Source organism: Manihot esculenta, chromosome 5, assembly GCF_001659605.2.
Source record: "Manihot esculenta cultivar AM560-2 chromosome 5, M.esculenta_v8, whole genome shotgun sequence".
NCBI classification, from domain to species: Eukaryota; Viridiplantae; Streptophyta; class Magnoliopsida; order Malpighiales; family Euphorbiaceae; genus Manihot; species Manihot esculenta.
In genome coordinates, this window is record NC_035165.2 from 4,756,823 (window position 1) to 4,817,770 (window position 60,948).

Here is a 60,948-nt window from a genome sequence, read left to right on the forward strand (position 1 = left end):
AAAGATCTCCTTCGTTCCCCCAGACGGCGCCAATTGATGATCTAAGATCTAGAAAATAGGGTTTTACAAGGGGTGTGTAAGCTTGATTTGAGAGGAGAATGCTTCTCCCCTTTTATTCTTTTCCTTTGTCTGTTAGTGACGTGTAACGGTCACACTTCCATTGGACCACCTATCTCTGCCATACAGATACGGACGTACGAGAATATCAGATCTCTGCTTCATGCGTAACGGCCATTTAATTCCCTCTGGTACGCATGCGGATGACCCACAAGGTGAATGGGATGGCCATCTTTTCTCCTCCGGACCGGGCTGGAAGGCGAGATTAAGACTGAAGCCTAGGGAAGGTCTGAGTTGCGGGCCGAAAAGACTGGACCGGCCCGATTTGAGAGTTTTAAGAAGGAGTCCGGTCTTACGGCCGAGAGGGCTGGATCTGATTCATGTGGGGGGTAAAAGCCTTCAGGTAAAGGGCTGTCGTCATGGGCCAGACCTCAGAACGGGATAGTGAAGTCCAGCGAGTCATCAAAATTCAATTGGAGTCATCTCATAAAATGAGAATGAGAATGATAATGTATTTATATATAGGCTACTAAACTTGTTTTCTTCTGATATTTAGAGATATTTAGCTCTCTCTAAGTCTTTAGAGTTAGAAAACACTATTAACTTTTCTCTTGGCAATATAGGGTGGGAGAGGGGAAGGTTGCCCTTTCCTAATCTGGTGAGGGGTCTCATCCCCGAGTTGGGATGTAGATAAATTTTGGTCCATTGTTGCAGCTTATTTAGTTGGGAGTAACTTCCCTAGAGATCTTTGAATTTAAAATTTTCAGAATTATTTCTATTTGGTTGATATTTCATCTTCACTTTTTCGAAAAATTAAAATTTTTCTTTTTCTTAGAAGAGAGTAAGTAACTTACTTATCCAATCTAATTAAGTTATTAAGTGGTTTTCTAAAAAATAACATATTTAAACCAAATAAGGCTAATGCCTTGGTTGTTTGTTGTGCTTTCTCTTTTTCTTTTCCATACATTGTATGCTTCTGCAAATGGGGTTAAAGACTTCCCCTTGAAGATGGTGCCGTCTTGGGGGTGTTTTAATTATAGAGCCATTGGTCCATTCTTGGTCCCTTGTCGAGTATAAGAGGGTGAGACCGTGAGAGTGCCAAGAGATATGCCAACCTCCCCCAGGTTTCCTGCAACTCCTCTATGGTTCGGTGCTTCATTGTTTCTATTGTGGTTCCTAGCTTAGGATTCGCTTCTCTTTCTGGAGCCTCCTTAGTTAAGCTTCAATATTCATATATGCATGGCATTTGGTCTTTTCATATTCTTTGGTCAAGCTTTGATTTGGATTAGCCTTTGGTGTCATTGGTGGTTGAAGCTCCCTTGTGACAACACTTTTGATTTAGGCGACGCAGTCACTTCTTCTGTGGACAATCTGTCAATCTCCTCAGTGATTGTTTGTCGCAGAACTTGATATATAGGTTTCATTTTTTGAGTTTGGATTTGTTTTCTGTGGCTGGGGGTAGGCTATTTATACTAGGTTGCTTTTCTCTTACACCATGGCTTGTTTAATGTTATTTTGAAGCCTAGGCCTTATACTCTTCTTTATGTATGAAATGAACTTTATCTCTAATTAAAATAGAATAGTTTTGTTATGAATAATAGACGGACCAAATTTATAACAGATAAATTATGTTAATATATTAAATTTTTATTTTTATTATTTTATTTTATCTCTATTATCTTATTTTATTTTATTCATTTATTATTAGATTTTAATTATTTTATTTTAATAGTTATTATTTTATAATTAATTGTATTAGAATTAAACAGTTATTATAACTAAGAAATAACTAAAAACGTGATTTCAAAAGAAAATACCGAAAACGTCTTTTTTCTTAAACCCTGTCCCAAGAATGAAACGATAACATTCGTGCATATCTCTACTCTCAAGTCTAGGGTAATCTCTTTTGTAGTCATTCCAAGCTGCAAATGAGCAAGGAAGCTAGGTTTTATATCGAAGATTATAATCTCATTTTCTATCAATGGATGTTTTTGCATTTTGAATTACTTCTGAATTTTGTTATTTACTGATTCTTCTTTCCTTTTTCCCCCATTTTGAGAAGGATGGCTCTCAGAATCTCCTTGCATAAAGGGCTTACCAAGTTTATAAGCTATACAAATGCAAGGATGAAAAAAGAACACATAAGGAAATAAAACAGCATATATGGACCTGTATCTGCTTGTGTTTCCCCGATTCTTGTAAAGTTTTTTCAGACAAGAAAGATAAGAAAATGTAATAATGACATTCAAATCCCATCTCGTCGATCAGAAAGAAAAACAATAACAGATATGGGTTGAGAAATGCAAGTAATTAAAAAGTATTTTCCAAATTTTACGAATGAGTAATTATTAGAAATTGACGTAAGCCAATCATATCCATGATGGCATATTTTAAATCATAATAGCAGTCTTTGGAACTAGGCCCGGACCAATAAATAAAAATATAAGAAAGTCCATTTCATTTTGCAAAGCCCAAATAATTTTATTTTATTTTAAAAAAGACAAGCCCGATTGAAAAGTTAGGTAGATTCACATGTAATAAAACCCCACAGGCCACAACCACCTCTAAAACTACTACTCCTGTCATCACTCAAAACTCAATGAGACCACCACAGCCTCCGCAGTTAAAGAAAAAAAAAAAAGAAAAGAAAAGAAAAACAGAGAAGGGGTGCGTGCCGAAGCAGGCAAGTGAGAGCGGAGCCACCCTAGGCGCCCGGTGAGTTATCTAAAACAATGGGGGGATGTATGACATCATCAATTCCCATGATGCCTAAAGTCAGAAAGTGGACCTCTTTTGTCCCTCGCCTAGGGCAGGGTGTGCGCAGCCCATTCCGTGGCGCACGTTAGCCCTCCCCCACCCCACACCTAAGCGGTGGCCTCATCCTTCTAGATCTCAAAATCAGCCGCACACCCCTCCCACCCCCCACCCACCCCACCCTTTTACACCCCCAATCAAATTCAATATGTCACCAAACCCCACTTTCCCCACCACAACCTCAACCCTCTATTATCCTTTTTCCACCGCCACCACCACCACCACGACTACCAATTTCCCTCCTTCGCTAACGCTCCACGCCTCCCTTTTTTCTCTTCCCCTTTTCCTATTTCTTAACTTCGACCGCCGCTGCCCTTAACCTACGTCGCATCTATGTCCGCCCCTGGTGCTGGATCTCCTTCGCCCCAAGATCCTACCCTTCCATCCAATCCACTACCGGCGCTCCCTGCGCCACCGCAGCCGTCCACCAATCCACGCCGTCTGCCACCACCATGTTGGTCCCACGATGAGACGGTCGCCCTGATCGACGCCTACTGCGACAAGTGGTACACGCTTCGCCGTGGTAACCTGAAGGCCAATCATTGGCAAGAAGTCGCCGACGCCGTTGCTCGCCGATGCCCAGCTGCATCCCCGCCGAAGACCGCGGTGCAGTGCCGCCATAAGATGGAGAAGCTCCGCAAGCGTTACCGCACCGAGATCCAGCGAGCGCGATCCATGCCCGTGTCAAGATTCTCTTCTTCTTGGGTACATTTTAAGCGTATGGACGCCATGGAAAAAGGCCCACAGGCTAAAATGGATTATAATTCTGAGAGCGATGGGGACGATAATGAGGACGAAAACGAGGAGGACGATGATAATCGAGGTTTCTACATGGATAACCACAGGAATGGGAGTACTATTATGAATACAAGGAGCATTCATAAGCTGTATCGAAATGGAATTGGAGGAAACACCGGGAGTAATTTGAGTGGGAGCGGTTCTGGTGCTAGTGCCGGCAGTGGTTTTAGAATTAGAATACCTACCGGAGTTAGTATAGCGCAACCAGGACCCAAGTTTTATGCCAAAGTTGATCAGAAGTATGGTGTAAACCCTAATTTGAGTTCTAATTCCACTCCTAAACCTAATTTTGGAGGTGGATCCGTGTCTGGATCTGGGTTGGGGAGCAGTAGGGTTTTGAAGGGGTCTGATGAAACAGGAAAGAAGAGGGAGAGGGAACCAATGGAGGAGATGGTGGCGGCAATAAAGGTATTAGGGGATGGGTTTGTGAGGATGGAACAGATGAAAATGGAGATGGCTAGGGAGATCGAGACCATGAGGATGGAGATGGAGATGAAGCGCACTGAGATGATTCTCGAGTCACAGCAGCGGATTGTTGAGGCCTTTGCAAAGGCCTTCTCGGAGAAAAAGAAGAAGCCCAAGAGAATACCTTCACCGGAGTCATAGTACTCGGTTGATCCTGCAGAGATGGCGGCTGGTGGTGAGGGATTCTTTGAAATGGCCTGCATTAGGCTTCAATGGACAGACAGAGATGCGTAAGATGTTTAGTTGCCTATCCAGCCTCTTGCTTTGTGATTAAAGGGTAATTAGGAAGCTATGAAACTTTGATATGTTGTAGCCTAATTTTGGAAGAATGTAGCTTTATTTTGTTGCAAGGGCTGTACTTTTGATTTTAAGGTCCAGGATTGAAGTTGTCACTTTCTATATGTGCTTGAATGATGCTTGGATTTAAGCTTACTTCAGTTGGGTTTTCAAATGTTTGGATTGGATGCTCCAAAACACTGAAATGGAAACCAAATTATAGGATTAAGAAATTGTCTGTCTGAATGATATTGCTTGATGTTTGTTTGTGGAATTTAGCTAACTTCATGTTTGTAATATCTCTGGAAAGCCAACTCAACAGTTGCAGTTTCTCCTGAAAAAGAGAGAGAACCATACCCTAGGTTAGACTATTAACTTTTTATCTCCACTAGGTTGTTAACAGGGTCGTGGTTCCTGTGTAAGAAGGTCATGTGTTTGCGTTTTTGAAGCTGATGTCCCAGTTGCTGATATGCTTAAATCAGGGCAAAAGTTGAAAGTTCTCTCTCTCTAAATAAGTTTAAAAGAAAATTTTCTAATTAAGTGCTGGTAAGAGAATCTATTAGCTGGACAGATTGAAGAGTGGCCGATTAAATATGTGCATGGAAATATATATATATATATATTATATATATACATGTGCGCATCCAATTCAACAATTGAATCCTGTAAATATATACAGATGATCTTGTGAGCTATAAATGGAAGCTGACATAAAATTTATGCTAATTTAATATTGTTAATTTATTAATAAATTTATACTAATTTAATGTTTTACTCCATATTCATCCATTGTTTTCCTTCCTTTACTTTCAGATGACCTACTCTGTTTTTCTCTAAGCTTCACTTCTTTTCTTCTTCTTCTACTATTGCTTCATTTGCAAATTATTGACATTCGTTTTTATCAGAATAAGATCAAATTAGACAATTGACTCTTAAGATTAAAAAGCCCAAAGAAGCTGAAACTGAATTCCACAAAATGAAATGATTCAGAAAAATAAATTGCTTTAGAAACAAACATGGGATGAAGCGAAGCGATAGTGGTGAGGAAGGAAATGGTTGAATCCACGAAAGGTTTGAACGATGGAGAGAAGCATGAGTGGGTAGGTTTGACAAATGAGTTGGTAGCTTAATAAAGCTGGATTCAATGGGTGTTGAGAGAGTGAGAAGTGGATGTAATTCTGTTGTGTGAAGTGTTGGTATTCAAACGATGGAGGCGAGATGTCGTTTTATGTGGTTTAGAGGTTAATGGTGTTGGTGAGAAGCTGAGTTAAGGCATTGTGCTGCTGATTGATGAAGATTGCTTTTACGTCTTATGGAGAAGTAAAAGAAATGAAGATGTGTCTATTTTTAGTTTGTTCTGCAAATAGAGGTAGAGGGAGACGAGGTAGTTTCTTATTTGGTGCAAAGAGGAGCTTTGTACATAGGGTGGTGTTGGAATTGTGTAAATAAAAATGGACTTTGAGGAGAGCCGTCTTTGGGAGAAAGGCAACAAAAGAGAAGAAATTGATGTGTATTCAAAGAGATAACGAAGAAGTATGTCGATGTTTTTTTTTTGTTTTTTTTTTTTAAAAAAATAGCAAGTGTAGTACATGATGTAAATTTTGTTGAATATAAATTTAAATTACTTTTAATGCAATTTTCCGATGTCGAATTTGATTTTTCAATGCCGGGAGTTGCTTGTTCTTAAGATATTAAGTTAAAACACTATCATCATGAAAGTAGTAAGGTTATCGATAGCTTAACTAGTATGGCTATTGTAGGTTTCAATGTGTCAAAGGTCCTCCTGCTGTTGTTGCTGAGTTGATTGTTTGGGATATTCAAAGTGTAGCTACACCTAAAATGGTTATTGCTTGATTGTATATATATATATATATATATATATATATATATTTGGCTACTGAATGATCCATTGAGTAGATAATATGAGTGCAGTAGTATGAAACTATGGCCCTGATTCACCAGAGGCAGCGTTTTTCTCTGATTAATGGTAAATGAAGTTGGAGTGAAAAAGTAAACAAGTATATAATTCGTTGGATGTGAAGATGGCGTCCTCGTCATGCGAAGCCGAGGAAGTCAAAAAAGGAAGGACAAAAATGCGGGGTTTGAACCCGACGTGAATCGAACACGCAACCTTCTGATCTGGAGTCAGACGCGCTACCATTGCGCCACGGATCCTTGGATATTATTTCATCCTCGCTTATTTAATTTTACAAAGCACCAAGAGTTTCCAGAGATTGATGATTAAAAGCATCGCTCATCAATCCATAACTGAAAGTTTAATCCCCAGTAATCAGCACAAAGCCTCAACAATTGGGAACAAATACCCAATGCCCACCCATAAAAGATCTCTTTCTGTCTGATTGTCTGTCAACAGAATTTAAGGGTACTAGACTGATCTATGTCCAAAAGAGAGTCGCATAAACTTGGGTCTTAACACGGGAAAATGTAACATCCCAGAAAAGAAGAGAGCGTCCCATTGGAAGCATCTTAAACTAAAATCCACAGGAACCTGTGTCCTGTATTCCTGAATTTCTTGATCTTCGGAAACGCATGGAATGCGATTTATTATAAACCTTAAGTAGCTGTTGAACCTATCGTTTTCTACAATTAAAACATTTGCTCTCAACGCCAAAATAAATAATGTTTAAGCAATCAGTCCTTTTGTTATCATAAAACATTTCACATGTTATATTGTTATACAATTATTCTGTGTCTTGGGGGCATCCCCTGCACTCTGCTCAATTGACGATTATTGGTAAAAAGGCGCAATTTTAAAAGACTTGCTTAATAAACTTTTCTAGCCATGCTGGCCCAATAAATAATTGCGCGCCCACGTGTCCATTTAAATATTTTCCGGGCATTGGAAGCAAACATAAAAGAAACAAAAGTATTCTGTGATGGTTAGCCCAAGTATATAATTGTGTTTGGGGAAAAAAAATTAAAGATTCGTAGGCCTAGGAAGTTATCTTGCGCCATGTTGGCTGTGAGCCTGAGAAATTCTGTCCTCACACCTAAAATTGGCGTCCTATTGCTTTCAAAATTTTTTAAGGTAACGTTTGGCCCCAAAGCCATAAGAATTGCGAATCTAAAATATAACAATAAAATCCTTCTCAAATTATTTCCTCATTTCTCCTCTCTTCTATCTCTAATCCTCTTTTATGTTTCAGCCCTCCGTTTTCTCCCACCGTATATTTTCGTGTCTATCAATCTTCTCCCTCCCCCCCCCCCGCTCAAATTTCCTAAAACCACCAATGGATAATCCCAAAATGAAAAATCACATATCATGAATGAACAAAACTAATAATTCATTAACAAGTACGTTACAAATTTTTACAGAAGGTTTTTAAAATTGAAATAACAAATCATTATAAATCCAATTGGTTGATCAGACTATGCTACCATTCGTATTGCTCAGCAATCAGCCCGAATCCATCTACTATAATTGAGCACACAAACTTGAAGTCGACGACAGGAGGAACTTTATCAAGGCAGCGAGAGAGCCTACTCTTGCTTGATGACATCCTCAAATAGAGTTTAGGGTGGGATTACGCAAATAGAGAGAACGGCATATATGAAGGAGAGGGAAGCGTCGAAGGTTGCAAAGGAACACAAGATAACGATGATACGCTGAACCATGAAAAGAGAGAGATATCTTCCTGCCACCTCAGTGATTAAATGCAAATCTGGTTTTCCAATTGCACCAAATAGTAGAAGAAAACATTCGTTTTTATGCCACTACAAGTCAAACATATACTGGGAAATTGTGGACTTACTCTCTTATATTTTGTTGCATCTGCATACGATATGTAAACACGTTTACAGCAGCAGGAACAGGGAGAGAATTCATTACAATGGCCAATCACTAAATTTTCCACAATTTTTCACAAAGCCAAATATTGCAGAAATTTTCAGAGTAACAAAATCAATAGCACCTAGCTGTAGAGGAATCATTGCAAAGAAAAAAAACTGGTAGGAGCTCAACCTCTGAAAAAACCACCGCTCCCTCTCAAAATACAAACATCTATGGTTAATCACAGGAAATCAGAAATCAGAAATCATAAATCATGTCACAAAGTTAAGATGCAAAACACAACACCCTATACAATCAAAAAGTGGTGTGTCATAAAATGAATGGAAGGTATGAAAACCATCCTTGGGCGATTTTCTTTTTTCATCGAATTGGAGATTTTCATCGAATAGGAGATTTTCTTAAAACTAGTAAAGAATGGCTACGTCCTGCAAGTAGCCATTTGAACTGATTCCAAAGCCCTAAACCATGCGATAACCTCCAAATCAAGAAATGGTAAGTTGTTTACTGCATAGAACAGAGTCCTTGTAGGGCACAGAGCCCAACAGATAATCAATTTTTCTCAGCCATTGAGATTACATTCTTGTACTCGGTGCTAAACCAACTTTATGCAAGCAAGAAAACCGCAACAATCTAAGTTTGCAGTCAAATTCTTGTTTGCATGACTATTAATGCTTTAAGTTCTCAATGGGGGCAGCTTATTATAAACCACAAGCCTTTACCTACTTGATATCACAGAAGAACTCCAATAGTGCAACTCAATCACTAAGCGACACAATATTCCCTCGAGAAATACTCCAACCTTTTCAACCATGATGACATTGCTCACCATAGCAACCAGAATATCAACTGAAACCAAAGAATACTGCAACCATTGTAGTGCCCCAACCGAGTTTCTGTAAAAGATCCATGTAAAAATGCTTACTTCCAGCCTTCACTATCCCACAGAAAGCACCAAGTATTTGATGAATCAATGACATGTTTTCCACCAATAAAACAAGCAGCCTGTGCCGCATCATACAGCAGTTTGTACAACATATGAATGAAATAGCAGCCAAACTACAGATGAATTATTTGATGAATGGCATTATCAAATAAAAAGGCAAATGTCCTTTTGCTATGCAAGCACAACTATGGTTTTACAGCTGGTGAGTGCTGAGAAAGAAAGCTTTTTATCATTTCAACTCCATGTAATATACTCCAACTTACACAAGCAATAACTATATATGCAACAACAAAAAAGTCAGTTTATTTCCTTGGAAGTTATCAACCCATTCCATTTAAATGCAATACATTCAGTAACAAATATAATATCAGCAATAGAATTTCCAAATGTATTATCATATTATGGCGCATTGAAATAACTGATGCTTCATAAGCCATAGACATCATGGACTTCCAATATAAGCACACCAATGAGTTCCAGTATGCTCTGAATAATGGATCCTTGATTTACAGTTCAAACAAACTGCAGCAGGATTATGTAAGCCTACATAATGTGGGAATTAACTTACTATCAAGGTCAGTAGCTCGGTCGACAACTCCCTTTCCATTCACACAAGAATTATGGCACTCATAGAGAACACGCTCCTACCACAATTAAAATACCTTCCAAGTCTTAAACTTATCCAATGACTTTATCATAACAAATATCCAAAATCCCTTACCAATATATAAAATGCACCAGTATCTCAAGTTCTCAATAAACATGCTGTAACAGATGACACAGCATGACTTCCAACATCCATCAGCTGAAGAACTTAAGTATATAATTGAGAACAAAAGATCAAATTCATACATATATTAAGCAATTCTTGTTTTCATCCTTGAAGCAGTGAAATTTTCCTTACATCATAAGAGCTTAGGACTTGACAAATATCCAATCTGCAGATCTAAAAAAAAGAAAGACTTCAAGCAAAGCTGCCCTTCCATTACTGCAAAACTTTAAGCCCAAACATTTTCCACCAACATCTAGAGGCTACTATGCTTGACACATGCTGTCTCCAAAAAATGTAAGCATCATAAAGCATAAGCTTCATATGGTCCACATCCTACAGCATCCTCTTTGTCATTTCAAATCTGTTCCATAGACAAATTAACTTGTGACCATAGGTTCCTTTTTGTCCAATCACACCTCTTAGGAATCAGAAGAGATGCCATTGTCTTCGGAAGTCATGAGCTCCAAAAGAATAGGCAAGGCAAAAAGCTTATGTGTTTCCTCGAGCACTTATGACAGGAAATGATATAAAACTAAAAGTTTCACTTACATCAATAATAAGATCCTGAACCACCACCAGAGCCCATGTAACTGCTGCCACCCATGCCACGACTGGAGTACATGGATGAGTAAGACCTACCGCCAACCTGGCATTGAAGTCCAGAATCAGAAAATAATATGTGAATAGATCAATTGGCTGCATGAACAATGCACAAGAATGATAAAGAGCATACATCACTGCCACGGGACATATAGTCACCACCATAGTTTGATGCATGGTACATGCCACCATATGAACCTGCAAATCCACAATAACCCAGTGGCTTAAGATCTTCAAAGGTATGTCATTTGCACCAATGTATCAGAAACTCAAAACTCACCTCCATAGCTCATACCCTGACGGCTGCTATATAGCCCATGTGAATCCTGACTAGAAATAGAACTTCTGCTTCCCCCATATCCCACATTAGATCTGCCAATTCTACCAATGATGACAAGAAATATAGGGTTACTGCTGCAATCCAGGGCAATTTAACATTAAAAAATTACAACCATAAAATGATCATAACACACCTATCACCATATGCCTCCCCGTACTGAGAAGAACCCGGGCCAAGTTCATAGTCCAATCGAGCCCTTGAATGGCGAGGAGCAGCATCAGCATAACGTGGAGGAACATCATCCTTGAATTGCATGCATACACAACCCAACAATAGTTTAGCCATTCTTCAAATTCGATAAAATGCAATATAGACTAACTAACATCACAACTGACCATTGATGAATATGGACGTTTTGACCCAGAAATAGAGTCATAATCACGTGCACGTCCTTCACGGTAATTTGGAGGATGCCTCTCAAACCTTTGGCCATAGCCATCATCTATATATGCTCTCCTTGCTGAAGTACGAGATGTGCCTCTAGGAATATCCGAATAGCCAGAGCCACGTAAGGAGTATTCATCTCTATAGGAGGATGGCCGTCTCTCGGGCACAGCCCTAGAACCATAATCTGCAGGAGCTCTGCTCCTTGGAGGAGGAAGTTCATCACGCTGACCATAATCCCTCTTTAAGCTACTCTTTGGGTACACTGGAGCTGTCACAAAAAGGCATCATAAGTAAATATTTATATCTTTAAAAAGTTCCCAGAATGTGGGATTGATACGCACCAGGTGCTCTCCTATCATAGGACCTGGGAGGAGGTGGCAAGGGCCTGCCTCTTGCTGCCATTGACATCACAGGTGGGCGTCTATCTCTCAATCCTGCAGGCCTCTTTACGCTGGCTGGTGCAGCACGGCTTGAAAGTCCTCTTGTTGGACGAACCCATGGACCTCTAGCAACTCTACCCCCATACCAACCTCGGAAATCTGTACGACTTGCATGCTTCCCTTTTCCTCTCTGAAGTGGTCTTGATAACCGGGCCCTAACTTTAGCCTGAAGAGACGATCACATTACAAAAAGCAATTGCATTTGAGAACCAAAATAATATAAGCAGCACAGAAACACACTGTAAGCTGTAAATAACAAAGAAACCTTGTTGTCTCCTTCACCCAACTCTGCATTATTAATGCTTTTAGCACAAGTCACTGCAGCATCATGAGAATCAAATGTAACAAAACCAAAGTCCTTTCTCTTGGCAGATGGCATATTCCGAGCAAGCTCAATCTTTTCAATCTCCCCAAATTTCTTTAACAGCTCTCTAACACGGTCCTCATCCCATGAAGCAGGCAGACCATCAATAAACACAGTCTTGACCTGAACTTGCACAATAAAGTCAGTGAAATGATTCTAAAACATACACAAATGTACATGCACTAGACATATCAAATTTAAGAGCATGATACGAATACAAAACAAGCACACACAAAAGATTCTGATCTTCCTAGATGGCCCATAATAAAAAAAAAATGTATAAACAACAGGGCAAGAGAAAAGAACGGGGAAAATTTTTGAGAAGTAAAAATAGATTAGGTTGTAAAAACAAAACCCAAAGTACAATCAAGAGAGCTCTGATTCACCTTTATGAGACAACATACGTTATATTATGTATAAACCCTATTCACCTTATCCAACACTAGATTACTAACCATTAACCAATAAATCAGGCTTGCATTGATGCTTCCATTATCACCCAGATGCTTAGCACCATATATACTGAAATACAAAGATGTTAACACACCAAATCCAGCCGGAGTTGAAATCTAAAGCTAATGCAGAATGGTAAGAGTAGATAATTACCTGTGCCATAATTTCATCACCAGGGTCGATGAATGAATCTGCAAATGAAACCTTTGCAGGCCTATCAACCCCAAATAAAACATCTCTCTTCTGAAGACGCTTAAAAGCATCCATAGCATCTGAACGAGATGAAAACTCCAAAAAGGCAAACCCACGATTCATTCCTTCGTTGTTACTGTCCTCTACCAGTGTCAAATCCTCAACATTCTCCACTCCATAATGTTTTAACTTCTCTTTCAACTGGAACCACAACCAAGGACCAGATGTCAGGAATTTTCCATCTCCCAACTATCACCAGTGGAGAAAACTTACACTTAATAGAGCATGATTCAATATACTTACAGCTTCCTTTGTCCATGTCTTGCAAATGTTACCCAAGAAAAGAGTGTCACTGTCTTGACTTGGCGTAACACCACATTGTTTTCCATTAATCTGGAATTGCAGACATGAAAATAACATTTTTAAGATGTGAAGCAAATTTACTTGATATTCCAAAAATGACATGATAACAAATTACCACTGGATTTTTGAGCTCTGTAACAGCTCTTTTCGCTTGTTCCACAGTTGCAAAACGCAAGAATGCAAATCCTTTGTTTTTCTTCGTCTGGGGATTCATCATCAACCTGACTTCAGTAACCTCGCCAACTCGACTGAAGACTTTCTTAAGATCATCCTGTGTAGCATCTTTGTCTAAACCTCCTACAAATACTTCAAACTCCTTACGCTTGCGTCTCTCCTTGAAAACTTCATGGTGATCCTCTTCCTCACCATCTACCATCTCAGCATGATCTGCCTCCTCACCAGCATGCTCATCATCCTCTTCACCCTCAAGTTCTTCAGCAGCATCTTCCAGTTCCTCTTCCACCAGATCACCCTCTTCTTCTTCACTCACATGATCCTCATGTTCTTCCTCCACGTCATCCCCCACCTCCTCCTCCACCTGAACAACCTCTTGTTCGATTTCTTTATCATCATAGTCCACTCCACCATATTCTTCAGGTTCATATTCAGGTTCATTATCATCGAGCTCCAATCGCTCATCTTTTTCATACTCATCTACAGATTCCTTAACCTCTTCCCCTTCTGTCATGAGAAAAAAGTAGGTGATCCATACCAGTCAAGAAATACTTGAATTCTCCATAAGCCTCAATATAAATTGAATGTCTTTTAGTCGTCAGTTAAATTTTCCAGAAGTCTGATCCTTCCAAGGATAATTGTCATAAAAAATATCAATATCCCTCTCATATTTAGGCCTTCTTTAGGTAAACAAAACATCTTTGATTATTTCACAGATACCGTTAGGTGTAATTTGAGCCCCATCGCCTTATTAAAACAGCATAATTTGAAGGCCTAAGTAAAACGCCCATCATATAATTACCCAAAAATATATCCGCTTAAACAACTAGAGAAAATGACAGAAAATAAAAAAATTTGCTTTTCTTTTGAGAAAACCGAGAATTGTTATGGATGATGCAACCTTTCATACATTTCAATGAACAGGTAAACGTAAGGTGCCAATCGCAGCAGATCTGAAAGAAATTCGATATTTTAAAAAGGAATACTTACTTTTCAAAGAAGCCGAGCCGTTAGCATCTAATTTGGCTCCAACTTCATCTTCTACACCTGGCCTTTCCTCTGTAACTGGCTTGTTCTCGAAAAGTTGTTTCTCCTCCACCTGAGGTTTTTCATCAACAACCGGCCTTTCCTCCGTCTTTGGAGTCCCTTCTACAACTTCCGGTTGCTGATTTTGTCCCTTGGCTGCTCCTCTCGAGGCTCGCAGAGCCCTCTTGGGCCCCGCTGCCGCGGCACCTCTCTTCACAGTCCGTGGAGGCATTCTTTGAGATCGTCAAAATAGCACGAATTACTTGTTAAAATCAAATTGATTTCTCAAATCGACTAAGTAACCCTAATTCACTAGTATCCCGAAGAAACGGTCCGAGATCGCGTTAAGAAACCCTAAATTGAACTCGCAACAGAAACCCTAAATTCCACAACAGAAACGCAAACAATAAATAATAATAATAAACCCTGAGAAAATCTAGAGTGCGGAGACTCAGAGCCTTGGGTATTTCTTTATATATGATGATAAATATTAAGTCGTCCCTAGTGTATTACTTGGTTGGAACGCTTCTATGCGGATGTCCGTACACGTGGTAAATTATGATTGGTGATATATTATTCTTCGGACAAACGCGGCAATTCATTGTTTTTCAGTGGAGAAGTTGGAATGTGCCATATAACAAATTACAATGGACTTTTTTTGTTTTTTTTGCAATATAAGTTTTTAATATGACAACATTAACCTCAATTTTATAACAATTTAATTTAATTTATTTTGTTTATGTAAAACTTTCTTATTTATAATGAAATTTTTTATTTATTTTAAGTTATAAAATTTTGATGTTTTAAAAAAATAAAATTATAAATAATTAACTTTTAATTGGTTCTACGTTATATCCTATAATCACATAAGTTACAAGCTGATATGTCAAAGCTCTTTAAAAAAACATAAAAAGGAAATATTGGTATCAAAAAATTAACCGTTGTGAGTTTGCAGACATAATTTAAATATTTAATTATGACATCATATATCAAATTTTCAAATATTTTAATTATTTTATCAAATGTAAAATTAAATTTAGAAAAATTGTGTTCATTCTTACATGAGTTTATTTTTATATGAGGTAACATATGTCATTTTATATTACTTTTTTCATGGAGTTCACATATATATTTTTTAAAAAATAGGTATATTGACATATAAAATCTAAACCTTCATAGCTTTTTATAAATTAATTCAAAACTTTGTTTTTTTTGCATGATAAGTCAAATTATCAAAGGTTTTGATAATTTTATTTTCAATTCATAATATCTCAAATTAAAAATCTATAATTTTCTATTTTTTTTTTTCATACAATTTTCCTTTTCAAATGTTTTCAGAAAAAGAAAATTCAAATAAAAAAAATACAACCAAAATTACTTATAATGAATTCAATATAAGTTTTCTCTGCAGTCCCTTTATGACTCGATACTATTATCTTTTTCTCTTTCTTAAACCTAACTTCTTATTTCCCTTCTCAATGGAAGACTGATCTGCGTCAATTGACTATCGATAAAAAAGAAGATGTTATTGTCACTATTAAAAGCTCCATAAATATTTCGATCGTTCATTTATAATTTCTGTATAATAGTGATGTTTCTCACATACAATCCAATAAATTTTTAGAATATACAGACCTTTTTGACAGATCTATGGCGGCAATCATCGGATAGTTATTGGATTGAATGATTTAGTTCCTAATTACAAGCTGGACATTTTATTTTTTATGGAAACAAAAGTTTTTAGTTCTCGTATGAAATTTATTTATAATTTTTTACATTTTGATTGTTGCCTCTCAGTAAATAGACAAGAATTTGGAGGAGGTCTTTTGTTAATATGAAAAAGTTATGAGTCTGTTTTTGTGGATGATTTTTCTTAAATTTTATTGATTCAGTTATTTATTCAATGAAAGTTTACTAGTTATTATGAGTTTTCAGAATCGCAACAATGACGTCAATTTTTAAATTTTATTCGAATTTTATCTCATAAAAGCTCTTTTCCGTGATTTTGTTCGAGAGACTTTAATGATTTATGCTCGAAAGCTGAGAAAGAAGGATGAGTATTTTTACCAAATTATCTTATACAAGGGTTTAGACAGACACTTAAGAAGTATTTTTGCCAAATTATCTTATACAAAGTTTGATTTTAAATAATGATAAATTTTTATTAGACTTTAAAACTGATATTTCTGTTAGATAGATTCGTCATAATATTAATCTAACGGTTTATATTTTGCTTAAAAAATCTATCAGTCATAATTGTTTCTTTTTGAGATAATATCCCTCTTTATTTAATAAAATTTTATTAATTACAATCAATAATTTTACTTAAAAAAAAATCAAAATTATATACACCATGAAGATAAATCTAAAAAGTTAATTTTAAAATTAAACACACTTTTCCTGATCTTAATTTTAAAATTAAATAATTTTACTTAAAAATTTTGATAATTTAAAATATAATATCAAAAATTAAAAAATTAAATTAAATCACTAAAACTTGCAAATGTTTAACTTTTTCTGTCAATATCAAAGAAAAAAGATATCGCTGCTTTGTTTGCGTCAGTTTCTTTATTGCTGCTTTTTTTTTTTTTTTAGAAAAAGAGGGATAGAGCCCTTATTTTATTAATCTAGGCCATGAAAGCCCCAACCTATCAGCATCCAGTAAAAATTTAATAGTAACAGGAGGCCATTGATGAATTTTCAAATTAAAATCATCACCAATGGTTAAACTAGTCAAACGATCCGCTACCGCATTTGCTTCCCTGTAAATTTTTACCATCTTGACTTCCCAGCTTCTATTGATAAGATCACGACAATTCCTCACCAAATTAGCAACTCTAAAAACTCCTGCACCTCTACCTGCAAGTAAATCTAACGCGAGTTGAGAATCCGTTTGAACTTCAATCTTCTTCCACCCTGAATCCCATGCTAATACTAAAGCATAATATATTCCCCATAGCTCAGCTTCCATTGCTCCACAATTGCCCAAAAACCGTTGAAAGCCCAAAAGCCATCTACCTTCATTGTTTCGAAAACAACCTGCACAACTTGCCCTTCCTGCTGACAACAATGCACTACCATCGGAATTCACTACCACCCAGCCTGTTTCTGGCGGCTTCCACCCAACATACTTCAAAGACCGGCCTCTCGGTCCAGACCCAGCCTGCATCGAAAACCTCCATGCATGAACATATTCTTTTGCTCGAAGCTGAATAAAGGACGCATCAATAGTATCCTGGTCATTATTCTCATTAAAAACCAACAAGTTTCTTCGCTTCCATAACCACCAAACGACCGAACTAAAAAGCACATCCCATGGTATTCCATTAGCCAATAACCCTACTTTTTCTATATTAGCAGATAGCCATAAAGGCACATTCAAAATATCAAAAAATGGAGAAACGAAATTGATAGGTAAAAGTAGCCAATAACCCTACTTTTGTAACAAGCTTATAGATGTTTGGTAAAAATACTGCGATGTTCGAGAGACTTTAATGATTTATGCTCGAAAGCTGAGAAAGAAGGATGAGTATTTTTACCAAATTATCTTATACAAGGGTTTAGACAGACACTTAAGAAGTGTTGATTAACAGATTTTTACTATTGCGATTGTTACAAAAGTGTTACCAAATTTATGCTCGAAAGCCTCAATTTCTTTATTGCGATTTTAAACCTTTTTTTTTTCAAGAAAGAAAAAAAAAAAAAAAAAGCTAAATGGAACTATCAGAGAGAGGTTCAAGCTTGGCTTTCATGATCCTGATTTTGATCTGGGTTGGACCCAAAATAGTTAATCAGTTTCAATCTCTAATTTGATCCGATCAATTTGGGTCCGATTTACAGCACAATTACGATCGTAGCCGGTCTCTTTTTAAGTATATAACTGCTGTGACTGCCAGCAAACACATCGTTAAAGTTGATCTCTAATTACCCTTTTTTTTTCATTTCCTCCAATTCCAAAAATACAATACAGAAACGCCTGATGTGAGACTTGGATCAGTCTACTAACAGATCAACTAACAGATGAAAATAAGAAGGCAGCAAATACACCATCAGAAAAAAACAAACAATGATTGACAAAAAAGAAAATATTTTAACAGTATTTGTAGGAAATCAGTCATAGAATTTGGCAAAACCTCTGTTTTCTCTTGTGCTTCTTGGTCTTTGGAGGCTGGAGAACTGCCTTGATAGCAGCATCAAACACAGTCTTCACATTCTGCAATTATAATTTAAAAGATTTTCAACCAGGCAGCATATGTTGAATCAACATCCTATGATAACAACTTCTGAAACCCAACATAAATTTATGTCATGAAACTCTAGGATAAGAGAAACACATCCCGAGCTAAAACTTCTGACATTGCACAAAGCCCTGCAAATCTAATGGGACATTAAGATTGTGAATGGTGTCTATCCACACTTCTGCACTGTGGGATATTGCGCAAAGATCAATGAGATGGACTGCACACAGAACATCCAAGATGGGTCCGGTTGACCAAGGCGGGATATTGACAGAATGGCAATGATGAAGATTCAGTGATTTAGCCTCTATGATATACAATTTATAGGAGGAAAACAGTGTCCTTGTAAGTTGCTTGCGTGGGTTTTCACTTGAATTCTTACTTGTTAAGAATTTTCATTCTAGATATAACTGGTATTTTACTAGAAAATTTTCATATGATGTACTAGAATGGTCAGAATCAATGGAGGCATGAACACTAATAAGCACTTCATTTCCTGTCCTCTACCAAGGACTTCACTACGGATATGGAAGCTGTTAAATTTGGGTCAGGCCTAACTCACTCCAAAAGCTAGCTCAAGGAGGAGGATTGCCTATGGCCCATATAAGGGGCACATTACCCTTGTAAAAATATAATATTTTGTTGTTGTATTTCACAATAGAGATTACAACATATTTATACATGAGAGAGGGTATCTAAATAGGAAGAAAAATCAAGTCTATTATTATACACAACTAACCCAAAACAACTAACCCAAAACAATCAAAATAAACGAAGGATCAGAAGAACAGAACCCGTGAACAGTAACCGATGAAAAGTAGCCGTGAACAGTTCCCGTGAACAGTAACTCATGAACAGTAATCGATGAACAGTAGCCGTGAACAGTTCGCATAAACAGTGTCCGATGCCTCCAAATGTTACCCTTTATGGGTAACCTAAATGAATAGAGCCCTAAGTCTCCAAATGTTACTCTTTATGGGTAATCCCGATTAAAAGAGTCCTAAGTCTCCAAATGTTACCCTTTATAGGTAATCCCGATGAACAAAACCCTAAGTCTCGAAATATTATCCTTTATGGATAACCCAAATGAACAGAGTCCTAAGTCTCCAAATGTTATTTTGGGTAACCCAAAATGAACAGAGCCCTAAGTCTCTAAATGTTACCTTTACGGATAACCCAAATGAACAGAGCCCTAAGTCTCCAAATGTTATTCTGGGTAACCCAAAATGAACAGAGCTCTAAGTCTCTAAATGTTACCTTTACGGATAACCCAAATGAACAGAGCCCTAAATCTCCAAATGTTACCTTTTATGAGTAACCCAAATGAACAGAGCCCTAATTCTGCAAATGTTACACTTTATGAGTAACTCCAATGAACAGAGTTTTAAGTCTCCAAATATTACCCTTTTATGGGCAACCCAAATAAACAGAGCCCTAAATCTCCAAAAGTTACTATTTATGGGTAACCCAAATGAATAGTATCAAAAAAAGTCTCCACCCAACACCCAAACGAACCGCAAATCTAATAAGGGAGGTGCAAGGCGACTTTGGCATCTTCTTTAGGTGAACGGTGAGAGACAAATATTATTCTAGATAAATAACACAAAAGAACAGAAGTCCTGAGTCTCCAAAAATTTAAGACTTAACGAGAGAGAAAAAAATAAATTTTGTTGTTGTATTTCACAAGAGACGGTATCTAAATAAGAAGAAAAATCAAGTCTATTATTATACAACCGATGTGGGATTCAACACACCCCCTCACGCCCAGAATTCCTACTGGTGCGTGGCATATTTATGGGGTGCCCAACATCGGATGGGGAGGCTCTGATACCATGTTAAATTTGGGCCAGGCCTAACTCATTCCAAAAGCTAGCTCAAGGAGGAGGATTGCCTATGGCCCATATAAGGGGCACATTACCTTTCCACAACCGATGTGGGATTCAACAGAAGCCAAGTTACAAGAGGGCTACCAATTCCGTATTTATGGAAAAAAACCAAGATACTGAACAAACCTGTTGTGTCTTTGAGCTGCATTCTACATATGCCAATGCTCCTATTTGCTTCTTTAGTTCCATACCCTGCGGGTGATAAAAGAATTCAATGTTTCAAGAGATTTTAAATAAAGCAAGCAACATAAATAGAATTAAGAATTTCTTATAAGTTATATCTACGGACATAAAAATTGTCGTAGTTTTTTTGCTTAACGATTTACACAAGTTACCGCATGCCTGCTAAAAGAAAACTATTAGCAGTATGAAAGCCTACCTGCTCTGTAGAAATGGTGCATGCCCCTGGATAATCTAAGTGAAACCGTCCATCCTCCCTCAGATCTGCCATTTAAAGATAAATAAGCTCATTATAGTAAAATGATAGCGATAATGACCACGCCAAACTCATCATTCTATAAGCAATTATCTTTACACCACAGCATTTGTCCTTATGAGCACATTCATATGAATGAAGTCTGCGAGTATATTCAATGGATTTGAATGACAAATTGCATAACAGGGAAAAATGAAAAGAAAAGATTTTCTTTTTGCTTTTAGAGCCCCCTTAAATTTCATCCTTTGCTTTATGCTTAATAAAAAAACACTTGATAAATAGACCCCAAAAAAATAAATAAATAAAGAAACCCAAATAATTCAATATTTAGTAAAGCAGGTTCCTGCAATATCCATTCACAGAAGCAACAAATAAACAGGGAAAAAGTGCATCACCTAGTTTAGTCCCCACAAGAACAATGGGGATGGATGGGGCATAATGCCTGAGCTCGGGAACCCACTTCTCCAACAAAAAAGGGGGCAAAAGGAAGAGAAGCACAACAAAGAGAAGAATCAGAATAGCAAATACAGGTTGTTCAACACTCTTAACGAATGAAGACTTGTAATAGAAATGTACCAATAAAAACAAAATGGAAAAGAAAAGAAGAACAAGAAATTGGATATAAAATGAAGCTTACTTTTTTTGATACATTCTCATAGCTAGGCCTACTTATGAGAGAAAAGGCAAGAATGAAAACATCAGCTCCTCTATAACTTAGAGGCCTTAGCCTGTTGTAATCCTCCTGACCTGCATCAGTTGCTCTAAAACTTAAGTGATGTCATTAAAGTGAATTACTTCAACAAGACTCTTTGAGTCAAGAGAATGTATTTGATTGTTGGATAAAATATAAGGTAATCATCGAAACATATAAACCATGATATTTTTTTTCAAGATATTATATATAAATAAAAGCAACTCTTAGTTACTTGTGAATCATTGAGGATTTCAAGCCAGCAATGATCTCTCTTTTCATGTGGAAAGTGAATACTCAGCGCCAGATGCTTTGGAAACAAATTGACTCGTTCCCATTTAAAAATTGGGGAAAACAGAGTATTTGTATGTTCAAATGGTCAATATACAGTTTAATTTCAATAGTTAATTCTCTGTGATAACTTCTCGTGTATCTGGGTTCTAATGGTAATTGCATCAAGGGATAGACATTTTCGAAAGGCCAAAGCTAATCCCCATATTTTGCGCTAAACAGACAAGCGTTAGGAAAAAAAGCAGTCAAAAAGAGAAACTTCTGCTCCCCATTCAAACAAAACTCGTAAATACAATGTCAGATCACTTTGATCGATGAAAGAAGATATGCGTTGCATCCCAAACTAATTCGATAACCATGAAAATTAACCATATTATAAATTAATTGGGAGTACAAACAGTGAGAGAGAAGAGAGTACCAGCAGTATCCCAGAGACCCAGATTTACAGTCTTCCCATCAACCATAACATTGGCACTGAAGTTATCAAAAACAGTGGGAACATAATCCTGGAAGGAGAGGAAGAATATCCCACAAGTGAAAAACAGATTAGAAACCAAAATGCATATAAAAGAAGAGAAAAGCAATCAAGAAAAGGAATGGGTAAATGAAAAACAAGTGAAAAGAAAGAGAAAATTAGAGTTACTGTAGGGAAAGTGTTGCTAGTGTAAGAGATAAGAAGGCAAGTCTTTCCAACAGCTCCATCTCCAACTGTGACACATTTGATAAACTTGGTTGCTGTAGCTGTTGTAGCAGTCATTGCTAAGAGAATTTGTCTGATCCTCTTATCTCCTTATGATGTAGTTTTAGAGCGAGGGAGAGAGAGAGAAGGAGGCCAAAGGAAAGAAAAGCAGCAAAATTTTCTAGGAGCCTTTTGTGGGGAGGAGAAAATGATTTTGGAATCACTTTAATTTGAGCTGTCAGGGAGGCAAAAAGGAGAGAAAATTAGAAAAGTTTTCTGCAAGCCACTGCAAGAACTGCGCGTGAGAATAAAACCATCAATTTTAATTCAAATCTTTTATCAAAGTGGAAGGTGTGTAGCACGCCCTGTAAAGAGCACGTAAGCGGGCCACTCCGTTACCAAACATGGGCGGAATGATGGCCGGTTCAGGTGATATATCTCCTTTGCCAAACGTGGATCACCTGAAACCACTGTCGAATCAAGAAACCAAAATTCACTTTCCTTGTTTCTTTTGTCAAAATCCAGTTGCTTGATTAACTGAGAAATCATTGATTTTCTTTCTCCGACTTATCCTGATATTGATTAACATGCAAAGGAAAGTGAAGTACCATGGTTTGGTGACCGATAGTAACTTAGCATCAAATTTCATGCTAAAGGATAATTTGTAAATGAGTGCTTTTTCTAAAAATTGTTTAAACTCTGTGAGTAAAACAGCAAGTTTTGTTCTGCACCAACTAAACAGATTAGTTTGATAGATTCTGAAGAAACATACAAAAAAATAAATTACCATCAAGATTCAAGATTCAGACTTCAATTAATAGAAAGCTTTCCCATTTCTGATTCTATGAATTTCCCTGCAAACTCTGTATCTATGGGGAGTATGTATAATAAATATGATTGTGATTTCTTGCTTTCTGTGCAACAGCTTGTTTTTCAAGTTTCAACTCATTGATTTTGGACCTTTATTATTCATAAAATTTCCCAATCCAGTGAAGTGAAGGCACATTTGAAATTTGAGAGTTATTCCACTCGTGTCTCATTTTTAATGCATTCTTAAAAATTATTCAATTTTAACTTTATTTCATGAAAAATCTCCCTACTTGCAATAACATTTAAATTTTATTTTTTTTGTTTTTTTAGGTTGGCGGTAAATTGTGATGCAAGCAGGAGAAAAATATGGTTGGCATTGATTTCCTCGCTGTGAAATGGGTAAAATAGTAATTTTTTATTTTACTATATTTATATTGTAATACTCGGTTAGAGTCCGGTATTGAAATTCTACTTTCAGGTGTAATTCAGGATGTCGGAATCCTCTATAATGGTAAGGTTGCTGTTTTTCTAAAGTACTTTAGTATGTTTTCCTGTTTCTTTTAAGGTAAAATGGAATGAGTTTCTAAAATGGATGTACCAGATGTGTATACTTGTAGGGTTGTGCTTGACTTAGTCGTTTTGTATTGTAAATCTTTTATATACATGGTCTGTTTTATGTATATGTCCAGCTGATGAGTATGAATGACCAGGTTTAACGTATACTGTATGGACTCAACTAGAGTATTGATGAGTACTCTGGTAAGAGAGTCTGTGTACAGAGATAGTGCATCAGAGAAAAGTTTTTATTTTCACATGATCATGTATGGGATTTACAGGTACACAGGAAGTATATCAGGCTTGCTACGGGTTTCGACAACCTTAAATCGACCTGAATCCTAGCGCGCCGGTGACGGTCTAATTTTCGGGTCGTTATATATATAATTTGTTTATGATATTATATAATTATCCTTAATTTTTAATATTATTTTTATTTTACTAATCTTAAAATTATACATTAATTTATTTGCGTTTAATAAAATATTTTTTTTTATTAAATTAATTTGTTAAGAGTGCGTTTCATTTTATTTTAAATTGTTAATAGTATAATATAATTATTATATATGTATACTAATTTAAAAAAGTTTAATATATTTATATAATTTTTTTATGATATTATATGATTGTCTTTAATTTTTAATGTTATTTTTATTTTACCAATCTTAAAATTATACATTAATTTATCGGCGTTTAATAAAATATTTTTTATTAAATTAATTTGTTAAAAATGTGTTTCACGTTATTTTAAATTATTAATAGTATAATATAATTATTATTTATGTATATTATTTTTTAAAAAAATTAATATATTTATGTATTTTTATGATAATATATAATTATCCTTAATTTTTAATATTATTTTTAGTTTATTAATCTCGAAATTATAGTTTAATAAAATATTTTTTTGTTAAATTAATTTGTTAAGAGTAATATTTTTATTTATATTTTTAAATAATAAATAAATTTAAAAATAAATATATTGTTATATATGTTTTAAAATTATGCTTTATGACTATAATATTTAATTTATTGGTTACTGTTTATTATATGAAAATATGTTATTATATGATTTTTTTAAAAATAAATATTAAATTAATATTTTATTATAAAATTGTGAAAGTAATTTTTGAAATTTTAAGTAAAATGATTCATTTTACATAATTAAAATTTTGAGTAGTTTGAATAAGAAATTAATATAAAAAATAATTAAATATCATTTAAATTTAAAAAAGTGAATTTAGGCTGAGCAGCAGAGGTGAGTTTTAGATCGAGTTTGTGATCAATCTAAAGAATTTCATATAAACATGCATACTCAACCCACTCGTCTTTATTTTCAACTAAAAGAGTTTATTAAGTAAGTGTATTATTGTTTTTTAAAAATAATTTATATTATTATTAAATAAAGAAATATAAAAAATTTATTGTTTCTTAATTTTTCTATATTTATTTTTTAAAATAAATATAAAAAATTTTCTATTTTTAATATTTAATTCTAATTTATTTTAAATTTAAGATAGTTAAATCTTTCCTATGACATTAAATAAAAATTTATATATGTCAAATAAAAAAAAAACTCTTTTTACTAATTGATTAAATTATTTATAATAAATATTAAAAAAATTTATTTGTAAATTTTTTAATATTTATTTTTTAAAATAAATATAAAAAATTTTCTATTTCTAAAATTTAATTCTAATTCATTTTAAATTCAAAATGACTAAAATTCTCATACCATTTAGATAAAAATCTATATATATCAAATCAATCTCAAATAAAAACTTTTCTATTAATTGATTAGGGTTGAGAAACTAAATCAAATAACGAATAAAACTCTAAATTCTGTCTTTTTAATAATTTATCTTAATTAAAATTATTATTTATATATTTTTTTAAATATGTCTATCTGTAAATTAAATATTTATGTACTATTAAAATTTTCATTATTACTAATTATATTATCGATTTAGTTTTTGAGTCATTTAATAATAATATGCAAGAAAAATAATACAATTTAAAATATATTTAAAATAAATTATTATAATTTTTTTAATTAAGATTGTAATTTTTAAAATTAAAATTATTAATTAATTTTATTAATTTGGATGGAAAACGTTCACTGATAAGGTTATGGGATGGGTATCATAAATACTTAAATGAAATGACACCTGCCCTTATAATTTGTTCGTTTCAATAGTAAAAAAAAAAAGAAAAAAAAAAATCTACCAACCACGGTTAATCCTTCGATAAAAAGAAGAAAAATATGATTGATCGCCACGAACGACAAGTCGTTTAAAGTCAATTCTGTTCTTCCCTATCGTTATCAAACACTCCCACTTTTCGAGACAGGGAGAGAGAGAGAGAAGAAGGGAAAAAAATAAAAAAAAAACTCCACCTTGAAAGATAGCGTGAAAAAACAGAGTTAAACGATCAAGGAACGGCAAGAGCAGCGGAAATGGGATCCAAAGCAGCGACACCGCCATACCCCAGTGCCGCGAGAATAGCAGATTCTCAGTGCTACCCTCAGTACACCGCCTCTCTCAAATGTAAGCTCAACTTTCTAAAATTTCTCTCTCTTTTTCTATCGGTTTCAGTTTCCCCTCTTATTCTTTTTGTTTTTTTTTTTTTTTCCAATTTAAATGCTTTGCTTCATACCTTTCTTTGTAATTTATGCATGTTAGATGTTTACCCTTGATTTGCTCCCTTTCTCTAACTCCCTAAGAGATGGGCTATTGAAATTTTCTGACTTCCTCTGAAAAGATTTAGAGGGGAAGCCGCCCATCTGCAAAATCAAGGATTGACGATAGTTGATGGTAATGGTTCTTATGCGTATTTTCTATTGTTTTTCGCATTCCCATAGTCATGGAAAAAAGCTGAAGAGCAGAAATTGATGGTTTAAGTTTCTAGTAAAGCTATTGTAACTGAGTTGAAAAAAAAAATTGAGCCCTTGAATTATAATATGATAATCCAGGATGTAAATGCTGTATTTTTAAAAAAAAAAAAAAAGTTTAGAATTAGTAAATATATGGAATGATAATAGAATCAGTAGCAAAACCATTTTAGAGCCTGTTCGGCATTGAGTGGGCAGACAAATGTTCTTTTAGAAAAAGCACCATTTTTTAGATGATGTTGAAAAAAGCAGTTCGAGAAAAGCTGTTTTATTGTTTTGTTGTTTTTATGGCTAAATTATGTAAAAAATAATTTTAAAATATTTTCTAAATAGTATTTTTAAGAAAATATTTTTCTCAACGGCAATTATAACAGCAATGTCAAACAGGCCCTTAGCAGAAATGAAATAGGGTTCTTCAAGCATTTAATTTATAATTGGTATGATATGAGATTATCTTGTGGAAGTTTAATTCCCTTTTTTTTTAAATATGATAATGCAATATAATATCAGGCTGCCCTCTTTTCTTTTAATAAATTGGTAGGATCCAATTGTTTAGGTGTAGATCTTTTTGTTATTTCATAACTTACCTTGTCGTCAGTGGCAGATCTAGAAATTTTTACTGGCTAACATATAAAAATATGTAATATAATATTATAATTGTATTAGAGAGGTCTAGTAAACTGATAATTATCAAGAATTAGAAGGGTCAGTTAAATTCTCATTATCAGAATATACAGTTCACCAGTAAAAGGTTCAATACTTAAATTTAAGAGGGTGAATTTATAAAAGAACATATATGCATAGGAGTAGCTGTAATCAAATGAGGGTCAATCCTTCATGTACAACCATGCATCCGCACCCTTGTAATGCAATATTCTATGTTTAATCTATTGAAGACAGTTTGTCTTCTAGATATGTTGCTGGGAGGTCATTTTGGCTAAAAATTCAGTAAAACACAACTGCATTGCGAATTGACTCCTATTTTTGTGAACCTTCTATTATTTAAGCCTTAGCAACTTCAGCAAGCATTAGCTTCACATTGTTTAGAAGGGGGAAACATGTTTCAGTTAGTACTAACTGAATTATGTTCTCACATCAATTCCATCTCTTATAGCTGTAGTGGATGCCTGCCTGCGATTTACTTGTGAAGTTTGGGTATTTATTGAGTTACGGTGAAATATAAAATCTCATAAAACATTGACTGGGACCATCCAGTTGTGTTTCCTGTTCACAAACACTCTGTGAGGTTCAGAACTCTTGTCATAGGGAAGGAAAGGACTTCATGTCTGGCTTACCTAACAACTTCTAAACAGGAACATGGTGTATTATTCTTCCATGCATTTGCGTTAGACTTGCAAAGAAAATAAATCTGTTGTAGAAAAGAAGATATCTTCTTCAAGCTTTTGTTTTCTGCTTTCAAGTTTTTTTCCATTTTCTTTCCTTTTTTTTTTTTGAAAGTTAATTTATCGTTCATGTTGACTGACATATAAAGTTATATGAAGGCTTAGCTAATTTTAGTGAGGATTTTTAGGAATTCCGACATTGATTTCATCATTCCCAATTATTTCTACAATTTTTTCTGAAATTTTCTGGCCATATTTTACATTTAGCGAAATTTGCAGGCCTGGAGGAGTTCAGTTCTGACAAGAGTAAATGTCAAGAGCACTTTGATGTTTACAAAGAATGCAAGAAAAAAGAGGTATTGCTTTTCTTTTAAATATTTGCAGGCCTTGTATTCTTGTATATTGTTTTCACCTGTTTAAGGTAAGTGAAATATAAAATATCACCAAATTTTTACACAAAAAAGTGTGGATTTTATTATGTTATTGCAATTTCCATGCAATTGATGTACAGTATTCTTGTTTTTGTCATAACAGAGGGAAGCTCGGTTGGAACGCAACAAAAGTAGGTCTTTCTTCTCATGAAAACAGTTGTTAGAGGGCTCTTTACATTCTTTTGTAAACAATTATCCATGAGACGTAGAGAAAGTTGATCTTATGTTTGTTTCAGAATCCACTGGATTCTAACACGAGTTGTAGAACTCAGGTTATTATGCTATGACATGAGGAAAAGTTCGAAAATGTAGTCTTGTTTGAAAATTATAAGAATAGCATACTCTTTGTTTATGTACATTTGTTGAGACTCAAAGCTGCATATCAAGTCCTTTTGCAAGGCCTCTAGTATATTGTTCTTCTAATCTCCAACGGTATTGAGCCTAAAAAGGAACTATATGGCACTTCCTTCCAAGACGTGGCTCCTGTGGTTGTTAAGTATAACAACCTGTCCCAAACTAATCAGATAATTTTTGTGGTTAACTCAAATTATCTCTATTTTTTGTGGGACATTATATTAAGCCTCTCAAAGCCTTAATGCTGCGCCTCCATGTCACTTTACTCACGTTGGTCGTCATCCTGGAATGGTTTTCCAAGAAATGAAGCCAGCTTCTTCAGGTGCAGTATATAATGTTAGTCTTGAGGTCTTCAGACTTCAAGAAGAACGTCCTGTGACGTGTAAGGATTTGGTTCCTACTTATGTGATGATATAACCTTGGGTTTTATTTTATTTTATTTTTTTTTCAATTTAATCAGGCAGGGGGATAGGGGATTTTAGTTTTCAAAGGAGCACGAATATGAGAGAGCCTAGTTGGTGGCATACCTATAAATGTTTCTCATAATATCCTCACGTGTCTATATTTTTCTTTTTTTTTTCATAATATCCTCACGTGTCTATATTATTCTTTCTTTTAGGATGGAAATATATCGAATATTTTCGGATATTCAAACTCTAATAAAATGAGTTTGAATAGTTATAATTGGATTTGGGATGGATTCGAATTTAAAAAAATAATACCCGTTACACGAATTTGGATCGAATTTAAATTTTATATATAATGTAGCAAATTTGGATCGAATTTGAACTTTATATATAATATAGCTACTATTTGAATCCGTTACATAAATAATTAATTTAAAATAAAAATATTTTTACAATAATATTTATAATTTTTTATATATATTTTTATTTAAAAAATTAAAATTTAAATATCTTTTAAAAATATTAGATTTTTAAATAAAAATTATTAATGAAAAATATTTTTTTATATAAATTATTAATTAAAATATATAAAATTAAACGAATTCGAATTTATTTGGATAATAATAATCGGGTTTTGATACGGATTCAGATAATTTAGATTAATTTTTAATTGAATTTGAGACATATTCGAATATTATTAATATAAATCGAATTGAAATTCAAAAATTTAATTTTCGCAAATATTCTATAATTACCCTTATTTCCTTACTTTCTTTATATATATATAAAATATAGTTTAATTTTCATAGATATTCTACCTTTACCATTACCTCCCTACTTTCTTTATATATATATATATATATATATATATATATATAAAATTCATTTTTATGGTAATTGTAATACCCGGCTAGACTCCGGTATCGGAATTCCTACCGTCCGGTGGAATCTCGGATGTCGGAGACCTCTAGAAGGGTAAAACCATATTTTCATAAAATGTTTTAATGTGTTTTGTGGTTTAAAGCAAGATGGAAATGAGTTTTTGCATGAAAACAACCTTGGAGGAAAACCCAGGTTCGGCCGCCAAACCTCAAGTTCGGCCGCCGAACATGCATGCATTTCGGGTGTGCCTTAGGCCCCCGAAGGCATAAGTGAGGGAAGTCCAGGTTCGGCCGCCGAACCTCAAGTTCGGCCGCCGAACCTCAAGTTCGGTCGCCGAACCTCAAGTTCGGCCGCCGAACATGGCATGCATGCGGAGGCACGTTCGGCCCCCGAACGTGGCCTGGTCAGCCACTATAAAAGGGTCCCTTAGCCGAAAACGGGCTAGCTTTTCTCCCCATTTTAGGCCAAGGTGAGCTCTCCGCCGTCCCTCACCAATCTTTGAGTTCTTCCTTCAAATCTTTCTCGATTTTCACAAGTTTTTATCTTGTTTTGAAGATTTTCAAGTTTTGAGCTTGGAGACCCAAGGAAGTTGAAAATCTCCCATCTCCAAGTTTTGGTCGTCCCTCTCTCGATCTTCAAGAGGTAAGGGCCGATCTTGAACTCATTCCATGTTTTAAGTAAATTTTATGAAGATCTATGGGGTAGAATGCATGTTTAGCTTAGAGTTAGGGTTATGAGTTTATGTTGTGTTTTTGAACAATGTGGCTTGCCAATGCATGTTTGATGTGTTGTAGATGGGGTTTAAGATAGTTTGAAACCCCTAGGAGCTTGTATGCTTGAGTATGTGTGTTGTAGAATACGATTATGCATGTTTAGAAGGTTTGGGAGGCATTGGAGGCAAGAGGAGCCAAGTTTCTGCCCTTTGGCAGAAACTAGGTTCGGCAGCCGAAGGACTTTCGGCCGCCGAACATGGCTGGGGAGGCAGGCCTTTCGGCTGCCGAAGCCTGTCCCCGAAAGGAGACTTTCGTCTCTGTCTGGGAGTTTCGGCCGCCGAAAGTGCAGCCGAACATGCATGAGTTTCTCCTCTGTCTGGGAGTTTCGGCCGCCGAAAGTGCCGCCGAACCTGCCTGACTTTCGGCTCTGGAGGGACTTTCGGCCGCCGAACCTGCCGCCGAAAGTGCCCTGTCCAGCCTTCCTTTGCATGTTTTTGCATGATTGTTTTGAGGTATTTTAGGGGGTTTTGGGGGATGTTTTTAGAATTATGTTCTAGTTGTTTGGTCCTTCATTTGAGTCCACCTGTGTAGGTTCGGACCCGAGGAACCGAGGACCCCAGCAGTGAGTTCAGCTGCTTCTGAGTCAGTAGAGCTTCAGCCAGAGGTGAGTAGAATAAACCTTTACGATTGAAAGCAAATAAATTATAAAGTTTTGAGCATGTTCATGCATCATGAATGCCATGTGATGAATTAGGTTGTTTGCATTAGAATTCACGAATATGTTGTATTGCATTTATGATGTTGATGTGGATTGGTTATTGGATGATCCTTTAGTCCTCATATGATATGATGATGTTACGGCATGATACGGTATGGAAGTCCAGGTTGTACCCATTCTACGTCTCTGGCACATTGGAATGTTATGTTATGTTATGTTAAGAGAAAGACCGGTTGACCCATTTTACGTCCCGGCACTTTGGAATGTAGAGGACTATTGGTGACAATACCATCCGAGATGTGATTTGTTGTGATGTGTTGCATTACATGATGGCATGAGAATTTAAATGTTGTTTTTCATTATTCTGCTCACTGGGCTCTAGTAGCTCACTCCTTTTCCCTAATCCCCCAGGATTGCAGGTACGAGCTAGACAGACAAGTCAAGAAGAGTAAAGTCTTGTGTTTGTAATAGATAGAAAGTGGACATGATAAATTGTAAGATGATGTAAAGTTTGAATAGTCATGTTATGTATAATGATATTGAGGATTAGAAGTTGTGCTTGACCCTATGGGTATTGTTATTCTCTTTATTACATGATCTCATATGTTATATGATATAGATGTTAACCAACTCAACTTATGTTGTATCGCCCATTGGGGCATTGATGAGATCCCACAGAGGGGTCAATGTTTATGATTATGTCTATGTTCAGTGCATGCACAAGTTGAGTTTGGTGTATGAGAGAATGTATGAAAGAAAAGTTTTAATTTTTATGTATAATTGTTGATCATGTATGGGATTAAACATGTTTACAGGTTACATGTCAGGCTTGCTACGGGTCCCGGCGGCCTTAAGCCGATCTGGATCCTAACGCCGGTAGCGGTCCGATTTTCGGGTCGTTACAGTAATGACACTAATATTCTATAAATTGATTATTTTGCTTAGTTTATTTTAAATAGAGGAATGTTGTGTTTTACACATTAATAATAAAAAATTTTAATTTAATATTTTTTATAATAAATTTTCTCCTTTAATTTACTTTAAGTTTTAAATAATGTTAATTTTTTACTAATTTAAGTATTATTAAAAAAATTATTTTATTACTTTGTTGAGTTTAGAATTTTTTACTTGCAAATTATATTTTGTCTTTTTTAATTTGTATATGCATTTTAGTTTTTTTAAAATATTTTAATAGATTCATATAACAATAATGAGGAGACAAAATAACTAATAAACTGAATAGGAACGTTAATTAATAAATTAATCATGAAATAATGTCAATACATTTATAATTACCACATAACTTTGAAATATTCTATTTATGTAACAATCAATTTATTAATAAAATTAGTTGTGAGGATTGTGAAGTTTTATCCCAAATTTAGAATAGAAAACTTTAGAGTTATACTGGGCTTGACTTTGAGTTGGATCTGTATTTGTTGCTTCTATCTCCTTTCCTTTGGCCCGTCGAGCTTTTCACGCAACCCGTTGCACGTTAGAAAAAAAAAAGAAAAAGGCAAAACAGAATATCCCCACAAATTGGAGAAACAATGCGGCTCAGGTGCCTTGATTCGTCTGTTCACTCATCAATTTTGGGCTGAGACCCTGCATGCATGAAGCCCAACAAGAAAAGAGAGAGAGACACACAGGAAGACAATAAAACAAGAGAGACTGAGAAAACATAGACGAGCTCGTGTATGTTATCTTCCACATAGAAAACCCTAGTTTTCATCGTCTCCTTCCTCAAACTCTTCCCTTTCTGTCCACTCTCTTCCTCATTTTCATCTTCTGCATCTGTATTTTCCCCTCATTGATCTCTCTTCATTCTTCCATTCCACCCAAAATCCTAATTTCCTCAAATCTAGGGTTTACTTTGCATTCCCGTTTTATTAATTTTATGTTCAGCATGTTGTGTCCCAAAGCGTGAAAATTTTTCCAATAAAACACAAAGTCTGCTGCTTTCAAACTGTGAGGTAACGGAATTATGTATAAAGATCGAGGAGGAGTTGCTGGTGCTTCATCAAGATCGGAGATCGAGCGAAAGCGCATAAATGATGCGCTGGACAAACACCTTGAGAAATCATCCCCTTCCACTTCGCGGGCCTTGAACAGTAAAGACAAAGAGAGATTGTCCGTGCCATCCAGTTCCACCGGTAAATCTCAGCTCGATCATCGCGATCCTCGCTCTGGTGCTCTCTCCAAGAACAAGTGCTCCGATGGTAAGTTTTTCCTCTATTTACGTTTTGGTCGATGAATCTTATGTTTGTCCTTGGGTGTGCTGGATCTTTTTTTATTTTATGTGTTTTGTATTTTTGGAAATGATGAATGTTGCTTTTCTCCTGCGTATCATTGACAGTGTTACTTGTGGGCGTTTTAGAATTTCATTGTTGAAACTTGCTTTTGTTGGGTTTATCTGCATTTTTGTGGAGAAAAATGTTTTTCGTCGGATCTGGATTTTCTTCAACTAATTTCCTTTTCCCCCTTCTGTTACAACCAATGCAATATAAATATCTTAAAGTCACTGGTTTGCACGTTATGTAATTCGGGTAGCTTGTGATGACAATGCCCCAAGACCAACTACATTTGGTAGTTTGCCCATGTTTACTCTTATATCTACCTTTCCTTCTTGATGAATCTTCAATTTTTTATTTAAGTTTATGTACAATGACAAATCACTTGTCTGAAAATATTTCCTACTTATTATGCGTGGTCATCGTCCCAACTTCAAACTGGACATGGGTTTCAGTAAGAATGACAGTTTATGGTTATTTTGAAGCTCAGTATATCTTTGTTATTCCAAATGGACATGTGTGGTAATTTAGGTATAGGTACTGACTTTGCCTTTATTTGAATATACTGCAGAGGAATCAGAGACTGACAGTGAAGAATCTGATGTTAGTGGTTCTGATGGGGATGACACATCTTGGATCTCATGGTTTTGCAATTTGCGCGGAAATGAATTTTTCTGTGAAGTTGATGATGAATACATCCAGGATGATTTTAATCTCTGTGGTTTAAGCAGTCAAGTTCCATATTATGATTATGCACTTGATCTGATTTTGGATGTTGAATCCTCCCATGGTAATAAATTTCAAATTTGTATTTGAGAACTTGGGTCATTGTTTCTTCCATTATTTAATCTGCTAAACCTGTATTTAGATAGAATTAAATTGTCTGTCTAATGCCTTCTACTGCAGGATAATCTTTCAAATTTATCTGTCAAATTTTGGATGTAGAACATATGTTGAGAATATATACATTCAGTGCATACCTCAATGGTCTATAACATTGAAAATGCTGAGCTAATCTTTTTCCAATCTTGGTGAAAACTCATTCTCATCATTGCTTCTCTAATAGCACAGGAAAGTGAAAGTGTTCTATCGTGGCTTTACTGATTAATGCAACACAGGAAGTTGAAAATATCTAATGATAATTGATAAATCTTTAGTTTTTCTACCTACTAGATATTTGGGATTGCTTTATTTATCTTCTGGACCTTCATTGCATTCATAGAATTATCAATTGGAACAAGTGTGTTGGAATTTTTTTTTTATACTCTTATGCATTTTCTATTTGTTAAGACACTTGATGGGGTTGTCACTTTTTAGGTGATATGTTTACTGAAGAACAGAACGAGTTGGTGGAATCTGCAGCAGAGATGCTGTATGGTCTAATCCATGTGCGATACATACTAACAAGCAAGGGAATGTCAGTAATGGTAAAATAACCTTAGTTATTCTGTTGATTCATTTGCTATATTTTTTTCATTTTTGTACTTTATTTTAACTATTGCTCAAATTTACAGTTAGAGAAGTACAAAAATTATGACTTTGGGAGATGCCCAAGAGTGTACTGCTGTGGACAGCCGTGCCTTCCAGTTGGCCAGTCAGACATTCCTCGTTCAAGCACAGTTAAAATCTACTGTCCTAAATGTGAAGATATATATTACCCTCGATCCAAGTACCAAGGCAGTATCCTTCTATTTGTATTATGCCAGTCATTTGTTGCTCTAAGGTTTTAGCAGGCACGGGGTTAGCATCTGCTTGTTAGTTGCATTATCCTTTCATAGGATTATGAAATCTGAGTTTGCTTTTATTCTATCCAATAGTATCCATGTCAGGTTCACATTTTTTAATCATATTGAAGTTTGAAAGTTGAATCATCATTCTTTTGAGATGCATTTCATTTCATTTTGTGATGAAACATCCTCTTGCCTTTAGACAACCATGTGTATGTTTGTACACTGTTATCTGTATACTGTTTAACTTTCTTATATCAAAATTTCTTTAACATTACAAGACATTGATGGAGCTTATTTTGGAACCACATTCCCTCACCTATTCCTGATGACTTATGGGCACCTGAAGCCACAAAAGGCAACACAAAGCTATGTACCGAGAGTTTTTGGCTTCAAGCTCCACAAACCTTGAGTTAGAATTTGAGCAGCATACGATTCAATTAGAGGTGTCCCATTGGTTGCTGCTCCACGCTGCGTTGTTTTTGGTGGTCCAAGTATTATCAACTTAACAAAGAACGTAAAGGTGCAGCAGTTCTAAAGAGATTATAATTGATTTGATTTGATGAAAATGTTTAAAATGCAATGTGGGTTAGTAGTTGACATATCTTACATTTTATTTGTGAATTTTAACAGTATTTGTAAGGTTATTTTTGTTTTTTCTTTGTTGAGAATTGATTCCGGTATTTTCACTATAGTTGTTGGCTTACCAAGTTTCCTCCTCCTTTCATACGATGCTTATATGTGGTTAGACGCGGGCAGTTAATGTCTAAAGTAGCATCCCATGGAGGCGTTCGATTTTTTTTTTACTGGTTTCCAAACAGATTCATGTGCATGTGTGAACGTTAGGAATGTGATTTGGTTTTACTTAACAGCTTTTTAAGAAGTGCAATATTGCGCTTGTATATTATAATATCCTTATTTGATCAGTAACTCGCTCAATAAATGGCTTGGCTTTTATCAGTTTAACATGAATGTGAACTTTCAGTGGAAAATTATTTTAGCCTTCCTTTATCATATGTGAAACTTTTGGCGAATGTGATTATTTTTTGTGAGAAAAGTATGGCTGTGCGGTTCTTTAAAGTTTTCTTGTGTGAAGCCGTAGCGAAGGCCTGGTCTCGCAAACTTAGGTCTGACCAATAAACATGTATTTGTGAATGTATGATTATCCGCTCTTTTAAGGGACTTGCTTTGGACCAGACTATTTGGAACATTCCTGGCATTAGCTAGCAGCGTTCCTCATGGCTTAGTTGGGTACGGAATTATCGGGATTATTTATTTATTTTATAAGTACAAAAAATTAATAGACAAGATAAATTTTGTAAATGCAAACAAGATAAAAAACTGAAGCAAGCTTGTCCGTATGAATGGGGTAAAACAAACCCAAAGGTCAAATCTTGTAAATCATTGTTGGTCCAGCATGCGAATTGTTTAATCAAATAACACAGAAATAAGGTATTAGTCGCTTTCATTTCCAATCCATTCCTTTGGATAGGACACTAGATATCACATTTTGGTTTGTTTACTAAACCGTATTCACCAGCTCCCCTTTAGGCTTTAACGAGGAAATCAATTCCATAAATAAACAACGAAATGCCACATTTAGTTATACTTTTCTTTTACACATAAACGAAGCAATCGTGCTTTCCATTGGGAAATTTTTCTTTTGTGCACATTTTCAAATTCCAATTACTTTAATGTCGCATTCCTTCACCGTCCTACTATTTCTTATATGAATACTTCAAACTAGTACAATTCTCGCAATTTCTTCTTCAAATAGGCCTCTAATTTTTTTTAATAATGGTGCTTAAAAAGCGTTATTATTTGACAAGGTAAGAGTTTTTTTTTTCTCCCAATCCTTAATAAGGTGTAAAATAAGGTTTTTTTTTTCTTTCTTTCAAATAATAAAAATGAGGTTATGGATTGTATGAGTTCCGACAACTATTAATTCAATATTATATATATTTTTATTAACTATATAAAAATCTCAATAAAAATACTTAAATTTAGTGGTAACCAAACTGGTTTTCATGTAAGGTTAAGATTATATTGAACTGACAAGGATGTATTTTTCGTTTTTTGGTCGAAGCACCCACGAGAAGTATACTGTAAGGAAGAACTGAAGGGGTGCAATGGTGCTAGTTTTTAACTATTTATGACCGGTTTAAATTTTCAGTGCATGTGATGCCACGTGCGGTTGAACAATATCTACGTGGACGATATTCATTGGTCTGTCTTATTTCTCTTTCACCCTCTTGACGGATTCCTTTGTTCTTCCTCTCCAAGTAGAGTGAGGCTTATGTGCTATAAATTCAAAATGGGAGGTCGTGTTACCGATATGCCCTTGCTTTCAAATCAAAACCACAATGCTATATTCTTTATTCCATAACAACAATAATAATTATGATAAATTAACAAAAATATATTTTTCAAATAGAAAAACTGCTATTTTAATTAATTTCCGTGTAAATAGATGAGAGCTGTCCTATTTCTAGAAGGCTTTTTCAACAGACAACTATTTGAATAATTGGAACTAGTTTAACCCCATATTTAGGTTATTCAGAATTCCTCCCACGCCGCGAATTGCCGGCCTTCATATTCATTAGATTATTATTTATTTGAATTAAATAATATTTAAGTTAATATTTATTATAAAATGATTATTATCTTCAGTTTAATTATATAATTCTTAAAGCTTATTTCAAAATGTCAGTATTACGAGGTTGAATCAAAATTTTAATATAATATTTTTATTATAGGAATCTTGGTGCATAATGGATTAAAGTTATGTAATAATTCTCCTAATCTAATTATAGAAAACAACAAAACGTTTATTTGATTATAAAAAAATTAGAAAAATAAGAAAGAATATTTGGAATGAGAAATTAAAATTGGGATTATAAAGTTAATAAATTTTAATTTATTAATATCAAATTCAGGGATGGATGAAAACTCCTTTTAAAACAAAAAGAATGGCAACAGCGAAATTAAAGACAAATTGGAGGGCATTAAAAAGAAATAATAATAATAATTAAAAAAAAAAAAAAGAGTTTCTGAAGCGAGGGTCAGAAGGGGGTTTGAAATGAATCGATCAATGGTCGATGCCCCTAAAAACCATAAGCTCCGTCTCCCTCCACGAAGGACACCTTAAAAAGCCAAAGCCAAAGGCAGAGGCAGTTCTCAAAATCCAATCGCTTTCCTCTCCATCAAATAAAATAACCTAATTCCCATTTCAATTTCTTCCGAAAACAAATCATTGCAACCGAAAAACTTGAATTCGGAAATTTGAATTCTGAATTCCTCCATATGTAATGCATCAGAAGAAATCAGAAGTCCAAATCGGAAAAGAAAGCACCGGCGTCTCTTCCGATTTCAATCCAACTCCTCCCCTTGTCTTCCCTTATTCATCTGATCACAACAATTCCGGTATCACCACCGCCACTCAATTTCTTATTCAATCTAATGATCCTATTACCTCTTCTACTTCTTCTTCTTCAACCCCCTATAAGAGGCCCCTTTTGACCCATCATCATCCTCACCGTTCTTCCTCTCTTTCTAAATCCCCTACCCTCTACCATTTCACTACCACCCAACAAAATCAATCTCTTTTTTCGATTTCTGTCGCAGCTAAGTCCGCTGCCTTTCGTTTCCTCCGCCGTTTCAACCACCTTCGCCGTATACGTGTCCATCTTCGATTAATTCTCCTGTTATCTCTTCCATTTTTCTATTTCCTGCTCTCCCATCCCAGCCACTCTTTCCTCCTTGATTTTCTGTCTGCCTTTGCTTTCTCCGCTGCTTTATTATTCTCTCTAAACCTCGCTCTCCCGCGCCTCCCCTCAATTCGATTGTTTTTGGCACGTTCCTTCCCAATCAAGCTCAAATCCGGGTCTAACATTTCTAGACCGCCTTTACCTGTGTTTTGGTCCATTGGGTCGAGGCCGAAATCCGAGAAAAGAGTGAATTCGGGTTGTTGGGTCCAGGTTTATAGCAACGGAGACGTGTACGAGGGCGAGTTTCATAAGGGTAAGTGTTCGGGGAGCGGGGTCTATTATTATTACATGAGTGGGAGATACGAGGGGGATTGGGTTGATGGAAAATATGATGGTTGTGGGGTGGAGACTTGGGCTAGAGGGAGCCGTTATAGAGGGCAGTATAGGCAGGGACTTAGGCATGGTTTTGGGGTGTATAGATTTTACACGGGGGATGTTTATGCAGGGGAATGGTCTAATGGCCAGAGTCACGGGTGCGGAATCCATACTTGTGAAGACGGGAGTCGGTATGTTGGGGAATTCAAGTGGGGTGTCAAGCATGGGCTCGGCCACTACCATTTCAGGTAGTTTAGCAATTATAATACCTACAATATATATATATGTAAATATAAATGCTTATTGTGAAGATTTTTTGTATTCCTGATTTAGTTGGTCTGACATTTCCCTTTGGCAATTGAATTTAATTTTATCTTATAATGTTGTTTCATTGCTTGGTATTTCTTTGCATTTTCTAGTTGGTATGTTATCCTGTGCAAAGACGACGTGAGTTATCCAGTTTATCTGCTATTATATTGCATAGAGATAATGGGACATTAGAGTATCCAAGAAATGTTCCAGGGAAACTATGTTTGCTGAGTTTTTCCCCTAGAATGAGTTTAGATCCAATGGAGCAAGAAAAAGCAAGTTTGTAATTTACTTAGCAAGTTGTGGTCAGCCTTTAATAATTCCTTGTAATTCAGAAACTAATAATTAATTCTATTGAAACAAGGAAAGGAAAATGATGCCAATGCTTGATAAAGCTAATAATTTTTAAGCATGTCTTCAATTAATCCTTTTTTTAAAAAAAAAAAAAAACCCTTGTCCTTATCTTTCAAAAATACAAATGATTGTTAGGTGTTATCAAGCTATTTTAATGATTTTTTACATGGATTCATATGGAATATCAATTATTTAATTAGGTTTGAATTGTGTGTGGGAAGAATTTTACAGAATGGCCTCTGTTGTGGCAACAAGGAGATGCTCATGTATAATGCGCAAGTCAAGCAAAGTTTTAAATTGGCTCGACTATAAAAGTAGGAACTGAAATGTTTTATATGCGATTATAACTTTCTTCAAGTTCCTCTAGTTGCAATTCATAGCTAGTTTGCTTCTTAAAACTGAGAGTACAAAGCTCATCTAACTTTTAAGTCTGGTTAGGTAGGTATTTCCTTGTTTTACAGCTTACCTTTAGTCTACTATTATTTATTATAGTTATATTGCAGATTGTTCATTTACCACATACTTATCCACTTATTGCCATGGAGTCAGTTGCAGGCCTAACAAGCTCGATCCTATTGGTTCCTTGAATTTGTATTAGAGAGTCAGGAACTCTACATCCTTATTCATGTCACTTTCTGGTTTATTGGTCTCTTGCATGGGAGAAAATTATGTGATTGAAGAAACAACAATAATTCCTCAATGCCTTGAGTTGAAATCATAGAAATCAAGTTTGGACATTTTATGCTTTATAGCTTGCACTATATTCCGATGAGACTGACAAACCACTTCTTTTTTTTTTTTGTATATAATGTTTTGGTTGAATGTAACCATTAGTTAACTAAATTTCCTGTCTGAATTGCACTGGTTTCTTGATGGGTAATTGGAAGCTGTTTTTGTCTGCCATTTGCAGCTTTGGACATCTATATATCACCTACAACAAAAGTTTTTACTGTATTTTCTGGCTTTTTTGGCTGTTATTATTTAGAAATGGGGACACGTATGCTGGAGAATATTTTGCGGATAAGATGCATGGCTTTGGTGTCTATCGTTTTGCAAATGGGCATAGGTATGAGGGAGCCTGGCATGAAGGTAGAAGGCAGGGCCTGGGAATGTACACATTCAGAAACGGAGAGACTCAATCTGGTCACTGGCAAAATGGAATTCTTGATGTCCCAAGCACACAAAACACCACCTATCCTGTATCTCCTGTTGCTGTTTATCATTCCAAAGTACTCAACGCGGTGCAGGTAGTTGGATTTTCTACCATATTGTGTTACATATCTGCTATCCTTTGTTGTTTTTTGATGCCTCCTTCAGTCTTTCCTATACTGCATAGAGTCGTTACAACGGAGAGTTTCTTTTACCTTCTCCATGCCCATTGAAATTCCATGTGTCAATATAGTAACTTTTTCCCTTGCACTTTCATCTTTAGACACGGTCAATATTTTTATAAGGAGATGTTTATTTTTTTTTTGTAGCCTAAAGAACTCAATACTCGTTGAAGACAAGAAATATAGTAATTTTTCCTTTTTTTTTGGAGAAGGAAAAGGGAGGGGGGAGAGCAGTACAGGTTGATCTTGAATGTTTATGATTTCTTTTTTTGTTTTGGTTAATTGTCATCAGGAAGCACGACGAGCTGCAGAAATGGCATATGATGTGGCTAAGGTGGATGAAAGGGTGAATAGAGCTGCAGCAGCAGCTAACAGGGCAGCCAATGCAGCTAGAGTAGCAGCAGTCAAGGCTGTGCAGAAACAAATGCATCACAATAATAACAATGACAACAGTCCAATGCCAATTGTGTGAGACACATTGCAGATACATAATCAGGCAAGAATGAGATGGCAGTAGGAGGCTAATGGCTTTTGTGATTTTCCTTTTCAATTCTACTTTGCAGAGCAAATTCTCTTCATCCTATTTCTTGCAACTGAAAAATGCCTGCCTGGATTCATGCTGGTGTGGAAGGTGCAAGTAGATTGGTTAGTTTTGTTCACTTTGATGCGTTCATGGATAATGATTACAGCCAAGAAAAGAAGAGAACGAGAGCAGAATTCCCATTCAAGATTTTTTTTTTCTTTCTCTTTCTTTTTTACTTGTAGGTTTTTTGTAAAGATGAGGTAGAAGTAATGTAATATATGCTGGTCCTAAGGTGAAACCTTAGCCCAGTAGAGTGTTGTATGTGAACTAATCTGCATCTCAATCAGGTGCATAATCATGTTCCTTATTGTTGGAACAAATCGGTCTGTGATGAGCGAAGTCAAACTTTCTAACGGTTGTAAGCCTATAGGTGAATTTTATGTTTGTTGGGAGGAATCCCGACTGCTGATCTAGTTACGGAATTTGTAAGCCATAGTAAAAGGAAAATAAGTATTGTTTGACTCATCAGCAGTGGACCTCCACGGCTGTAGACAAACTTTCTAACGGTTTCAATTTGATGAGGGTAAATGTCCCATATTCCCATTTACCTTGGGAGATCAGAATTCGAATGCCTCAGCATGTTTCAATTTGATGGAAAAATAATCATCGGTTATCTACATTTGATAGTGACACCCATTAAACAAATGTAGAATTTGAGAATTGGTATGAACTTGTCGCTGCATATTTCAAATATGAAAGGGATGTTCATAACAATATATTTGAAATTTCAGAGAACTCTCAACGGGTAAACTGAAAATCTGATGATATTAAACGAATCCAACCAAAATTACATTAAGATCCACATGCCAAAACAATCATAAGACAACAGCGAGAAAATTAACTCTCAGTCTGCTCTCTTAGACGACGAATGGTGCTTCTGACGGTAACGGCACTTGCAGTACTGTTACAAGCATAAAAAGCAAGCAATTAAAACCACCATAAAAGGAGGTGCAAAAACTAAATCGAAGTTCATATTTATATAGAATTCGAAAACGATCTTACTTCAAGGTGTAAGCACCACCAGCTTTCACTTTGCCACAGTCTTTGCATCCCCAGATACCCACAGCCTTTCTCTTCACTGCATACTGTGACAGTAGATAATTTACCACACTGAATACACGCTATATAACCAAGTTCTATAAAGATATTTGAAAATAGGAAAGGCAAGATAGCTCAAATCATTACCTTCCCACAGAATTCACAGAAGAACTTGCTGTGCTGACTGACCTCCATCTTCTTAATCTGCTTCCGCAGACTAGCACCATAACGGGTGCCTGCAATGCAAATAGTGGTAAGTGCCACCGTTCTAACCGCAAAGGTCTGAAGCCAACACATGCAAACATTATACAAGAACTCACAAATAAAAAGACATCCACAGGATTCAAATACAAAAACAAAGGGCACAGAGGTCAAGTGATCCATCGTAAGCGAAACTACAATAAGTAATGTATGGTAGTCAAATGATCTAAGGTATCTTGAATAACTAAAGATGTGCAGCCTCATAAAAACTTTCAGCTATAAGGGTCGAAGCCAGTAAGCAATTATCAGATGGTCAAATAACTAATGCTCAGTATAAAATCTATAGGCCAAGTATATTGTTAATCCACACATAAAAGTTTCATGTTTCCTCTAACTATTCGCAACCAGGGTTCACAAACTAGGGAATAATGCAAGTGAGAGTCAAGAATGCCTTGAGAACTTAGTCCAGCAGGGCACAAAACAGTTCCAGCATTGAGTAGTGGGCACATGCAAAATTATTTGCTGTTTAATCGGCAGCTTAAACAAAGTTAGAAATAGAGAGAGAGAAAGCCTAAGACATACCATACTTCCCAACAATACCAGCCTTCTTGGTCCTCTTGGTCTGCATAAAACAAAAGAGGGGGGAAAAGGAATATTAGCTGTAATAGCACACGGGGAGAAAATTGATAGTCCTCAGACGTCTTGTGATGCTTAAAAGTAGAGTGAATTATAGATTCGGTCCAATTAACATGTTTGGAAAAATAAATGAGTTACAGAATTCAAATTCAGTTTAAATTAAAAATACAAATTGTAACATTAAAGAAACGAGATCAGGCATAGTGAATTCTTGCACAGAAGGCACAATCTAGCTAGAGCCTAGACCTCTGCAATTTTAACACAATGGGTTTTATAAAGCAATGAACTTTGAGCTTAGGGTATGTGTCTGAAGGCAATAAGAAAGTAAAACAAGTAATTAAAAAAAAAAAAAGTCAATCGCAGAAAAAGAGAACAAAGCATAAACACAGAACAATGTATAATTAATCTCATAGATTAAGATGAAGATGAAGATAGAAATGGATCATAGAAAGTACCATTTTGGATGGGTTTGAAGAGCAGAAACCCTAGGAAGTATAATACCTCACTCGCGTGGCTACCCAAAATAGAATCGGCGTTTCACTGAAACTTTTATATGGAGGGTGGAGAGTGGATCACGAGGTAAATGTTGCCCTAGGCCCGTAAATACTGGGAAACATTGGGCCGTTTTGGTGTCAACTGGGCCTTGATTCATTTTTCATAGAATTTGAATTTTGGCCCAATTTATATTTATTTCGAGTAATATCAATATTCTTTTACTTTTCTATTATATTACGATTATATATTATTATTGAAATCAATTGTATTTTTCATTTTTGAAGAAAGTATGTAGGTCATATGTTATATAAAAAAAACATAGTACATTTTAATCCTATAAATATGTAAAATTTAATTATTAAATTTATAACAAATTATACTATTAAAAAGTATATAACCAACCGAACCTAAAATTTAAATTTTATGTAATTTTTTATTAGTTAAGATATAAATCAAATTAGAGTTGTTTAGGGCATAATTTTATGTATACATAACAATGCAAGGAAAATATGAAATAAGGTAAATCCCATTAGTTATTTAATATCTCAATGTAGTTTGTTAAATTTACCAAACCACGTTCATGTTCGTCCATGACCTCAATTTTCATTTTGTCTGTGCTCTTTGTGAGCTTTCAATTAAATGATATTTGAATCACTTTTTTTTCCTTGCTATTCAGATAACATAGTTATTGAAAAAGCAAAACACTCACTCTTTAAGTTTAAAAAAGTTGTAAACTCAGCTCGCATCTGCTATGTAATCCAGTTTCTCTAACGAAGGTCTCCTTTACACTTAAAAGGATTTGCCAAGTAAATGATTTCAACCTTCGAAAAATAGTCAGCTATCTTCAAAATAATATATTTTTGAACATATTCATTAAAAAAAAAATTAATATTGCAACTATTAAAATATTAAACAACAAAACACATCCTAAGAAAATACATATTTTTCTTTCAAGATAACGATGATAATAACGATATTTATCCTTTTTTTTTTCTTTAGAAAGCATTTATTTACTCGCCAAATCTTTAACAACAAAAGAGGCTCAAAGTTCAAAATTCGACGCTCAATTGAACCTTTTCATAATTGCACCGAATAGTTTAAAGAATAATATTAGGACATGGAGATGAAAGCCCCATATAAAAATCCCCAATCACCCACCCTATGTTGAAAAATATTTTTGCAAATTATATGGAACCTAGATGCAACAGTGACCATGAGATTTCTTTCTTCTTTTTTCTAACAAAAGGTACAATGAGCATCACTATCATCTAAATAAAATTTTCTAGTATCCTTGATCTGAAAGGATCCAGAGGCCGGAAATCCTCCAGATGCAATTTGGAACTCATTAGGAGCTCATTTAAGAAACCCTCTCCTTTCTCCGCTTTTATCATCTCCAAACTACTTCCAAGAACATCCCCTGCCAATCCAAATTCAAGGAGACGACCTGGCTCCTCCCCACCTTCATATAATAGCAGTCCAATTTCTTCCAAAGACACCACATTTTCTAATACGACTTTTGCAAACATACGGCCAAGAAATTCCGCCGCTCTCGGGGCATCATTCACAGCATCCTCCAAAGTGGTGAGAACCGACTCAAACCTGCCCAACCAGACCCAAATGGACGTGTCAGGAAAAACTAAACCTAGCCACAGCAACAAATACAGTGGAAATTTCCTACCCTTTGACGAGCTGGGGAGGACTTAATATCCCATCCGGAGACCTCGCAAGATTGACAAGAAGTTTAGCCAGAACATCTCTTTCCATGTCCTTCCTCTCAAATGAATCAGTCACCCATAGTGCAATCATTGCAGGATGGAAACTTGAGAAATTCAATTCCTTGATGCATAAAGCGACTTCTTTCTCATCTCTGGCACTGAAAAAGTCAAATAACTTTCAGTTGGATGTTAACAAAATAATCAGACCTTCCATGCATGCTGTGTTATGCTAAATTACATTTGATATCTACTATTGACGAACCATCCAAATGATGACAAAATCAGTTGGATTACAATAGAAATTGGGGAAAATTTGAGCAAAAAGGAAATAAAATTTAAGCTAAGGTCTAAAGTGCATTACATATATTCTTAAATTTCACTTAAGGTGTACAGGTTCTTAGGATCAATGCTACAACATGTATTTTGTACATTGTACCATGGACAATTTCAAGGATGATTTCATGAAGGAACCTTCAAGATACAGACTTGCTGAATCCTCCACATCCACTTTTTCAGTTGTTAAGAGCATCAAATTTACACATCAGCCAATTACCACCACCTCCTTTTTTTCCCCTTTTCAAAGTTGCTACAAGTTGGTGTAGCAGTCAGATGCTAATCTTTTGGCCAATACCTAATGATAAAAGATGCTTCCCTCAAGAATGGCAAGGTATGTATTCATACAACCAAAGGCCTATTTAAAAATAATTTCCATCCTTTCAGGGAAATCTGAAATTACTACCTTTCGATTGGGATCAAGATATTTCAATTAAAATCACAGGAATAGTTTAGTTGGACATCTACAAGAACCTTTGTAATGAAAAAGCATCACTAGAACTAAATGTTAACACTTCCAGCATGAAAATGTTAATCCATCTCATCGTAAAAAAGAAAAGTGCGTGTGTGTCTGTGTATATATGCAATAGAGAGAGAAACAAGTATGGTGGCTCAACTTATACCCACTTCACATAGACTTTAAATTTTGCAACAGTGGAAGACTGGCACAATCAACAAATTCAATAGAGAAAGCCACCAAATGCATAACCAAATTCCTATATTATCACTTGGTTCAACAACATACAACATCAGAAGAACAATGCATGTGATAGGTTTTAAATCAACAGAGTTGATTTAGTTTTAGAATGTGAATAGAAAGAGCAAAGGAGATTGATGAAAGAAGCAAAGTTGGAATATAGAAGAGAGAGAAGACAAGAGAAAGAGAAGACAAGAGAAGGAGAAGAGTTGGTTATTGTTTCTCAACACAACACAGGTGCACTACTGAAATAACTGGTCCCACCAAAACTCCCATTTCTGTTACAACTCTCATCACCTGACTCCTCCTTAGCTATCTAATCACTATCACTAAGCTATTTCTTCTTATTATATCTAGACCTCCTGTATGTGACAGCAAGCCAGATATGTTAACAACTTGCATGCCTATTTCTCAAAGAAGTCAGATCAGTGGTATATCTGGCCCCACAACATAATTGGAGAAACTATATTAGAGCATTTGTCAAATTATTAAATTTAATGCTAATGAAGCCTCATTCTACGACAATAGAATGAAAATCATCATATGATAAATGCTTGGACATCAATTGCTTGCATGAGATACCTGTAAAATTCTTTAATTGCTGCCATTGACTTGTCTCGCAGGTGTTCTTCAGGCCACACCTTTTCTGATGGAATATTTTGGCCAAAAGATTGTACCTGAGCTCGTGCAGGTGGTGATGTTGCAAGGGGTCTATCAAAAGTGTGATCTTGATTACGAGGATCCCTGTTAACATAACTCATATTACGATCTTGAGCACTCACTTGATCATAAGCCGCTGGAACTGCAATTCTATCTGGAGCATATCTTGGGACAAATTCCTCCCTTGAACTGTAAACTGGTCTCTCAGACACAGCACTAAAACCATTTGAACCAGCTGCAATTCTTCTCGAGTCACCTGGGCTAGAGGAAATATCGGCTGCAGGAGCACTTGTCATTACAGGTGGCCCTCTAATGGACATTCCTCTGGCTAGCCCACCTTGGGGACCCAAAGTAATTGAATCATCACCAAGAGGCCGAGACAAGGGGACTGACAAAGTCCTACCTTCGTATGACTGCCTCTCCTCAAAACGTACATCCTGGGTCCCATACCCACGAACCTGAGAAGGCAAACCATGGAAACCACCCATCTGAGAATTTGGGGAAGATAACATCGCTGATCCTCTTGGCCCAAAGTCCATAGGTGTCCTCCTAGCAGGGGGATTGATGCTAGGATTGCGAGCCAACCTACCAGATTGATGTTGTCGTTCTTGTGCAGCATCTCTGTGTACTTCCTCTATCTTTTTTGGCCCTTCAACCTTCCTCCTCTGCTGCCATTTGTTCTTTCTCAGATCAATGGCATCCTTCAACATGAACCTAACCCTTGAAGACAGTTTCATGTTGTTTGATAGCTTTGTCATCATATCAAAATAGAAATCCATATGCTCCTTGGCTTTGTTATGGTCAATCATCTCTCCAATTGTGCTCATTAGCTTGCATAACGCCTCAACATCTTCCTCATCAGGATTCTGATACTGACCCAGGAGCTTTTTGATGCATTCATGCATTATTCTCTCAGTCAACATTTTCTTCTTATACAACTCCCCAATTAGTCTTATGTTGCCAAGCATTCTTCTTCGTGCCTTAACTCTTTTTTCTTCTCTTTCCTCTGCAGACTGTTTCATCTCACCATCCACATCAGCTTTATTAGCTTCTTCTTGCTCTCTCTCCCCTCTCTCAAATTCCTCCTGGCACTTGTTAAGAAGTATTCTCTTGAAATTTTTCTTTTCATTATCTTCAGTAAAATCAGGCAACTCTGCAGCCAGATGATAGCAGAAGTGAGCATACATTTCACAGAAAGTAGGCTCCATTAAGGCTTTGTCAAAGATCTGTGAGATGACACCAGTGAGAGTGGTAGTATTGTCTATCTTAACCTCTTTCACTTGCTCAAAAAGTTTTTCAAAATTCTGAGGAGTTAGCTTGTTCAAGATAGCTTTCAACTGCCTTTGCTTCGCCTCTTCTTCATCTGACACTTTACCCACTTCATACTTTTTCTCAGCCCTGTGCATCATCTGCAATGGAGTTTGAGGAGAAGGAATCAATCCCTTTTGCTGGAAAAAATTCGTAGCACGCTGCCACCTATCGGCATCTGGGCTATTTCTCTGCATACCTCCCTGAGGACCAAGTGAATGCATAGGCCCAGACAGGATACCTCCTGCATACTGAGGAGTCTGTGCACGCACATTCCTTAAAACACCATAATTTCCTCCTTGGCCAGGTCGAAACCCTGCACTACCTCCAAAACCAATATCCACACGTAAATCCCTCCCCATGCCAAAAGGGCCAGGTAGTTTACTCCATCGATCATCATCAGCCAGCCCACTTCCACGACGGTCCATCCGAGATCCACTGTTTGACCTGTCGACAACTCGTCCAGGGCTAGGATATGAATCCCGATCAACAAAATGAGAAAGACTAAAAACCTCAGCAATATCAGATGTAATTTCAAAATTATCTGGAAGATCAGTAAAATGCTCAGAGAATTTCAAAAGAAAATCTCTGGAATATTTTTTGGCTGTATTAGCATTCTCAACTTTGCCATGCTGCATAAATCCGCCAAAAGCCTGCTCCCCATCATCTGAAGTTTCCAGATTTGGTGTAGAGATGTCAGCAGCATCTTCCCAGTCATCTAGCTCAGCTTTATTTTGGATACTAGTCTCACTTGTCAGGGAGTCCAACTCAGGTGCACGTACAAGTGCCTGAGTCATATTAGAACTGGTCGAGATGTTCTCCACTACTTCAGGAGAAGCAACACTTTCTTTCTTCTCTTCAGGACCTTTATATGCCATGTAAAGATCAGAAGTTGTCCCTGCAGCATCAGCTTTTTGAAGAATTTCTCTTCTTTTCTTCTTCAGTTTGGCAGAGGTACCCTTTGTTCTAGTCAGGTCAACAGCTTTGTCCTTGGAACTGGATACTGCAAGGGAGACCAAGCCAATACCACTATTTTCCACAACTTCATTCTTTGATGTTGCCTCTGAAAGATCCAGAGTTGTAACTGGGACAAATTGATGATCCAGTGCTCCAGATTTCACAACAGCTACTTCTTTATCACCCAGATTATCACTCTTGCTTGAAGATGCATCCAATGTCAGGTTGCCATCAGCAGAGAACTTTCCAACATCTGCGGATTCCAAATTCCTGGATGTAGAAGCACCCACGTTATTGGACAACCTGTCATTTTCTGCGTGGCAAGTCACAGATTCATCTAGCTCCTGCATGGTCTCTAAATTCTGAATCTCATTGCCAAAAGCTGTACCTGTCATAGCTGATCCCCTTTTACTTTGACTAATTAAGTCTATAGATCTTTTACAAATAGACTCTGAAGAGATGTCCAAGCGGTTACCATCTTGTTCAGGACCTTTAGGCAATCCCTTTTCTCCTTGCCTTTCAGATCCTGGAGTTCCATTATTAAGACGTTCCAGCAGGAAAGCATCATCTACCTTAGCTGGACGAGCAACATCTGCAACATCAACAATTCCTTGAGAACCAGAGACTTCAGAAGGAATACCATTGAAGCCCTTTCCATATTCATCAAACTTGTCTTCAGAAACATCAAAAGTTGAAGCGCTGGTCACTGGAACAGATTCCTGGCGTAATTCTGTCAAACCTTCACCAACTATTGATGAAGAAAGAGCTCCACTGTTGGAAGATATTCCCTGTTCTATATTATGAGAAGGAAAGCTTGCAATCGAGCTAGATTGCCCGCCAATCTGTAAAAGAAAAATCCGTGCCAATGGAATAGTCTGAACCAAAACCTGAATAATGATAAAAAAGAAAAAGTCCTTTGATAAGTACAGCACAGTACCTGATTCTGGGTCTGGATATACCCTTTTTTGCCTTGCTTCACCTGATGATCCTTAATGGAGTTTGACCTACTCAGAGTGGAGTTTCTTTTGCCTTCAGTGTTTCCCCCAGCAAGCATTAATTCCTCAGATTGAACAGATGCAGGAGGTAATGACGAATTGGAAGGCATATTATCACCAGCACCTGCCACAGCTTGTCTAGATTCCACAGGCAACAACTTGGATGCTGAAGGTTCACTACCAGGTTTTGAATGCTGCAAAGAAATTTCTGGAACTTTCTCTGAATCCTTTTGAACATCAGATAAGTTAGCTTCCAAAGAGGGCCTTGAAGGTTTACCATATCCATCCTTTTCAATTGCAGATGAACTCTTGCATGACAGTGAGTCCACAGCTTTCTCCCCAATAAAAGTAGCTGTTGGTTTCACCTTCACCTGTACTGTTCCTGAAGAAGCAGATGAGACAAAACTATGTGCATCACGAGTATGATCCAAATTTGATGTTTCTACCACACCGTGCATTGAAGTCCCAGACTTGTTAACAGGCAAAGAATTAAGGACAGGTGGATTCACATATGATACATTTTGTGGACCTTGGCTAACAGTGTAGTTAAACCTAGGCGGCTGAGAATTGGGAGCTATCTGGCCACTGGTCAGTGGTAAAGAGCTTGAAGTTTGAAAAAATAGATTATTTGGATTATAAGAATTGGAATAGTAATTGATTGGATGAGCAGGCGCAAATGATGGAATTGGCTGGGTTTGAGGAGGCATATTAGGATGAGGCCTAAGGGCTGATGATCCACCATCTGCATATGTGTCTGTCCGCTTATCAAGCCTCAGCTCTTCATGTGTTTTTGGATCAGTAATCTTGACAGTTGTTTTACGAGGACCACCAAATTTCCCCCCCTGTTGTTGAGGATATTGTGATGACATCCCAATTCCTAAGTTTCCTAACTGAGGAGGCATCTGAGGACCCATGGGAGGTGCAAAACCCAATCCCTGGCCCTGATGCATTATTCCCTGAGGCTGCATTGGATGGGGTTGAAGACCTTGAACAAACATTGGCTGTTGCACTTGAGGAGCATTTCCCATTGGTAATGCCGCCATTGGCATAGGCATTTGAAGTGAACTTGGCGTGACACCTTGTGACTGAATCTGCGGATTAGGGCTGCCAAACTGCACAGGGACTGGTTGTTGGTGAAAAGGCATTTGCATGGAAGACATAGGTAGTGGATGAACAGATGGTTTTTGTGTCTGGCTCACAGGCAGTGTAGTTGAGACTTGGACATCCTTCTTGGCTTTGGCCATTGGATGAGCCTCCCCAGCACTAGAATGGTCAACAACACCTATATCCTTCCTTGGTACTTGTTGCTTAGGAGCAGGAGTTGGCAATGGAGGCACAGATCTAAGTGTATCATGGAGCGCCTGCAAGTTAAAAAACATATTTTATTTAGTTTTAAACTACACATACGACTATAGACAGCAACCTAATACAAATTGCCTCCTGCTTTATTAACTATTAACATAAAACAATAAGGATTAGTTACTAAGACCCTGAGTTTTATGAAATTAACTAATTAAATCCAATTTCAAAATCATTCAATTAAAACACCTCTATATTTTGTAAAATCCAACTCTCTAGTCTTTCTATAAAAAAATGGTTTTCTTGAATTATTTATACTATTTAATCTTATAATTTTAATTATATATATTAATTAGACCTTATAATTTTAAATATTTATACTATTTAGTCTCTCTTGCCAAGATTAAAATAAGTTTACTGAAAATTTTATGACAAAAGGACTAAAGAGTTTAATTTTATAAAATATAGGGAAGTTTTAATTGAGTAATTTGAAATAAGGATGAATTAGTAAATTTTCTAAAAATTCAGGGACCTGATAGTAATTTTCCCAAACAATAATTTAGGCAAATTCCAATCACAATCAGTCAAAATTTGAAATTGGCATTTTTTTTAACGTTAATTATCACTGATTCCCCAGAAGAGAAGGGGAGATATGACATTTTGGCAATGTTTGATCTCAAAAACAAAGGATGACTCCCTGGACTCACCAAACCGTCTACAGCTTAATAAATCACAACATGCAAGTGAGAAAACATACACACCTGGTCACGCTTCTGCTCATCCAAATTAGGAGGAGCTGAGCTCGTTCGAGCAGGAATCTACAAGACAATACTTCTGTTACCAACATATAAGAACTTACAAAAGTTGCCTTTAGAGGAAAAACAGAAAAAGAAAAATCGAGAAATACCTGCATCCCATTCATAAAACCGGGACTTATGGACCCAAACTGAAATGGGAATGCCTTAGATGCATCTCCAGGGGCTATGCCATCAAAAACACTTTGAATGATCAACTTAACTGTACCAGTTTGAGACTAGAAAACACTACCACCAACAATAATAAACATCACACCTAACTATTTAAACAGCCTCATCTGTACATATACCAAGCACAAAAATTACCTTTAGCAGGCGTCATAGGTGACGCAGTATCAGAGATCAAGGTGGCGGATTGAGAAGTCGGAGCCTTAGGAACAGCTCGGCTACTCCTCTGAGTGATGGGTGTTTCATTTGGCTTAGCAGTACCACTTGAAACAGGTGCATCGGAAGCTCCTATCACAAAATTAACAAAACAGATGTGAACCATTCAAAACAAACTTACTGGGGCAAAACCCAAAATTATCTTCAAATATCCCATCCCTTAGCGTAGAAAATACAAAATAAATTACAACAATCTTACAACATGAGAAGCTTCAAGCAAATTTTCTATCTAGGACACTGTATGATCAAACCATACCATGTAATGAAGATTGTGCATGGGCACCATTCTGTACGTTGCGGGACGCAGAAACATTAGCAGAATCGGAAGAACTCACAGCTGGTAAGTTTACCCTAGATTGTTCTCCTTGAACATTGTTAGACTTCTTGAAACTATCATAAAAAAAATCAAAAAGAAGGAAACAATTAGCAAGCATAGAAGACGAAAACAAATGGAAACCCTAAATTAGAAATCAATCTCAGGGAAAGCTAGAAACCCTAAATCAATACCTCCGATTGGAAGAAACAGAAGAAGAAGACGGTGAAGGGGCAGGCCCGCCGCCGCCCTTACCGTAAGCACCTAAGGAGGTCCGCTGCTGATTAGAACCTCCGGATCGTCCTGGTTTCCGATACTGCGTCTCGCTCTTATCGGCCCTTGATTGATTGAAGGACATATATACCTACTTTTAATCCCTTTCAGCTTTTGTTTCTGAAGAGGCGAAACAGATCCAGTAAAGTAATCAATACCAACGAAATAAAAACGGGTTTCATTGATTAGAGAAAGTCAGTTGATATACCTGTGGAGTGAAGAGTGTATAGATATGGAAATTAGGGTTTTAATGGACGGTCATGACCATACCCACCGATGCAGAGATAGAAGAAGAAAAGGGCAAAAAAAAAGAAAAAAGAAAAAATAGAGAGAGAGAGAAGCAACAAACAGAATGGGTAAGTTTTGGTAAGAGAGAGAAAGACAGAGAAAGAGAGAGAGAGTAACAAACTAACCAGCTAAGGTGGTCAAAAGGTAGGTTTTTTAGGAGATCAGAATCGAATGAGTCGCGGTTTCTGAGAGCTCTTCGCTTCTCTCTTTTTACCCTCTCCTCCTTTCTTTATTATTATTTTTTTAATTTTTTAATTATGTTTTCTTTTTTTATTCCTTACCTTTTTCATTCACTGTTTTTATAAAAATCTCGCGTTTCTTCTGCACGCGCCGGCGCCGCCACAACAACCCCACTCCGACGGTTATACGTCTCTGAAGGGCATCGGTGCGACTGCTTAAATAAATATAGATTATTTTTACTTGTTATTTATTTTTTTATGAATAATTTTTATTATTTTTATATTTTTTATTTCAAAATAATTATTTTTTAAATAAAATTAAAACAAAGCATTTTCCATCTATGATTCTATAATCTACATCTATAATTCCCTACTTTATCTACCATGTATAAAAGTAAAAATAAAAAATAATGGGATTTTCAATAATAGATATGATTAAATTTAATAATTATAATTGATTTTTATTTTGGTCGATTCAAAATAAAAATATTTAATTTAATTGATTAGAATTATTTTCCATTTAAATATAAATTTTATTTAATAAAATAAAATTATTTAATTAATTGGTTAAAATTACATCCTATTTGAATATAAATTCTATACTATAAAAGAATATAATTTTAATTACATTAACTATATAACTTTATAATTAAAAATAGAAAAAATTACTTTTTCATCTCTTGAAATATATCATAATTAATATATTTATTCCTCTATTTTTAAATTTAATTTCATCAAAATCAAAAATAATTTTATTAAAAATATTGTTGGTGGAAGAAAAAAATGACCCAACAATCTTTTTTAGAATCCATTATTTTAATATCTAAAATTTAATTTATATAAATTTATAGATTTTTCTCAAAAAATCAAATAAATAAAATTTTATTTATAAATTAAAATAACAAATTAAAAATTTTAAATTCAATCTTTACAAATAAATAAAAATTTCAATAAATTCAAAATTCAAGATTCACAATATAAATAGACTAATTAGTAAATTTTTAATAATTTGAATGATCAACTAATAAGTTTTTAAAAATTATAGGAGCTAAATAGTAAAATATTTTATGATAAAATTAACAAAAGTACTAACTAGTAAATTTTTTAAAATATCAAAAATATTTTAATATATTTTTTAAAATCAAGAGACTAATCAACGAGTTTTATAAGGGTATTTTTATAATTATATTTATTTTTTTAATTAAGCGTAAATTATTTATTTATATAAAATTTTTATGAAGGGATTTTAGATTTTAATGGAATTAAATGTAAAGAACGAATAAAAGTATTGGATTCTAAAAATAAAAAGATAAATTTGTTAACTATATTATATCTCAAAATTAAAAAATAATTTTTTTAAAAAAATAACTCTTACATGAATTAAACTCTAAAAATATATCTATATTTTATAAATAACTTATTTTCCTTTTAAAAATAATTTTTCATTCTTTATTTTATTATAGAAAATTAAATAATATAAATATTTTTTTTTACAAATTGAAAAGCTAAAAAACTAACCAAGAAAACTAATGTCAATCCTGTTACTGAGCAGCCATGAAGAAAGTCACAACGGTGAAACCTCCATATTATAAAATTCAAGTTGTAGCTCCTTTGCACAGCCAGCAAGTCAAGAAGTATAAGATTTGGCTTCCCTAAAGACATGAAGAGTTCGAAAATTAAGAATAGCGCAAAAGACCATGAACAACATAAATAAGAGCCTTGCAACCAGCTGGTGCAACAACCTTGGAACCCTGGATCACCTTAACCACAATCTTATTTTCACTTTCGAGAATAACGATACACAACCCACAATTATGCTGAAAAAAAAAAACCAAACACTTTCCGAGATTAGCGGCAAAATATATCAATCGAATGCTATTATGATCTATAAACATCATTACCAATAAAACTACAATACAATATGTGTTTAAATTTAATAATTACAATTATCTCTTTGTTTTGATTGATTAAAAACATATTTAATTTAGTTTATTATAATTGTTTCCTATATGAACACAAAATTTATTTTATAAAAAATATAATTTTAATTAAATTAAATATATAAATTTATTATTAAAAAATAACTCTCACATAAATCAAACTCTCTTTGTATATTATTGATGCTACATAACAATTATTTAAAATAAACCATGTGTTATCATTATAAGATATGTTCACGCGACAAACTTATATTATTATAAGATAGATTCACGTGACAAGGATCGAAGAAGTGGGAAACGCAGTCCCACCTAAGGAAAGAAGACCTGGACATGTTAATACTCGACTCACCATCAATATTCGCTCTTCCCTCGACAGGACGAGTCTCGACATAAAGTTACCGTTATGAGGCACAATCTATCGTGCTCCTATTATGCCGATAATCATGGGGTTACCAACCTATTAGCTGACAATATCCCTTATCATGCAGCCGACTACATCATCGTTGGATTATCGGGAGATGCTATATTCATCCCTATCTTCTTACAGTATAAAAGGAGAGGAATCACAGAGATAAATGTACATTATTCTCTCATACCACAACTATTGAAATCTAAATATTATATTTGTCTTTCTCTTCCTTTTACTGACTTAAGTGTCAGAGTGGCTGTCGTGGGCACCCACCACCTCATGTTCTTTCTTCTACAGGTCTAGTTAATCATAACATAGCAGTAAAGAGCCAATCCTTGGAAGACCATCCAGAAGACATCCAAAAAGATTTTAACATCCTGGACAAAACGAGTATGAAGTTGAACCTTGAAAAGTATACCTTCAAGGTAAAAACTGAGAAGTTTTTGAGGTATATCATCTCAGAAAGCATAGATGTGAACCCTAAGAAGATTGGTGCTATCCAAATTATTAAAGCACCCAAAACCATTAATGAAGTGCAGAAGTTAAATGGGCGAGTTACTGCCCTGGGTCGATTCATATCATGTTTGGCCATAAGGTGTCTCCTGTTCTTCAAGACCTTAAAAGGCAAAGGTAAGTTTGAATGGGGGAAAGAATACGCAGAGGCTTTTGAAAGTTTGAAAACCTTTTTGTCATCTCCTTTATTGCTAAGCCGGCTATGAAAGGCGAAGTTCTACTTTTATGCTTGTTTGTGACACAAAAAACAGCTTTCTTGATACTTGTTTATGAAAACAATAGGGAACAAAGCCCAATATATTATGCCAGCCAAGTTTTGAAAGGGGCAGAGTTGAATTATCCTCCTATCGAAAAATTGGCCTTTGCTGTCCTAATGCCAGCCACCAAGCAATAACCATACTTCGAGTCACACACTATAGAAGTTAGAACAAACTATTCTCTGCGAAAGGTTCTGCACAGGGCAAAGCTGTCCGAGCGATTATCCACCTGGGCGATTATATTGTCAACATATAATATCATGTACATTCTAAGAAAAACCATGAAAGCCCAGGTGTTAGCTGATTTTATCGCAAAAATGACTCCGCTATTAGAACCTTTGGAGTCCACTGAATCAATTGTAGAGGAGTGAAAGGAAAGGCAGATGGAGCTTGCAAGGCCGAGGTTTCCAGAATCGGGGTCCTGTTACAATCTCAAACTAATATAAAGTTTTGTATGCGGCAAAACTCGCCTTCAATCCCATTAACAATGTAGTTGAGTGAGGCTATAATAATGGTCTTGAGAATCATCAAGGAATTAGATATACAAAAATCTATTATTTTTAGTGATTCACAATTGATTGTTAATCAGTGTCAGAGACAATTTAAAGTCCGAGAAATCAAATCTTATCAAATATGAGGAAATGATTTGGTCCCTTGTGGAGAGAACCAAAGACGGACAAGGCAACTACAAACTTTGCCAGGTGGTTAGAGGCAACAATGAAGAGGCGGATCTTCTAGCCAAGATGGCTGTAGGTGAACAGTACCTGACTCAACCATTTTAGTTCGAGGATTGCACACTCCAGCGATGGAAGTGGAGGAGTCTTTTCCCGTAGAGGAGGGAGAATCATGGATGACGCTCATATACAAATTTTTTACACAAGATGATCTTCCAGCTAATAAGTTAACAGCCAAACAAGTAATAAGGAAGTCTTTTAAATATGCATTAATTGATAGTTAGTTATATAGAAGACCATCCACATAGCCATGGTTGCGATGTGTTACATAAGAGGAAGGCTAGGAAATCCTATAGGATAACTATGAAGGTGTTTGCGGGAGCCATGAAGGAGCTCAAACAATTGCCCGGAAAGCATTCAGACAATGGTACTACTGGCAGATGATAATGCAAGATGCAAACAACTTTTCCAGAAGTGTCGAAGATGCCAAGTACATGCAAACATCCCAAGAAACCCTAGAGAAATGCAAGTAGTCATTGGAAGCCCTTTGCCTTTCTTTTCACTGGGGGATAGACATCTTTGGTCCATTTCTTAAGGCATTTAGCCGTAGATCATTTCAACAAGTTGGCCAAGGCTAAGGCTGTAACGACCCGGAAACTGGACCGCTACCGGCGCTAGGATCCAGATCGACTTAAGGTCGTCAGGACCCGTAGCAAGCCTATCATGCAACCTGTATACCTGATAAAATCCCATACATGATCATACATTTACATAAAAATTTTAAACTTTTCCATATACCAGGCCTGTCTCGCATACATTATACCTGTCACATATAAACCCCATACTAGAGCCCTCATCAAATGCTCTAGTTGGGTCAACATCTCATAAGACAAGCTTGGTTCAACACCAACATCATTAAAACATTAACAAAAACAGATCATGTATAAAAGGGATTTACAACAGACCATAGGGCCAAGCACAATACTAATTGTAACAGCCCGGAAACCGATACCCCTCTGTAACGGCCCGAACCGCCACCGGCGCTAGGATCCAGATCGGCTTAAGGCCGCCGGGACCCGTAGCAAGCCAACATACATACTATTACCTGGTAAAATCCCATGCATGATCAAAACTTTAATGTAAAAACTTAAACATAAAACCTGTAATCTGAACATACACCAAGCTTGGTCCGTATGCTATAACATAACTGTGAACATAAACTTTCCCATGCTAGAGCCCTCATCAAATGCTCTGGCTGGGTCAACATTACAGACATCAAGCCTGGTTCTCATCTCAACATTTAAAACGTTACATAACCATGCATCAACAGGGATTAACCAATCTATAGGGCCAAGCACACTCTAATCCATAAACATTAACTCTACTATCAGTTACATACATTATCTCAATTTATATTACATCAACTTATATTACATGTCCACTTCTAAAACTACTAAACTGTAACGTAAACATAAACTACCACATTACAAACACACGTCTCTTAATCTTTACCCTGCTGACTTCTGAGCTCTGACTTAAACCTGCAACACTGGGATTAGGGGAAAGGGATGAGCTAAAAAGCCCAGTGAGTAGAAACATAGAAAACAGTTCATTAATTACATGCTCTCATGAAATGCGTCATATCACAAAGAAATCACATAACTGTCTCTGGTCCGTCTCGGGGCTCATGCAGCTAAATATTCCCCACGGAGTGTTTTTTGAGAGTTCCTTTCTTTGCTAGCATCCTTTACTCTCAAGGATCAGACATGACCTCAAAAATCCCTCTGTCGGTGCCCGGCTCCCCCAAAGGAGCTCACACAGGACTTTCACATACATGACAGGGTGCCTAGTCCACAGAGCTCACAAGGACTTTCCTATATGTACTTGTCCGGCTCTCAAAAGACTCACCCAAGACTCAATGACAGATATGGGCTATTGAAGTCGCCTTGGTCCGAACCTCCTGAATCAACATCAAATAATGCAATGCGTCACATTCGTGAAACTAGTGCAATCATCCTATTACATATAATCATGATGCATGAGCATGCTTTAGGCATTCGATTTCGTACATAAAAGATTAGGTTTAGTTCTACTCACCTCTGGCAGACGCTGAACCGACTCTGCAACTGCTAACACTGATGGCCTCCTCGATCCCTCGGGTCCGATCCTACACAGGTGGACTCGAATGAGGTGCCAAACACACTCTAAACAACTCATAAACATACCCCCAAAAACCCCTCTAAACATCATAGAAACATGCATAGGAAACAACCAAGAAACGGCTGGACAGGGC

The 60,948-nt window shown here is 35.9% G+C and overlaps 8 protein-coding genes and 1 non-coding gene across 18 annotated transcripts; 4 read left to right on the forward strand and 5 right to left on the reverse strand.

Moving 5' to 3' along the window:
- Positions 1-2,630: 2,630 nt before the first annotated feature.
- On the forward strand, positions 2,631-4,570 carry LOC110615981 (protein FIP2). The gene has a single exon (XM_021758259.2). It carries the CDS (start codon positions 3,205-3,207, stop codon positions 4,273-4,275), a length of 1,071 nt encoding a protein of 356 aa, XP_021613951.1. The 5' UTR covers positions 2,631-3,204; the 3' UTR covers positions 4,276-4,570.
- Positions 4,571-6,513: 1,943 nt separating this feature from the next.
- On the reverse strand, positions 6,514-6,585 carry TRNAW-CCA. The gene has a single exon. It is a non-coding gene; the product is annotated as a tRNA-Trp (tRNA).
- Positions 6,586-7,694: 1,109 nt separating this feature from the next.
- On the reverse strand, positions 7,695-14,727 carry LOC110615556 (heterogeneous nuclear ribonucleoprotein R). 4 transcript variants are annotated; one of them, XM_043957071.1, is made up of 12 exons: positions 14,240-14,727; positions 13,191-13,756; positions 13,016-13,105; positions 12,674-12,913; positions 11,969-12,190; positions 11,605-11,869; positions 11,212-11,525; positions 11,010-11,119; positions 10,817-10,917; positions 10,670-10,734; positions 10,486-10,582; positions 7,695-10,297 (listed from the first exon to the last, which is right to left on the reverse strand). In XM_043957071.1, exons 1-11 carry the CDS (start codon positions 14,505-14,507, stop codon positions 10,487-10,489), a joined length of 2,337 nt encoding a protein of 778 aa, XP_043813006.1. In that variant the 5' UTR covers positions 14,508-14,727; the 3' UTR covers positions 7,695-10,297; position 10,486. The 4 variants fall into 4 exon arrangements, with proteins under 4 accessions (XP_043813006.1, XP_021613173.1, XP_021613171.1 ...); XM_021757481.2 differs by having other exon boundaries at positions 10,817-10,908; positions 11,212-11,531; XM_021757479.2 differs by having other exon boundaries at positions 7,695-9,114; positions 11,212-11,531; positions 14,240-14,726.
- A 2,125-nt stretch (positions 14,728-16,852) lies between these two features.
- Positions 16,853-22,729, reverse strand: LOC110615557 (rac-like GTP-binding protein 5). 4 transcript variants are annotated; one of them, XM_043957072.1, is made up of 8 exons: positions 22,461-22,729; positions 22,236-22,323; positions 21,473-21,582; positions 21,231-21,297; positions 20,779-20,843; positions 20,526-20,591; positions 18,409-18,488; positions 16,853-17,483 (listed from the first exon to the last, which is right to left on the reverse strand). In XM_043957072.1, exons 1-8 carry the CDS (start codon positions 22,572-22,574, stop codon positions 17,408-17,410), a joined length of 666 nt encoding a protein of 221 aa, XP_043813007.1. In that variant the 5' UTR covers positions 22,575-22,729; the 3' UTR covers positions 16,853-17,407. The 4 variants fall into 4 exon arrangements, with proteins under 4 accessions (XP_043813007.1, XP_021613174.1, XP_043813009.1 ...); XM_021757482.2 differs by having other exon boundaries at positions 16,854-17,438; positions 22,461-22,726; XM_043957074.1 differs by lacking the exon at positions 16,853-17,483 and having other exon boundaries at positions 18,189-18,488; positions 22,461-22,723.
- Positions 22,730-26,189: 3,460 nt separating this feature from the next.
- On the forward strand, positions 26,190-28,923 carry LOC110615016 (cytochrome c oxidase-assembly factor COX23, mitochondrial). Of its 2 annotated transcripts, none has more exons than XM_021756718.2 (3): positions 26,190-26,407; positions 28,362-28,450; positions 28,629-28,923. In XM_021756718.2, the coding sequence occupies exons 1-3, from the start codon at positions 26,317-26,319 to the stop codon at positions 28,674-28,676; spliced, it is 228 nt and encodes a 75-aa protein (XP_021612410.1). In that variant the 5' UTR covers positions 26,190-26,316; the 3' UTR covers positions 28,677-28,923. The 2 variants fall into 2 exon arrangements, with proteins under 2 accessions (XP_021612410.1, XP_043812479.1); XM_043956544.1 differs by having other exon boundaries at positions 26,204-26,407; positions 28,374-28,450; positions 28,629-28,877.
- Positions 28,924-33,259: 4,336 nt separating this feature from the next.
- On the forward strand, positions 33,260-36,327 carry LOC110615772 (putative casein kinase II subunit beta-4). The gene is made up of 5 exons (XM_021757865.2): positions 33,260-33,818; positions 34,462-34,680; positions 35,208-35,317; positions 35,405-35,570; positions 35,899-36,327. Exons 1-5 carry the CDS (start codon positions 33,584-33,586, stop codon positions 36,027-36,029), a joined length of 861 nt encoding a protein of 286 aa, XP_021613557.1. The 5' UTR covers positions 33,260-33,583; the 3' UTR covers positions 36,030-36,327.
- Positions 36,328-38,665: 2,338 nt separating this feature from the next.
- LOC110615502 (radial spoke head 10 homolog B) lies at positions 38,666-42,823 on the forward strand. Of its 3 annotated transcripts, none has more exons than XM_021757371.2 (3): positions 38,666-39,947; positions 41,273-41,609; positions 41,841-41,979. In XM_021757371.2, the coding sequence occupies exons 1-3, from the start codon at positions 38,926-38,928 to the stop codon at positions 41,862-41,864; spliced, it is 1,383 nt and encodes a 460-aa protein (XP_021613063.1). In that variant the 5' UTR covers positions 38,666-38,925; the 3' UTR covers positions 41,865-41,979. The 3 variants fall into 3 exon arrangements, with proteins under 3 accessions (XP_021613063.1, XP_021613060.1, XP_021613062.1); XM_021757368.2 differs by lacking the exon at positions 41,841-41,979 and adding an exon at positions 41,986-42,823 and having other exon boundaries at positions 38,668-39,947; XM_021757370.2 differs by lacking the exon at positions 41,841-41,979 and adding an exon at positions 41,986-42,689 and having other exon boundaries at positions 38,671-39,947; positions 41,348-41,609.
- A 199-nt stretch (positions 42,824-43,022) lies between these two features.
- Positions 43,023-44,728, reverse strand: LOC110615503 (60S ribosomal protein L37a). The gene is made up of 5 exons (XM_021757373.2): positions 44,607-44,728; positions 44,098-44,137; positions 43,462-43,550; positions 43,279-43,361; positions 43,023-43,177 (listed from the first exon to the last, which is right to left on the reverse strand). Exons 1-5 carry the CDS (start codon positions 44,607-44,609, stop codon positions 43,114-43,116), a joined length of 279 nt encoding a protein of 92 aa, XP_021613065.1. The 5' UTR covers positions 44,610-44,728; the 3' UTR covers positions 43,023-43,113.
- Positions 44,729-45,694: 966 nt separating this feature from the next.
- LOC110615184 (eukaryotic translation initiation factor 4G) lies at positions 45,695-54,862 on the reverse strand. The gene is made up of 10 exons (XM_021756934.2): positions 54,604-54,862; positions 54,317-54,515; positions 54,066-54,199; positions 53,732-53,881; positions 53,518-53,591; positions 53,372-53,428; positions 51,254-52,672; positions 47,974-51,158; positions 46,325-46,519; positions 45,695-46,245 (listed from the first exon to the last, which is right to left on the reverse strand). Exons 2-10 carry the CDS (start codon positions 54,478-54,480, stop codon positions 45,915-45,917), a joined length of 5,709 nt encoding a protein of 1,902 aa, XP_021612626.1. The 5' UTR covers positions 54,481-54,515; positions 54,604-54,862; the 3' UTR covers positions 45,695-45,914.
- Between the last annotated feature and the right edge of the window lie 6,086 nt (positions 54,863-60,948).

Coding starts and splice junctions, on each gene's coding strand:
- LOC110615557 (XM_043957072.1), bottom strand. CDS start 22,574: ATGACTGCTACAACAGCTACAGCAACCAAGTTTATCAAATGTGTCACA. Junction 20,844..21,230: donor TCTTGTGGGGACTAAACTAG/GTGATGCACTTT, acceptor TTTAAATGGCAG/ATCTGAGGGAGGATGGACGG. Junction 18,489..20,525: donor GCAGCTCAAAGACACAACAG/GTTTGTTCAGTA, acceptor TTATAATTGCAG/AATGTGAAGACTGTGTTTGA.
- LOC110615556 (XM_021757479.2), bottom strand. CDS start 14,507: ATGCCTCCACGGACTGTGAAGAGAGGTGCCGCGGCAGCGGGGCCCAAG. Junction 13,106..13,190: donor CAGAGCTCAAAAATCCAGTG/GTAATTTGTTAT, acceptor CTGCAATTCCAG/ATTAATGGAAAACAATGTGG. Junction 12,914..13,015: donor AGACATGGACAAAGGAAGCT/GTAAGTATATTG, acceptor TTGTGGTTCCAG/TTGAAAGAGAAGTTAAAACA.
- LOC110615184 (XM_021756934.2), bottom strand. CDS start 54,480: ATGTCCTTCAATCAATCAAGGGCCGATAAGAGCGAGACGCAGTATCGG. Junction 54,200..54,316: donor TCTGTTTCTTCCAATCGGAG/GTATTGATTTAG, acceptor TTTTTATGATAG/TTTCAAGAAGTCTAACAATG. Junction 53,882..54,065: donor TGCACAATCTTCATTACATG/GTATGGTTTGAT, acceptor ATTTTGTGATAG/GAGCTTCCGATGCACCTGTT.
- LOC110615981 (XM_021758259.2), top strand. CDS start 3,205: ATGTCCGCCCCTGGTGCTGGATCTCCTTCGCCCCAAGATCCTACCCTT.
- LOC110615503 (XM_021757373.2), bottom strand. Junction 43,551..44,097: donor TGGTATTGTTGGGAAGTATG/GTATGTCTTAGG, acceptor TTTGCATTGCAG/GCACCCGTTATGGTGCTAGT. Junction 43,362..43,461: donor TCTGTGAATTCTGTGGGAAG/GTAATGATTTGA, acceptor CTACTGTCACAG/TATGCAGTGAAGAGAAAGGC.
- LOC110615772 (XM_021757865.2), top strand. CDS start 33,584: ATGTATAAAGATCGAGGAGGAGTTGCTGGTGCTTCATCAAGATCGGAG. Junction 33,819..34,461: donor CAAGAACAAGTGCTCCGATG/GTAAGTTTTTCC, acceptor AATATACTGCAG/AGGAATCAGAGACTGACAGT. Junction 35,571..35,898: donor TCGATCCAAGTACCAAGGCA/GTATCCTTCTAT, acceptor TAACATTACAAG/ACATTGATGGAGCTTATTTT.
- LOC110615502 (XM_021757368.2), top strand. CDS start 38,926: ATGCATCAGAAGAAATCAGAAGTCCAAATCGGAAAAGAAAGCACCGGC. Junction 39,948..41,272: donor CTCGGCCACTACCATTTCAG/GTAGTTTAGCAA, acceptor TGCCATTTGCAG/CTTTGGACATCTATATATCA. Junction 41,610..41,985: donor AAGTACTCAACGCGGTGCAG/GTAGTTGGATTT, acceptor AATTGTCATCAG/GAAGCACGACGAGCTGCAGA.
- LOC110615016 (XM_021756718.2), top strand. CDS start 26,317: ATGGGATCCAAAGCAGCGACACCGCCATACCCCAGTGCCGCGAGAATA. Junction 26,408..28,361: donor GTACACCGCCTCTCTCAAAT/GTAAGCTCAACT, acceptor TTTTACATTTAG/CGAAATTTGCAGGCCTGGAG. Junction 28,451..28,628: donor AAGAATGCAAGAAAAAAGAG/GTATTGCTTTTC, acceptor TTGTCATAACAG/AGGGAAGCTCGGTTGGAACG.